At 46.6% G+C, this 52,340-nt stretch overlaps 1 protein-coding gene across 1 annotated transcript; it reads left to right on the top strand.

Annotated features, from left to right (window-relative positions):
* The first annotated feature begins 2,486 nt into the window (after positions 1-2,486).
* LOC149460041 (carbohydrate sulfotransferase 9-like) lies at positions 2,487-51,384 on the top strand. The gene is made up of 3 exons (XM_089680273.1): positions 2,487-2,737; positions 13,298-13,439; positions 49,823-51,384. The coding sequence occupies exons 2-3, from the start codon at positions 13,316-13,318 to the stop codon at positions 50,623-50,625; spliced, it is 927 nt and encodes a 308-aa protein (XP_089536399.1). The 5' UTR covers positions 2,487-2,737; positions 13,298-13,315; the 3' UTR covers positions 50,626-51,384.
* The last annotated feature ends 956 nt before the right edge of the window (positions 51,385-52,340 follow it).

Below are 52,340 nucleotides of genomic sequence, written 5' to 3'. Positions count from 1 at the left end.
CAGAGATCACAATAACACACAATTTTTAGCTATGAATGAAAGCCATTGTGTACAGTTGACATGTGATCACATCACATGAGTAATCCAACAAACAATAAAGTCGATAACTAGGTACAATTGCAGCAATACAAAAACTTCTCTGTATTTCTTCATATGTGGAAAAGTGTTCCAATACAAGACAAATGCTGACATGTTTCAGCCTACAAAGGCCTTAGTCATAGCAAATTTAATCGAACTAACAAGACACATATATAGCCTCCCAACCCCACAGCTGCAGCAAAGAATTCATTATCTTAACTTTATGCCCTGAGGCAGTGATGGAGGAAGGCTAGCTTCAAGAAAACACACAAAACAAACATATATGAAACAATATAAAACATAAATGTTTACATAAATATATACAAAAACTACCCCTCAAAAAAGGGAACAAGTAGCACAGAAGAAATAACATCCACATTCAAAGAAAAAGGGAACAAGCAATCGTATGGGCAGTTGCAGATCCAATTCCCACCTAAGGTTTAACCCCTGGGGTACCCTTGTCTGTAATCTGTGTATCCACCATGCTTTTTTTTTTTTCAATAGTTTGCAGTGTCTGTCCTCTCCTCTTGGAAGCGGAAATACTCTATACCACAGTATATAAAATGAGTGGTGTCAGCCCTATGTCTTTCTCTAAACTGCTGAGTTTGATATCTGTTTAGCTTGGATGTTACCTGAATCACAGAAATGTTCCCCAATACAGGTACAAAGCGGACATATTGTTCATCCAACAACAAAATGTACAGCAATTGAGATACACAACAAAATCCCGCAATAAATGTAATGTTTAATCTTAAAACGTTCATCAGCAACAAGGTATTCAAAGCTTTTAGTGCACAAATTTAACTGACAATATCTACAGAAGTCAGAGCATGTCAGCCAAGTAGAAGACACTTTCCTAGAACAGTACAGACTTGGAAAAAGAAGTGCACCAAGGGAAGAAGTGCACCCGACGACTCAAGAACCTGCATCCCACCCGTAACACAGAATGTAATTCCTTATCAGTGTACACTATTAGAATAGTTCTTTCACTATATCTACTATTCTATTGAGAAGGTTGTAACAAATGTGACTGTTGATGTTCTGACTCTCCAATCTAAGCATTGAAACTGTGATCTCTGTAACTTACAGTTGTGATGAGATAGCGATAACTCCAGTCTTAGTTGAATTCGATCCAGATGACACCTTGTAGATCTTGTGAAGTTTATTCCATAAACTGAGAGAATCTTACAACAATGAACATCGGATAGGTCAAAAGATCATAATTTGATCTACTTCATGACATGAGGCTTGAAGCGGAAATGCATTACTGGGAAAAAGGGTGGGCTATCTTTACAGCATGAACTAAACCAAAGGAAAGGGAGCAGAGACTAAATACAAACAACACTTAAAAGCTTATGACTGTCATGTGAAACATGACAGCTGAATTTCCCAAACCTTTGTCTTTACTATAATATGTATTTTTATTCTTCTTCCTATTACATGCCTTCAACAATTTATCTAGGTTTCTGGTACCCGTCATCCTCCTGCCACGTTCTACACTCCAGATAGGGAATCTCTCCAGGAGCAGCGACTTGATGCCATCACATTCCTTATTAAATATTCCTTCTGTGGAACAATTTGAAACACTTTTCCTACTGGTATAGCTTTGATGGTTTGGTACGGATGACAGCTAGTGGCAAACAGCATAGTATTCCCAGAAAACGGCTTTCGATATGTCTCAGAAACAACAGACCCAGTCGCAGTCCAACCCTGTAGGGCAACATCCCAAAAATCAATGGAAACCCCATGGTTTCATGGGATTTTTTTAGCAAAGACATAGCAAAATACATTTCAGCCTAAATTTATAATGAAATTTTATTTTAAAATTTTTTTCACTGGACATGTTTAATGACAAAAAGTCAAAAATATAGTTTTTTTCAAAATTGTCAGTCTTTTTTTGTTTATAGCGCAGAAAATTAAAAATGTAGAGGTAATCAAATACCACCAAAAGAAAGCTCTATTTGTGGGAAAAAAAGGACATACATTTCATTTATGTACAACGTTGCATGATCGCGCAATTGTCAGTTAAAATAACTCAACGTTGTATCGCAACACATGGCCTGGTCAGGAAGGGGGGTAAATCCTCTGCAGGGCAAGTGGGTAATATAAATAAACTTTGAATATATAACAAAGAATTCCCAGCATCCTATAGTTTAGCTAAAGAGACAGCACAATAGGTCAGCTTTGTTTTTCAGTTTCTTTTATCTAATAGAAACCTTATACTGGACCATCTGATAAGGGATGGGACATTGCTCTGCTGACGTATTACTGTGATTAGTGGACTTCTTTCGGCAAAGTTGAAAAAAGTTTATATTACCCTGACCATGATACAGAGAGAAATAATGTAAGTACAAAGAAACAATACATTTCTTTAAGATGCTTATAGTGTCAGTGGATTATAATGACATGAAAAAGCATTATTTTTATTAGAGCATGCACTAAGAATGAGTATGTTCAAGGTAAATCGGCACGAAAATGACCATTTGTCAGAGATTAATAGTGAGTTAACATGAAGTGGACTTTAGCTTGATGACATAAAGTTCAAATTCACAGCAGACGGCTTTTACTTGTCTAAACACCAATATCAGTTTCTGACATGAGTTCCTGGGAAAAACAAGACAAATGAAGAAGAATATTAACATTCAAGCAAAGGAATTAGGTAAGTTAGTATATATTTAGGTGAAATACTGAAACCTCCAGATATAGGTGAGGATAAATTATTTGTTAAGGTCCAATACACCATAGCTGTTTGTAACGTCACAAATGTATATTTTACTCAACTAATCAATATTTGATTTGAACCTTGCTCTAATTTTGACCTTGTCATAGTTATTCTGGGAATGCATTTTCTTCACACTGTAAATATACTATATATATATATATATATATATATATATAAATAAAGTGTCCAGTCCACCGAGTGCAACCTCCCATAGCTTGAACACATTCTGTGCAGCTGTTACCAGTAGACACATTGGGAGGGTCTGATCAGCTCCCTGGATCACAACATCTCCATATTTACATTTTACAATTACAACTGCATATATCTCTAATTGTAAGAAAATCACCCAGACCTTTTTAATTTCCATTGTTGATTTTGTGGTTATCACGAGGCAAGGCATTCCAGAGCTTAAATTTGAATTGAAGATAAGTATTGTGTATCTCTACCCCAAGAGTAAGGGTTAAATAAGGGGTGTTCAACCTGTGGCCCAGGACACCCAGCCTTTATGGGTGTAAAAGCAAACAATGTAAAAAAAAAAAAAATCCTCATCACCCCCCCAAAAGTAGTACAGTGTTACTATGGTGACACTGGACTGCTAGGGTGACAGTATGTAAAAAAAAAACCATAAATAGTAATATTAAAAAATAAAATAAGAATGTAAAAAAAGTTTTGAAAAATTATAATTTTTGGTTATAAACTAATTTGGGTTATTTTTTTTCTACTAAAAAGATAGCTGAATACATTTTGGCCAAGATTTATGAAGAAAGATTATTTATTTGCAAACTTTTATAAGAAAAACACTTTTTTTCAAAATGTTTGGACTTTTTCGTTTATATAGCAAAAAAATAAAAATCCCAGTGGTGAATAAATACCACCAAAATAAAGTTTTATCTGTCTCAAAAAAATGCTAAACAAATTCATATGGGTACAGTGTTGCATGACTGCGCAATTGTCATTGAAATGTGATAGCACTGAAAGCTGAAAATTGGCCTGGACAAGAAGGGGGTGAAAGTGTCCGGACTTGAAGTGGTTAAGCAATGCACTAAGATAGTACAGGGCTTTTGGTACAAGGTCATTGAATAGACAGATAACATTCCAATCGTGAAAACAAAGTTTAGTGACGCAGTAAAGCAGCAATTAATAAAATAAAACTTGACCTTTTACTACAAGCGCTGTACTGTCTCAGTGCTTTTTGTTTACATATCACTCCTGATGGTTGGTAGAGCAGCTGTCGAACTGGTCTTTGTTTTTATGCTCTAATCTTTATTTATGAAATCAGCGCCCTGAAGTTTGATATATTTTATGAAGCAAGGCAGGTACTTGCAAACAAGGTCATGTTACAGCATGTATTACATCAGCTGCCGAATGGTGGTGTGTGCGATGACGTCACAAAATAAGCTCCAAACTGTTTTTTAATACTTCAGTTAGAGAGAAAAATTCTTTCTCATCTTTTCCAAATCCAGAGGAACTGGCTCTTAGGGACAGCCTTCATTCAAGATGGATGATGGCAGCTCCCAATTGGGATGAAGCCATTTTGATCTTCTTAAGAAGCTGTTCCCAACCCTGAATATGGTCAAATCTAGAAAGTTAATAACATTAGGATCCCATTCATAATTGAAATGAATCCCCCATAATTATTAAGGTTACTCATAAACAGATGCAGAGAATCTTCTGAACCCTTCTACAAACGGAGGTATCATATTCGCAGAACAGTGGCTAAATCATTAGCACTTCTGCCTGGCAGTACTAGGGTGATTGGTTTGAATCCCAGCCACAGCACAACCTGCCTGGAGTTTGCATGTTCTCCCTGTGCCTGCGTGGGTTTCCTCCAGGTGCTCTGGTTTCCTTCCGCATTCCAAAGACATGCTGGTAGGTTACATGGCTCCTGTCTAAATTGTCCGAAGTACAGTATGTGTATGAATGTAAGTTAGGGACCTTACATTGTACACCCCTTGAGGGTTAGTGACTGATGTGAATGTACAATATATATGTAAAGAGCTGCGTATATTGATGGCACTATATAAGTACCTGATATAAATAAATACATAAATGAACCTCCTCCACATCAGCAATTCAGAAGAAGGATCATTATAGATGGCACCCTACTCCCACCGGGCCCTGAACAGATTTACCAGCCTGGGGGCAAACTTGGCGCCCATGGTTATGCAAGTTTTTTGTAAAACAAATTTGCCCCCAAACCATAAATAATTATGTTCCATGGCAAACTCCAACAACTGCAGAATAAACTGTTTCTGTTTAGATGGGATAGAATCCATTTGGGCTAAATAATATTCCACTGCTTGGTAGCCCATATACAGTACATATATAGAAAGACATCACTTCAGCAGTAACCAATAGGCATCCTTCCACACACTTCAATTTTTAAGTTCCCTAATCACTTGAGTAGAATCCTTCAAAAAAGGCAGGGGTCCCAAAAACTAAAGGCAAAGATAATGATCAATGTATTTCCCCACTTTTGAGGTAACAAAGTTAATATCATACACAATTGGACACCCGGGTGGTTGCTCAACAATTTTTTTAAAGTGCTTTTTTGAAAAAATGCAAAAACAATACAAATGAGATTCAAACATAAACCATTTGTTGCTCAACATTTTATTGAACTTTTAGGAGATAGTATACAATTCGTATTCTGGGGGTAACAGGCACAAGGTAACTATTTTTTATTAATAATATGCTTACTGTAACCATCCCTAACCACTCTTTCCAATTTGGTCCTAAAGGAATTTGATAATCAATTCTACATCATTATCCCTCTTTCTCCGATTTTAATATGATCCGTTTCATGACCAAATATCTGAATACTCCCAAATTAGATAGTAAACCTCCAGAGGGGATAAATAAGGAGGCAATAGATAAACAGATTGTTTAACCTGTTCCTTTTTATTCACATCAGATGTTTTAGGGTTATTAAGAAAATGTCTCTTAATACCAAGCTTCCTCAAATTTTCGTAAATCAACAAAGGTTCTAATACAAGGTTCTAAAAAAAACTCCCTTGCAGTTGGCAGGAAAAAAAAATCTGGGAACACTTCTATTATCATTTGGAGGGGATCTGAACAAGAAAGATGTTTTCCTCCCAGGCTCAAGTATTGAAAAACAGTCCTTTGGATAAGGGTTATTCTGCAGAATATCTGCAATGTACTGTTGAGGAGATTTCAAGAGTGGATCGGGAATCTTTGTTAACTCCTAGAGAGAGTGAAACCATCAGGTAGTAATTTTGAGTGGGCTTTTGAATTCTTTTTCTGATTGGTATATGAAAGTTAAATGTTGATTCATTAACACTGGGACATTATAAAAAATGATAAGGTTTGGGGGCCACACATCCCAGATAGGCCTCCAGTTATATTTCGGAAAGGCTATGCATCAAGAGACAAAATGTATCTTAATTTGATCGAAAGCCAGTTCTTTTTGAAAATTTTAAAGGATTGTACCCATGTCAGAGATGTAAGGTGTGTTGGATGGTCTGGTTCAATTGTTTACACAGCTGTTTCTCCTCATGAGTTACCCAGAAGACATATTAGATCAAAACATAATACTTTTATTTTTGTTTACAAACTTTATTGAGAAAATATTCAGTACAGAAAAATCATAGCCTACCAATTAGCCAATCTCAATGAGACAATAACATATGCCAAACATTGAAAAATGTAGCCCAGAACATATATTTGTGAAGTGATACAAAAATCTTTTTCAATGCAAACATATAAAGAAAAAGAACATAAATACAGGCACAAGATCATCTTATATAGCAAAGTATAGATACCAATACCTAAAATGGTAGGGACCGGGATGGGAAAAATTAAACTCAAGTGAAGGGTTTTGCCACCCCCAACTTTACATGTGAACAAGCCCTAAGGGTGCTGCTGCCGAATGCAATTAAGGGCTCATTCACGAGTGCAGCAGGCATTGCTGCTCATCTGAAAAGTGATCTGAGTGTGTTTGACAGGTGGAGAGGAAGGGATATGTTGCCTCCTCACCACCTGATTTAAACCCATGATTGCCATGCAATGCAAGCGATTGCACGGTAGTATGGAAATTAGAGGTTAAAATCAGGTGTGAGGATGACACTGTGTTGGTGATCTTTGACTTCTCCCATGTTGTTCAAGTGGATCTTCACCTCTTTAAGGTTGCCTACCCAGGGCTAATTGGACCAAACTAACCATGTCCGTGAGACTCCAAGTCCACCTTGCTTATGTGAACCAACACCTTTATTACTTGTTCCACTAGTGGAGTTGTTTACCCTCTGGAGTGACCGTGTGGGCTGTGATATGTGGGCAGGACCTTGAGGATACTCCAGGTCAGAATAGGGGAACACCTGGGTAATATTTGGAGGGGCCTGTCTAGGCATTTCCCATTATGCTATGATAAAGATACTTCCAAGGTGAAAGTTGTGGGCATTGACAAACATGTCCCCCACTGGTTATGGGAGTAATGTTATAAGGGTGATTTCCAGACAAGAAACTTGCTGGATATATGAATTGAGATCCTATACTCCACATGGTTTGAATATGGAGTGGGATATCAATTGTTTTATTAATAATAGTTAACATTCCCCTCCGTCATGTGGTTGTAATTTCTCCCCATGTATCTGTTGAATGGAATAGATGTGTTGTACTTAATAGTTTTTATTTTTTGGATTCGTTTTTATTACTGCCTTTTATTGTTTCTATTAGTATTCATGTTTTTAACCGATAAATAGAATTTTTCATTGTTTGTTGACTATATTAAATAATTGTATTGTAAATTATGTTATGTGGTGCTTTGACATGGGCATTTAAGATATTATTTTAGTCTACTAGATGGAACTCTATTAATTTGTATAATATTGATCTTTAAAAAGGTACTTAATATTTTAATGAATTTGTTTAGGCCTGCTTAGGTCTTTAAACTGATTTTATAATTTGTGGGGAGATTGTTTTGTAATAGAAGCTGTACTGTACATATAAAGTGCTTTGTTGCCCATTTCATTGTTGCACCGCTGTAGGTAAATAAATTGTAAGACATTGTGGAATGGATCCTGTTACCTGATGAAGTGAGTTGCCATGAAACGCATAGGACATATCCTATTTTGTGACTTCATCATGCATGTTACTATCCGCAGCTGATTCTGTATCACATGCTCTAACACGACTTTGTGAGTACCTGCATTGTTTAATAAATCTGCTCTATGAAAGATATTGGGCCATGGTAGAGTTTTCATTTTTGAGTGACACCCACTCTCCTCTTGTGGTGAATACACTACAGCTTGGAGGTATTTCGAGGGGCCATCCATTCAAGATGCTGACCACTGTGCTGGGGATTGGTGCATGGTACACCATGCTTTGTTGGCCACTTATCATGTGGAGGTTAACCCTTTGGTAAGCGCTCTGTCTTGGTAATCTTTCACTCAGAGATGCAGTCATTAACAAGATATCACGGCAACAGTCTGGCAGCAGTTGATGGAATATTTTCACATACTGTTTTCAAATATCTATTTATGTTTCTATTTATTAACACTTATGAGGCTTTCTTGCATTTTTTACATATTGCAGCAATTGATGTTTTATCAATTGATATGCATAGGAGCACTAATGAATTGGTACACATATGAATTGATGCACAACAAGCACTTTAGAGTTTTATAAATTTAATATAATAATTTTTTTGTTGGTTTACATGATTTGAGAACTTTTTAAATTTTTTTGGATCATTTAAAGAGAGACAACACAGCATTTTTGTTTTCTGGCCTGGTAAGTAACACCTTCAGTCACACAAACATTACATATCTATATTCAGGAAGGTAGAAAAGGTTTAAAAGACATTATAAACCTGATTGACCAATCTCAATGTTATTTTGAAAATGCACAATATGTTATATGTTTTATCTCTATTTTTGTTTTTAATTATTCTACGAATAACAATTATTAGGCATACTGGGCTCATTGTTTTTGAAACGCCCAGCAATCTAATAATTATTATTATTATTATAATACAGGATTTATCTAGCACCAACAGTTTGCTCACAGCTTTACAAATTAGAGGGAGACAATACAGCAACACTATAGTTCAATACAAGAGGGTTAGGAGGGCCTGATCCTTGGAGCTTACAATCTAAGAGATAGTTAGTAGAATAATTAAAAGTAAAAATACTCGAACAGATGTCGAGTATCCGCAATGACTCCCAACGTAAATTTTTGAAAATATGGGAGCCGTGGTTGCAATATGCCCTTCCCTCACTCTCCCCGGCTAGTCTGGGGCTGTAATGGCGTTCGGTGTTGGCGCTCTTGAATCCCTGCTCTTTGCCCCCCCCCTTTTTTCTTTTTTTTTTTTCTCTGTTTTTGGTGTGACTAGGACAGCTGCATTTAGTTGTTATAATCAGTTACATTAATGTTTTGTAACTTATGTGCCATTGATAGCCCCTGCGTGGGCGTACCTTTTGCCCTGTTGGCATTAGAGCATTGTTTTTCCCCCTTTTTTTTTATTTTGCATTTTGTTTATTTGTGCAATTGATTGCCCCTGCGTGGGCATGTTTTATTGCCTCTGTTTATACTGTTTAAAAAAATGTAATAAAAACCATTGAAATAGAAAAAAAAAAAAGTAAAAATACTGATACAAAAATAAAACGTTAGCCTATAAATGTGTACTTTTTTAATTATTTTTAAAAATAAAATATAATTTAAAAAAAGGTAAAGCCTCCCACCTCCCAGCATGCATGAACAGGCATACACATAACCAAAGATTTTGCAATACACTTCAGGTATTGCCGTGCATACCAGAGAGAAAAGAATAGACCTAGGGTCATCATGTATCGTCGACAATAAATTGATAAGCTGTAAAGCACGACCTCTAAACAATTTTGACCATCATAATCTGTCACTGTTTTGTGATATTACACAGTTTGAGTCTTTCCATATCATATTTATATTGCTAAGATCTCAGAGTAGGAGTGGTTGAGTAGTAGTCGAGAAGTTTAGCAAAAGACACTGCTACAAACATAATATTTGGTACCTCTAGCTATTATTTTTTAAACCCTTTTGCATTCTTTACCTAACATTATTACTATCACAAGATGGCTGACAAGCCATGATAGTAATTTTATGGTGACAGGTTCTCTTTATAGAGGTATTAGGAGCCTCTTCCTGCCTTGAACTCTGCATAAACTGAGTTGGCTTTGGGCTCTTTAATAGAAGTGGTCATGTATAGCCTATGGGAGACAGGGACATTAAAATCCAGATACAGGATACAGAGTAACAGGGAAATGGGAGACTTACATTTCTCGATTCTACCTGTGAGGCACAAACCTTGAATTACTCAGCACTTCTGGTGTGCCCTAAAAAACAGCATATATAGAATAGTTTTCCATCAATCTGTTTAGCCCAAATAGAAAGAACACAAGAGACCCCCAATGTCTATTACTATTACTAAATTACTATAACATAAGAGATAAAGTTATAAAGTAATAAAGTTCAATGAGAAAACAATTAAAAAGTAAATAAAATCTAATAAATAGAAAAAAAACAACATTTAATAAGCATCTCATGCCAGAGTGAGATAAATAGTTCTATAGCCATCAGTCATGGTAAACTGCAATTTAATGATCTGCTTGTGGACAATTTTGCACATTAATTTGTTGCTATTTTGCGGGCACACAGGGCACACACAGTTTTGTATCTTTGCTATATTAATGTGTATCTATTTACTCCACACAATCTCATCTTTTATATTTTACACAGATAGAGATTTTATTGTGCTTGTGTGCTCTAATATTAACAAGTGACTTTATTTATTTTTTTTACTGGAAATAAAACAGGTGTCTGATAAAAACTGCAACTATTATAATTTTACTCTTCGGGTCCTCAGCTTTTAGAAAGAACCTAAAATGTTTTCAGGTTTTACAGGCGTAAAATATATATATATATATATACACACATACATACATACACATATATACACACACACTTGGAATTTTGGAATGTGTACAGTTTACAAAAACAAAGTCCGTGTGAGCAAAAATGTTAACCACTCACTTGACCTCCGGAAGATTTACTCCCCATCACGACAAGGCCATTTTTTGCTTTTAGGCACTGCGTTACTTTAACAATTGTGCGGTCATGCAACACTATATACAAATGTAATTTTTTTTTCACACAAATAGAGCTTTCTTTTGGTGGTATTTGATCACAATTTGTTTTTTTGGGGTTTTTTTGCACTATAAATAAAAAAGGTGGAATTTTTTTGAAAAAGCAATATTTTTTTACTTTCTGCCTTAAGGGCTGATTCACACCAGATGCAGTCCAGTGTGTTTTATTTCTGCATCAAAAATGCTTGCACAGTCTCTTCCATGTATTCCAATGTCCCTAGTTCATACCAGTACAGTCAGTTCCAGTCAGTTTCCAGTGCAGAGAAAAAAGTAGAACAAGCGGCATTTTTTATGCACAGAACTGTACTGGAACACAGCAAAATGTGTCAAAAACGCACTGGAACTGAGTGTAGTGTGAAGTGAAACCAAAAACATTCGGAACGTGGAGTGCGTTTTGTGGTGTGAACTGACCCCAAAACATATCTAATAAAAAGTTTTAAAAAATCAAATTTCTTCATAAATGTAGGCCAATATGTATTCAGCTACATATTTTTGGTAGCAAAAACACCCAATAAGTGTACATTGATTGCTTTGCACAAAAGTTATAGCGTCTACAAACTATGTTACAGTTGTGCTCAAAAGTTTGCATACCCTGGCAGAAATGGTGGAATTTTGGCATCGACAGGGCTTTTTTTAGTGGGAATGTTGGGGAACGCAGTTCCGGAACTTACAGCACTGATATTGAAATAATGACTGATTATTCAAAAAAAACTGTCTTTTTTTTGAAGGATAGTGATCCTATGAAGCCATTTGTTATCACATAGTTGTTTGGCACCTTTTTAAATCATAATGATAACAGAAATCACCCAAATGGCCATGATAGAAAGTTTACATACCGTGGAATGTTTGGCCTTGGTACAGATACAGAAGATAAAACACACAGGTTAAAATGTCAATTAAAGCTTCATTTCCAACGTCTCTGGCTTTTTGAATTGCAATTATTGTCTATGTATAAATAGTCAATGGATTTGTTAGCTCTCACGCGTATGCACTGGGCAGGCTAGATATGAGCCATGGGGTACAGAAAAGAACTGTCAAAAGACCTGTGTAACAAGGTATTCTTACATTTTTGAAAAAGTCAGCTCAATTCTGAATCTAAATCTCAAAGTGACCAGTGCAAAATTCTATCAAATGCCACTAAATCGTGCCGGATGCAAAACTGTAACTTAAGAAATATGTGCAAATCATATAAAAAAATCATATAAATCCCCTTGCTGCCACTATATGATCATCAAAATTGGTAAATATAATTCACAGTAAATTAGTGAAAAAAGTGGCGCATGCACTCCACAGTGCCAAAACTTAATGATAAAAAAAATATATAAAAAATATATATATTGCATATATATATATATATATATATACATATATATTTATATATATATATTCAAAATATCTTCAAGTGAAAATATATAAATATATAAAGCAAATAAATAAATTAATTCACAGTGACCAGAAAAATTAGTAATCAAATAAACCCACTATAGTGAGCAAAACAAACACAGTGATAAAACAAATAAAGTCCAGTGATACAAAAATAAATAAATAAAGTCCAGTGATGAAAATGTCCTGTGATAAGAATCATACAGTGTTGAAAAACATACACAGTGCTCACAGTGCCCCCCCCCCCCCACTCGGGTGTGCACTCACCAAATTTATAATATCTTCTGCCTTTAATATATGGAATACCGGAGAGGGCTTCCGCTGATGAGTACTGGGAGTTCCTCCAGAATTAGCTCATTCAATGAACAAATGCCAGGGTTGTTCAAGTATCCACTCCATTATTACTCCATACTCCACCATATCATGAAAAGAGAAGAACAAGACCCGCTGCAATTGTGTATTACCCAAGATAAATCACTTTATTGCTACAAGTATTGCACTTACAATGTATAAAATCAAAACAAGCCCATATTGCAAGTATTAATGATCAGCAGAGACCGCTTGGTGCTCTCATCACATACCAGAACGCGTTTCGTCATATCCTGACTTACTCATAGGGGTTTATTTATTTATTTACTTTATATATTTATATATTTTCACTGGAAGATATTTTGAGGATATATGCAATATATATATATATATATGTTTACATATTTTTTAAAATATTTTTTTATCATTGAGTTTTTGCACTGTGGAGTGCATGCGCCACCTTTTTTTACTAATTTACTGTGAATTATATTTACCAACTCTGAATCTGCTGATATGAATTAAAACCATTGAAATGTCTTGCTGGCTTATTTTACAAATGATTCTACAAGAGAAAGTATTATCATCAAAATTCAATAATGTTAATATAACTTCCCTTAAAATATTATTATAAAATCTTTAAAGTTTATTTCTTTTTTTTTTCTTTTAGGTCATGTAAGAGCAAAAGATGTTGCGAAGAACATCAAAAACACTTTGCTTTATTGCATTGTTTTCTGTTTTGCTTTTGGGACTATTTATCACCTATTTTAGGAATTTTGCTTCCCTGCTAACTCCTGTTTCAGGACACCAATGTAAGTACTATACAAATAAAGTGCAATATCAGCTCTGCAGAGAATGGGCTGAAGGGCACTATAGGCAGGGCCTGTAAATGCTATCCTGTCACTAACTGTAAGCATAACATTTCTACCGAACGTCTCTGACTTTATGGCTAACTCCTGCCATCTGCCACCTATTCAGTGAAAGTTCATCAGGGATAAAAAGTCTGCTTTCATTAAGCTAGCCATACATGGATTGAACCTTGGCTGGTTCAGCAGGGACCGAATGAATTTTGATCCATGAATGGGCACTGGGGTTGTACAAAAGTTGATCTACCAATAGATCAGACCTGCAGGCTATAGCCTGCAATGCTGATCAGTGTATTCTGGTGGCAGGGAAGTCTCCCTGCTGTCAGAATAAAGTGACACAGTTTGGAGGATTCCCCAACCCAACTTGAATGTGTGGATGGGGGAATCGGGTCAGTTTTTCCATTCAACCCACTGGTTGAATGAAAAAAACCTGATTCATCTGTGCGCTGCCTTAGGAGAAGGAATTGAGCAAGACTAAAGCTGGCCAGCTCAGTTTACACTTTGGCACACTACTTGTCTGCCAGGATGACTGCACTCCTGCACATGTACGAGGGTGTTGTTATGTCATCCCGTGGTGGCCAATCTGAATGGCTGAAAACTGGTACTCACATGAAGCTGAGGAGAGGATATTGGTGAGGGACCTCTAAGAAGTTGGATCATTAAATCTAAGGTACAAATTTATGCCTTTAGTTCTGCTTTAAAGCCCAGCTCCAGGCAATACTTTTTATTTTGTTTGCAATAGATTGTGAAAAGGCTAGAGCCCCTCAAGTTCCTGTTCCTCACCTTATGTCAGGGCAGAAAATGCTGGGAAGTATTTTAAACAAGGACCCAAGCAAAACAAAACACATTTAAAACAGAACGGGAATGGAAATTGTTAAAACTGTTAACAGTGTTTTTATTGCTGTCAGTGCCTTCCTGCCCCAGTGTAAACAGCTCCCTATTTATTGTATTGGTGTCATAGAAAGTACAGGAAAATGTTCCCAATGGGGCTCGCATCTGGAAAAAAATGTACACAAATTTTTTATTATCCCCATCATATTCAAAAAATAAAATGTTAGTAGTTAAGGTTTTAAAGACCTGATTTGTGGAAGTTGTGCTTATAAAAAAATGGCAGGGGAAGGACAAATGACTGGTCACCAATATTGCCTGCGGTCTCTGGAAAGCTATTTTTTCCTCCAGAACTAATTTACCATACCTGTGTCTCTGTCTGGAGGCAGACATCTTGGTAGAGATGGAACTTTGCTTCAGAACTGCCCATATGATGACTTATGGATGAATAATCATGCAGATAGCAAAAATCCACATAATGAAGAAGCAGCAACATCCTTGTACTTCATAAAGTGAATAAAGAGTCCACATATGTGAAGGATATATGAAACAGAATAAGCCCCTTTAAGGAACGTCTACGTTGTCATAAATATAGCAAATCTGGTCAAGAAGAAAAGGGGAATCCACCATCACCAACACCCCAAAAAATTCTGCCTCTTACCAGATAAACTTGACCCCCCGTTAAGGTTTTGACCCAACCTTAATTGGGGGTCAAGTTTATCTGGTAAGAGGCAGAATATTTTGGGTGTTGGTGATGGTGGATTCCCTTTTTCTTCTTGACCAGATTTGAAGTATTTATGACAACGTAGATGTTCCTTAAGGGGCTTATTCTGTTTCATATATCCTTCACATATGTGGACTTCTCATGTGTGGACTCTTTATTCACTTTATTTGGCTATATGTAGCCGCATTTGTATGTTTTATTATTTCTGACAGCTTTGTTTCAGTAATTGGTGCTGTGCACATATTTGGCGACTACATGCAGCTATATGCAGCATTAACCTGTCTTATATATTGAGGCATACATGAGAATTTTTGGTCGGATTGTTTTGTAAATGCATGTATAGCACTTAGCCCTGAAGGAGCCACTTGAGGTGTTTTGTCCCCTGTTTATGTGCCCACGACTCTAAGAATAGCATCTGGTGGGTGAGGAATATTTATTGCAGTTGCATGAATACAGTGAGGAACAAAAGTATTTGAACACCCTGCGATTTTGCAAGTTCTCCCACCTAGAAATAATGGAGGGGTCTGAAATTCACATTGTAGGTGCATTCCCACTCTGAGAGACAGAATTAAAAAACAAATTCAGGAAATCACATTGTATGATTTTTAAAGAATTTATTTGTCTTGCACTGCTGAACATAAGTATTTGAACACCTGAGAAAATCAGTGTTAATATTTGGTACAGAAGCCTTTGTTTGCAATTACAGAGGTCAAACGTTTCCTGTAGTTCTTGACCAGGTTTGCACACACTGCAACAGGGATTTTGGCCCACTCCTCCACACAGATCTCCTCTAGATCTGTCAGGTTTCGGGGCTATCGCTGAGCAACACAGAGTTTCAGCTCCCGCCAAAGATGTTCTATTGGATTTAGGTCTGGAGACTGGCTAGCCCACTCCAGAACCTTGATATGCTTCTTAGGAGCCACTCCTTGGTTATCCTGGCTGTGTGCTTCGGGTCGTTGTCATGTTGGAAGACCCAGCCACGACCCATCATCAATGTTCTGACTGAAGGAAGGAGGTTGTTGCTCAAAATCTCACAATATATGGCCCCATTCATCCTCTCCTTAATACAGTGCAGTCTTCCTGTCGCCTTTGCAGAAAAGCACCCCCAAAGCATGATGTTACCACCCCCATGCTTCACAGTAGGGATGGTGTTCTTGGGATGCAACTCATCCTTCTTTTTCCTCCAAACACGACAAGTGAAGTTTAGACCAAAGAGTTCTACTTTGGTCTCATCTGACCACATGACTTTCTCCCATGCCTCCTCTGGATCATCCAGATGGTCATTGGCAAACTTCAGACGGGCCTGGACATGTGATGACTTGAGCAGGGGAACCTTCCATGCAATGCATGATTTGAAACCATGACGGCGTAGTGTTCTACCGACAGTGACCTTTGATACTGTGGTCCCAGCTCTCTTCATGTCATTGACCAGCTCCTCCCTTGTAGTTCTTGGCTTATTCCTCACCTTTCTTATCATCAGTGATACCCCACAAGGTGAGATCTTGCATGGAACCCCAGTCCGAGGGAGACTGACAGTCGTCTTTAGCCTCTTCCATTTTCTAACAATTGCTCCAACGGTTGATCTATTTTCACCAAGCTGCTTGGCAATTGCCCCGTAGCCTTTTCCAGCCTTGTGGAGGTCCACAATTTTGTCTCTGGTGTCTTTTGACAGCTCTTTGGTCTTGCCCATGGTAGTAGTTGGCGTCTGACTGACTGTGGGGTGGACAGGTGTCTTTAAAGAGCTCAGACAGGTGCTACTAAGTTAGATTAATGAGTGGAGTAGAGGTGGACTTTTTAAAGGCACAGTAACAGGTCTTTGAGAGCCAGAATTCTTGCTGTTTCTTAGGTGTTCAAATACTTATGTTCAGCAGTGTAAGACAAATTCTTTAAAAATCATACAATGTGATTGCCTGAAATTTTTTTTTTAATTCTGTCTCTCAGAGTGGAAATGCACCTGCAATGTGAAATTCAGACCCCTCCATGATTTCTAAGTAGGAGTACTTGCAAAATCGCAGGGTGTTCAAATACTTCTGTTCCTCACTGTATACACCCCAATGGCTTAAGGTGTAGAACATGGTGTGTAAAGAATAGGGAGAAGCTGTGTCTCCCAGCACAGTCTCAAGAGCTTGGAGGAGATTCCAGGAGACAGGCAGTTACTCTAGGAGAGCTGGACATGGCCGTAAAAGGTCCTTAACCCATCAGCAGGACTGGTATCTGCTCCTTTGTGCAAGGAGGAACAGGATATGCACTGCCAGAGCCCTACAAAATGACCTCCAGCAGGCCACTGGTGTGAATGTCTCTGACCAAAAAATCAGAAACAGACTTCATGAGGGTGGCCTAAGGGCCTGACATCCTCTAGTGTTCTCTGTGCTCACTGCCTGGCACTACAGGGCTCGATTTGCATTTGCCAATCAACACCACAATTGGCAGGTCCATCACTGATGCCCTGTGCAGTTCACAGATGAGAGCACATGTGATAGATGTGAAAGGGTCTGGAGAAGCCATCGAGAACATTATGCTGCCTGTAGTATCATTCAGCATGACCGTTTTGGTGGTGGGTCAGTGATGGTCTGGGGAGGTATATCTATAGAGGGACACACAGACCTCTACAGGCTAGACAATGGCATCCTGACTGCCATTAGGTATTGGGATGAAATCTTTGAACCCATTGTCAGACTCTACACTGGTGCAGTGGGTCCCGAGTTCCTCCTGGTACACGACAATGCCCGGCCTCATGTGGTGAGAGTATGCTGGCAGTTCCTGGAGGATGAAGAAATTGATACCATTGAATGGCCCCATGCTCGTCTTGGACCTAAATCCAATAGAACACCTCTGGTATATTATGTTTCAGTCCATCTGACACCGCCAGGTTGCACCTCAGACTGCCCAGGTGCTCAGTGATGCCTTGGTCCAGATCTGGGAGGAAATACCCCAGACACCATCCGTCATCTCATTAGGCGCATGCCCCAACATTGTCAAGAATACATAAAAGCACGGGGGGGCCATACAATCTACTACGAGTACCATTTTGAATTCCTACAATGAAATTTTAGTAAAATGGACTAGCCTTCTGGATAATTTTTTCACTTTGATTTTTGGCGTGTCTTTGAATTCAGTCCTCTACAGGTTGATAATTTTCATTTCCATCAAACGATGGGGCATCCTTACATTCCTAACACATTTCCCAGTCTATATCAGTATAGATATCTAGCATGATATTTTTCCCCATTGAGATCTGATGTGTTTTCAAAGTGTTCCTTTAATTTTTTTGAGCAGTGTATATAGTATATACTGGATAAACCGCAAGCAATAGCTACCACAAAGGTTAGGTAGCTGGTCAAAAACACTGCACTGATTAAACAAGAGCAGGAATGTAATGCAACCACAATGTTGGGTATGAAACACAACCCCCTCTGCACCCTATACTGTATAACCCTACTTAAGGGGAAGATATAGCACACTGTCAGTACAGAAGTCAGTAATAGCCTACACTGTTCCTTCTGCTGACCAGTTTGTTTGGGGCCCACAACTTTACATTGGACTGCTCGGGGTGATGTCCCTTTCAGAGCTGATGCAAGCAATAATTCAGCATTTCTGGCCAACATCTGCATCCCTCTGTTGTAAAGGTGTAGTGCAGGATTGGCCAGTGGCCTCTCACCAGCTCTGTATCAGCAGAAGGTCTCCTTCTCCTTACTAGGGAAAGGGTCCCTTTTTGTCAGTGTCTACAGCATCTGGCTAAACACCAGGCTTCCCAACATCCAGGGCTCACTCCATTGCTGCTGCTCTGTCTTTATTTCTGTCAGGTACCATTGTCCTCACACAGCCTCTGCTCCTCAGCAAGAAGTCGCTGCTCCTCTCTCCCCAGGTGAAGAAGATCTGCCTCAGTCTCACAGCAGAACTGCTCTATTCTCTTCTCTCAGCCTGGGAAAATGTACACAACCCCTCTTTCTTAGTGCCTCTCTAGCTATTGTAGCTATTAAGATTATTATACAGGATTTATATAGCGCCAACAGTTTACGCAGCGCTTTACAACATAAGGGCAGACAGTACTGTTACAAACAAATTAATACAGGAGGGATCAGAGGGCTTACAATCTAAGTTCAGAATGAATCTGTAATACTGGATGAGTCTCATTGTGAACTACATTTCACACAATCCTCTATGATCTGTGAATGAATGGGGGGGGGAGAGAGCATGCAGGAGGGGTAGTTGCCCCGGGACCAATGTTTTCACATATGGGGGGGGGGTGGTATCAGTGCAGCTGGTCACATTCCCATCCTAGTCAGAAAGTCAGAGTTTCAAAGATACTGCCTTCACCTCTCGTAGTAACCACCATGTGCTAGACAATGTCCACTTCATCTTCAGCACCACCCACTCAGCCTCACCTGGCCCTTTCACAAAATGATATATATATGTCAATCATAATATGTTTTCTTTATTAGAGATACAATAAACCCCACACCCCATACCCCAAATTAAAACATTTAAAAATAAAGTCCACATTAGAAAGACAGAAATAGTATGTAAATAAGCCGTATAATCAGCTGCTGACAGAAAATCAAGAGGAGTCCCTAGCTTAGCTGACCTAGGTCAGAATATACAGTCTTCAGCATAAATGAGTACACCCCTTTTTGAAAAGTAAGATTTTAATCAATATCTCAACTGTGGGTATAAGATTATAACTTTTTTTTTTTTTTTAATGGTTGAACTGGATGGACTTTTGTCTTTTTTCAGACTAACTATGTAACTATCTCAATGAACACAAGAACACTTATCAAAATTTTGACAAACCTGAGTCTTATAGAACATTGGCTTAGCTCATTACATGAAAGTAAGGTTAGTAATATAACTTAGATCAGCGTTTTTCAACCACTGTGCCGCGGCACACTAGTGTGCCGTGAGATATTGTCTGGTGTGCCGTGGGAAAAATTGCAATTTCATCCGTAACATAGACCTTTTAATCCGGCCCGCGGAGCGTGATACTGTCAGGATGATCTGTCCCCCTCGACGTATCTGCGCATGTGCCGGAGATCGCCGATCGGCTGCTAATGCCTGAAACTGGCACATGCGCAGATACGTCGAGGGGGACAGATCCTCATAGGAGACAGATTTTCATGCTACACCGGAACGGCGCGGGAAGACGGCGAGAGGAACGCGCGGAGCAAAGGTAAGTGAATTGACACAGGGGGGGCTTGGGGACTTAATATGGGGGATGAATTAATATGGGGGATGAATTACTATGGAGGATGAATTACTATATGGGGGATGAATTACTATGGGGGATGAATTACTATATGGGGGATGAATTACTATGGGGGATGAATTACTATATGGGGTATGAATTACTATGGGGGATGAATTACTATATGGGGGATGAATTACTATGGGGGATTAATTACTATATGGGGGATGAATTACTATGGAGGATGAATTACTATGGGGGATTAATTACTATATGGGGGATGAATTACTATGGGGGATGAATTACTATATGGGGGATGAATTACTATGGGGGATGAATTACTATATGGGGGATTAATTACTATAGGGGGGATGAATTACTATGGGGGATGAATTACTATGGGGGTTGAATTACTATGGGGGATGAATTACTATATGGGGGATGAATTACTATATGGGGGATGAAATACTATGGGGGATGAATTACTATATGGGGGATGAATTACTATGGGGGATGAATTACTATATGGGGGATTAATTACTATAGGGGGATGAATTACTATATGGGGGATGAATTACTATAGGGGGGATGAATTACTATATGGGGGGTGAATTACTATGGTGGATGAATTACTATATGGGGGATGAATTACTATGGGGGATTAATTACTATATGGGGGATGAATTACTATGGGGGATGAATTACTATATGGGGGATGAATTACTATGGGGGATGAATTACTATATGGGGGATTAATTACTATGGGGGATTAATTACTATGGGGGATGAATTACTATATGGGGGATGAATTACTATGGGGGATGAATTACTATGGGGGGATAAATTACTATATGGGGGATTAATTACTATGGGGGATGAATTACAATGGGGGATGAATTACTATATGGGGGATGAATTACTATGGGGGATGAATTACTATATGGGGGATGAATTACTATGGGGGATGAATTACTATATGGGGGATGAATTACTATGGGGGATGAATTACTATATGGGGGATGAATTACTATGGGGGATGAATTACTATATGGGGGATTAATTACTATGCTTACTATGGGGGAATATTACTATACTTACTATGGATGACACATACACGTCATTCATCTACTCTTGGTCCGGCCCCCGGGTCCAATTATAAAATACTTTATTATTTCATAATAAAGTAATTATAAAATAATTTCTTTGTGTTTGATTCCTATTCAAGAGAATTACTTTATATATAGTCAATATAGGCACAGAGGTAAATTTTTTTAACATTTTCTAATGGTGGTGTGCCTCGTGATTTTTTTCATGAAAAAAGTGTGCCTTTGCACAAAAAAGGTTGAAAAACACTGACTTAGATTACAGAATCTTCAGTTTTATTAAAATTTGTTGATGCAAAAATGAATACACCCCACAACAAAAACTACTACATTTAGTATTTTGTACGACCTCCATGATTTGTAAGGACAGCACCAAGTCTTCTAGGCATGGAATGAACTGGTTGGTGACATACTGTATTGCAACATCTTTTTCCATTCTTCAAGAACGACCTCTTTTGTAGCCTGGATGCTGGATGGAGAATGATGCTCAACTTGTCTCCTCAGAATTCCCCATAGGTGTTCGATTGGGTTCAGATCAGGAGAAATACTTGGCCATTGAATCACTTTCTTTTTCAGAAATGCAACAGTGGTCTTAGATGTGTGTTTGGATCATTGTCATGTTGGAAAAGTGCACGGCAACCAAGGGCAAGGAGTGAAGGTAGCATCTTCTCTTTCAATATAGAGCAGTACATCTATGAATTCATGATACCATCAATGAAATGCAGCTCCCCTACACCAGCAGCAGTCATGCAGCCCCACAGAAGGACACTGCCACCACGATGTTTCACTGTAGGCACCATGCATTTTTCTGTGTACTCCTCACCTTTGCAACACCATACAGTTTTGAAGCCTTCAGTTCCAAAAACATTTATCTTGGTCTCATCACTCCAGAGTACAGAGCCCCAGTAGTCTTCTTCTTTTTCAGCATGGGCCCTGGCAAAATCTAGGTAGGTTTTTTAGTGCATGGCCTTTAGCAGGATCTTCCATCGTGGAAGGCACCCATGCATGCCATTACTTTGCAGTGTACACCGTTTTGTTTCCCTTCAACCCTTCTTATCAGAAGACACTCCTGACGAGGTGTTAACTTCCATGGATGGCCTGGATGCCTCTGTGAGATGATTGCAGTTCCATCTTTGTTAAATTTTGGTATCACTTTTTGCTACGGTATTCTGACTGATAAGTAAAGCTTTGCTGATCTTCTTGTAGCATTCACCTTTCCTGTGTAAAGAAATGATTTTCTTTCTCAGGCCTTGTGACATTTCTCTTCCATGTGGTACCATTGCTGACAGCATGATATGGGAAGGGGTTTTCTTTGTTAAGTAACACCCTTTTATAATCAACTGTCTGCTGGACACATGTTTAATGAATAATTAGACTCACCTGTAATTGAATTCTTGTTACTTAGGAATTTGTTGTCTAAAATTTAGCTTTGCTCCTAAGACTTTCATTGGGGTGTATTCATTTTTGCAACATGGTCTTGAATGAATTTGTTAGGAAAAATACTTTTTTTGTGTGCAAATTAACAAATCTTGGTTGCAATCAATGGCCTGCGTTTGTAGGAGTATTTTGTAGTGTAGTGTCTAGAGATGAGCGAAGTATTCAAAAATTCGATTCGACTGATTCGGCGAATTCGTGAAAAAATTTTGATTCGAGTCGAATATATTCGCTGCGAATTTAACTTATAAAAGGGTGTTTCTAGGCTTCACAGAGCATTTATATTAGTGCAGAACACTGTACCTTTAATTTAAATGCCCTTGGAGTCTGCTGGGGAAGAGAAATAATACTGTCAGTCAGTATGACATGCAGATGAGTGCCGTCGATCTTAGAATCACCGCACACTTCACTCATTTGGGCAGTCACGGGGCCAAAACCAGAGTTTGGAGCCACAGTGTGGCGGTGGAGGCAGCAGCAATGGGAGGCCATACAGAACCCTATGACAAAATGGAAACCAGCAGGAGTGTGAGGAGACCTGAAAGTGGCACATGGCAGAGTGTGGCGATGGAGACAGCAGCAATGGGAGGCGGTACAGGGACCCATGACACACTGTGGACCTAGCAGCAGCTTGACGAGGCGGTACGGGGGCCCATGGCAGATTTGGGGCCTGGCAGCACCTATGAGAGGCCTGTAATCTGCCAGCAACCTATGACAAAATGGAAACCAGCAGGAGTGTGAGGAGACCTGAAAGTGGCACATGGCAGAGTGTGGCGATGGAGACAGCAGCAATGGGAGGCCGTACAGGGACCCATGACACACTGTGGACCCAGCAGCAGCGTGACGAGGCGGTACGGGGGCCCATGGCAGATTTGGGGCCTGGCAGCACCTATGGGAGGCCTGTAATCTGCCAGCAACCTATGACAAAATGGAAACCAGCAGGAGTGTGAGGAGACCTGAAAGTGGCACATGGCAGAGTGTGGCGATGGAGACAGCAGCAATGGGAGGCCGTACAGGGACCCATGACACACTGTGGACCCAGCAGCAGCGTGACGAGGCGGTACAGGGGCCCATGGCAGATTTGGGGCCTGGCAGCACCTATGGGAGGCCTGTAATCTGCCAGCAACCTATGACAAAATGGAAACCAACAGGAGTGTGAGGAGACCTGAAAGTGGCACATGGCAGAGTGTGGCGATGGAGACAGCAGCAATGGGAGGCCGTACAGGGACCCATGACACACTGTGGACCCAGCAGCAGCGTGACGAGGCAGTACGGGGGCCCATGGCAGATTTGGGGCCTGGCAGAACCTATGGGAGGCCTGTAATCTGCCAGCAACCTATGACAAAATGGAAACCAGCAGGAGTGTGAGGAGACCTGAAAGTGGCACATAGCAGAGTGTGGCGATGGAGACAGCAGCAATGGGAGGCCGTACAGGGACCCATGACACACTGTGGACCCAGCAGCAGCGTGACGAGGCGGTACGGGGGCCCATGGCAGATTTGGGGCCTGGCAGCACCTATGGGAGGCCTGTAATCTGCCAGCAACCTATGACAAAATGGAAACCAGCAGGAGTGTGAGGAGACCTGAAAGTGGCACATGGCAGAGTGTGGCGATGGAGACAGCAGCAATGGGAGGCCGTACAGGGACCCATGACACACTGTGGACCCAGCAGCAGCGTGACGAGGCGGTACGGGGGCCCATGGCAGATTTGGGGCCTGGCAGCACCTATGGGAGGCCTGTAATCTGCCAGCAACCTATGACAAAATGGAAACCAGCAGGATAGTGAGGAGACCTGAAAGTGGCACATGGCAGAGTGTGGCGATGGTGACAGCAGCAATGGGAGGCCGTACAGGGACCCATGACACACTGTGGACCCAGCAGCAGCGTGACGAGGCGGTACGGGGGCCCATGGCAGATTTGGGGCCTGGCAGCACCTATGGGAGGCCTGTAATCTGCCAGCAACCTATGACAAAATGGAAACCAGCAGGAGTGTGAGGAGACCTGAAAGTGGTACATGGCAGAGTGTGGCGATGGAGACAGCAGCAATGGGAGGCGGTACAGGGACCCATGACACACTGTGGACCCAGCAGCAGCGTGACGAGGCGGTACGGGGGCCCATGGCAGATTTGGGGCCTGGCAGCACCTATGGGAGGCCTGTAATCTGCCAGCAACCTATGACAAAATGGAAACCAACAGGAGTGTGAGGAGACCTGAAAGTGGCACATGGCAGAGTGTGGCGATGGAGACAGCAGCAATGGGAGGCGGTACAGGGACCCATGACACACTGTGGACCCAGCAGCAGCGTGACGAGGCGGTACGGGTGCCCATGGCAGATTTGGGGCCTGGCAGCACCTATGGGAGGCCTGTAATCTGCCAGCAACCTATGACAAAATGGAAACCAGCAGGAGTGTGAGGAGACCTGAAAGTGGCACATGGCAGAGTGTGGCGATGGAGACAGCAGCAATGGGAGGCCGTACAGGGACCCATGACACACTGTGGACCCAGCAGCAGCGTGACGAGGCGGTACGGGGGCCCATGGCAGATTTGGGGCCTGGCAGCACCTATGGGAGGCCTGTAATCTGCCAGCAACCTATGACAAAATGGAAACCAGCAGGAGTGTGAGGAGACCTGAAAGTGGCACATGGCAGAGTGTGGCGATGGAGACAGCAGCAATGGGAGGCGGTACAGGGACCCATGACACACTGTGGACCCAGCAGCAGCGTGACGAGGCGGTACGGGGGCCCATGGCAGATTTGGGGCCTGGCAGCACCTATGGGAGGCCTGTAATCTGCTAGCAACTTATGACAAAATGGAAACCAGCAGGAGTGTGAGGAGACCTGAAAGTGGCACATGGCAGAGTGTGGCGATGGAGACAGCAGCAATGGGAGGCCGTACAGGGACCCATGACACACTGGGGACCCAGCAGCAGCGTGACGAGGCAGTACGGGGGCCCATGGCAGATTTGGGGCCTGGCAGCACCTATGGGAGGCCTGTAATCTGCCAGCAACCTATGACAAAATGGAAACCAGCAGGAGTGTGAGGAGACCTGAAAGTGGCACATGGCAGAGTGTGGCGATGGAGACAGCAGCAATTGGAGGCCGTACAGGGACCCATGACACACTGTGGACCCAGCAGCAGCGTGACGAGGCGGTACGGGGGCCCATGGCAGATTTGGGGCCTGGCAGCACCTATGGGAGGCCTGTAATCTGCCAGCAACCTATGACAAAATGGAAACCAGCAGGAGTGTGAGGAGACCTGAAAGTGGCACATGGCAGAGTGTGGCGATGGAGACAGCAGCAATGGGAGGCCGTACAGGGACCCATGACACACTGTGGACCCAGCAGCAGCGTGACGAGGCGGTACGGGGGCCCATGGCAGATTTGGGGCCTGGCAGCACCTATGGGAGGCCTGTAATCTGCCAGCAACCTATGACAAAATGGAAACCAACAGGAGTGTGAGGAGACCTGAAAGTGGCACATGGCAGAGTATGGCGATGGAGACAGCAGCAATGGGAGGCGGTACAGGGACCCATGACACACTGTGGACCCAGCAGCAGCGTGACGAGGCGGTACGGGGGCCCATGGCAGATTTGGGGCCTGGCAGCACCTATGGGAGGCCTGTAATCTGCCAGCAACCTATGACAAAATGGAAACCAGCAGGAGTGTGAGGAGACCTGAAAGTGGCACATGGCAGAGTGTGGCGATGGAGACAGCAGCAATGGGAGGCCGTACAGGGACCCATGACACACTGTGGACCCAGCAGCAGCGTGACGAGGCGGTACGGGGGCCCATGGCAGATTTGGGGCCTGGCAGCACCTATGGGAGGCCTGTAATCTGCCAGCAACCTATGACAAAATGGAAACCAACAGGAGTGTGAGGAGACCTGAAAGTGGCACATGGCAGAGTATGGCGATGGAGACAGCAGCAATGGGAGGCGGTACAGGCACCCATGACACACTGTGGACCCAGCAGCAGCGTGACGAGGCGGTACGGGGGCCCATGGCAGATTTGGGGCCTGGCAGCACCTATGGGAGGCCTGTAATCTGCCAGCAACCTATGACAAAATGGAAACCAGCAGGAGTGTGAGGAGACCTGAAAGTGGCACATGGCAGAGTGTGGCGATGGAGACAGCAGCAATGGGAGGCCGTACAGGGACCCATGACACACTGTGGACCCAGCAGCAGCGTGACGAGGCGGTACGGGGGCCCATGGCAGATTTGGGGCCTGGCAGCACCTATGGGAGGCCTGTAATCTGCTAGCAACCTATGACAAAATGGAAACCAGCAGGAGTGTGAGGAGACCTGAAAGTGGCACATGGCAGAGTGTGGCGATGGAGACAGCAGCAATGGGAGGCCGTACAGGGACCCATGACACACTGTGGACCCAGCAGCAGCGTGACGAGGCGGTACGGGGGCCCATGGCAGATTTGGGGCCTGGCAGCACCTATGGGAGGCCTGTAATCTGCCAGCAACCTATGACAAAATGGAAACCAGCAGGAGTGTGAGGAGACCTGAAAGTGGCACATGGCAGAGTGTGGCGATGGAGACAGCAGCAATGGGAGGCCGTACAGGGACCCATGACACACTGTGGACCCAGCAGCAGCGTGACGAGGCGGTACGGGGGCCCATGGCAGATTTGGGGCCTGGCAGCACCTATGGGAGGCCTGTAATCTGCCAGCAACCTATGACAAAATGGAAACCAACAGGAGTGTGAGGAGACCTGAAAGTGGCACATGGCAGAGTGTGGCGATGGAGACAGCAGCAATGGGAGGCGGTACAGGGACCCATGACACACTGTGGACCCAGCAGCAGCGTGACGAGGCGGTACGGGGGCCCATGGCAGATTTGGGGCCTGGCAGCACCTATGGGAGGCCTGTAATCTGCCAGCAACCTATGACAAAATGGAAACCAGCAGGAGTGTGAGGAGACCTGAAAGTGGCACATGGCAGAGTGTGGCGATGGAGACAGCAGCAATGGGAGGCCGTACAGGGACCCATGACACACTGTGGACCCAGCAGCAGCGTGACGAGGCGGTACGGGGGCCCATGGCAGATTTGGGGCCTGGCAGCACCTATGGGAGGCCTGTAATCTGCTAGCAACCTATGACAAAATGGAAACCAGCAGGAGTGTGAGGAGACCTGAAAGTGGCACATGGCAGAGTGTGGCGATGGAGACAGCAGCAATGGGAGGCCGTACAGGGACCCATGACACACTGTGGACCCAGCAGCAGCGTGACGAGGCGGTACGGGGGCCCATGGCAGATTTGGGGCCTGGCAGCACCTATGGGAGGCCTGTAATCTGCCAGCAACCTATGACAAAATGGAAACCAGCAGGAGTGTGAGGAGACCTGAAAGTGGCACATGGCAGAGTGTGGCGATGGAGACAGCAGCAATGGGAGGCCGTACAGGGACCCATGACACACTGTGGACCCAGCAGCAGCGTGACGAGGCGGTACGGGGGCCCATGGCAGATTTGGGGCCTGGCAGCACCTATGGGAGGCCTGTAATCTGCCAGCAACCTATGACAAAATGGAAACCAGCAGGAGTGTGAGGAGACCTGAAAGTGGCACATGGCAGAGTGTGGCGATGGAGACAGCAGCAATGGGAGGCCGTACAGGGACCCATGACACACTGTGGACCCAGCAGCAGCATGACGAGGCGGTACGGGGGCCCATGGCAGATTTGGGGCCTGGCAGCACCTATGGGAGGCCTGTAATCTGCCAGCAACCTATGACAAAATGGAAACCAGCAGGAGTGTGAGGAGACCTGAAAGTGGCACATGGCAGAGTGTGGCGATGGAGACAGCAGCAATGGGAGGCCGTACAGGGACCCATGACACACTGTGGACCCAGCAGCAGCGTGACGAGGCGGTACGGGGGCCCATGGCAGATTTGGGGCCTGGCAGCACCTATGGGAGGCCTGTAATCTGCCAGCAACCTATGACAAAATGGAAACCAGCAGGAGTGTGAGGAGACCTGAAAGTGGCACATGGCAGAGTGTGGCGATGGAGACAGCAGCAATGGGAGGCGGTACAGGGACCCATGACACACTGTGGACCCAGCAGCAGCGTGACGAGGCGGTACGGGGGCCCATGGCAGATTTGGGGCATGGCAGAACCTATGGGAGGCCTGTAATCTGCCAGCAACCTATGACAAAATGGAAACCAGCAGGAGTGTGAGGAGACCTGAAAGTGGCACATGGCAGAGTGTGGCGATGGAGACAGCAGCAATGGGAGGCGGTACAGGGACCCATGACACACTGTGGACCCAGCAGCAGCGTGACGAGGCGGTACGGGGGCCCATGGCAGATTTGGGGTCTGGCAGCACCTATGGGAGGCCTGTAATCTGCTAGCAACCTATGACAAAATGGAAACCAGCAGGAGTGTGAGGAGACCTGAAAGTGGCACATGGCAGAGTGTGGCGATGGAGACAGCAGCAATGGGAGGCCGTACAGGGACCCATGACACACTGTGGACCCAGCAGCAGCATGACGAGGCGGTACGGGGGCCCATGGCAGATTTGGGGCCTGGCAGCACCTATGGGAGGCCTGTAATCTGCCAGCAACCTATGACAAAATGGAAACCAGCAGGAGTGTGAGGAGACCTGAAAGTGGCACATGGCAGAGTGTGGCGATGGAGACAGCAGCAATGGGAGGCCGTACAGGGACCCATGACACACTGTGGACCCAGCAGCAGCGTGACGAGGCGGTACGGGGGCCCATGGCAGATTTGGGGCCTGGCAGCACCTATGGGAGGCCTGTAATCTGCCAGCAACCTATGACAAAATGGAAACCAGCAGGAGTGTGAGGAGACCTGAAAGTGGCACATGGCAGAGTGTGGCGATGGAGACAGCAGCAATGGGAGGCCGTACAGGGACCCATGACACACTGTGGACCCAGCAGCAGCGTGACGAGGCGGTACGGGGGCCCATGGCAGATTTGGGGCCTGGCAGCACCTATGGGAGGCCTGTAATCTGCCAGCAACCTATGACAAAATGGAAACCAGCAGGAGTGTGAGGAGACCTGAAAGTGGCACATGGCAGAGTGTGGCGATGGAGACAGCAGCAATGGGAGGCCGTACAGGGACCCATGACACACTGTGGACCCAGCAGCAGCGTGACGAGGCGGTACAGGGGCCCATGGCAGATTTGGGGCCTGGCAGCACCTATGGGAGGCCTGTAATCTGCCAGCAACCTATGACAAAATGGAAACCAACAGGAGTGTGAGGAGACCTGAAAGTGGCACATGGCAGAGTGTGGCGATGGAGACAGCAGCAATGGGAGGCCGTACAGGGACCCATGACACACTGTGGACCCAGCAGCAGCGTGACGAGGCAGTACGGGGGCCCATGGCAGATTTGGGGCCTGGCAGAACCTATGGGAGGCCTGTAATCTGCCAGCAACCTATGACAAAATGGAAACCAGCAGGAGTGTGAGGAGACCTGAAAGTGGCACATAGCAGAGTGTGGCGATGGAGACAGCAGCAATGGGAGGCCGTACAGGGACCCATGACACACTGTGGACCCAGCAGCAGCGTGACGAGGCGGTACGGGGGCCCATGGCAGATTTGGGGCCTGGCAGCACCTATGGGAGGCCTGTAATCTGCCAGCAACCTATGACAAAATGGAAACCAGCAGGAGTGTGAGGAGACCTGAAAGTGGCACATGGCAGAGTGTGGCGATGGAGACAGCAGCAATGGGAGGCCGTACAGGGACCCATGACACACTGTGGACCCAGCAGCAGCGTGACGAGGCGGTACGGGGGCCCATGGCAGATTTGGGGCCTGGCAGCACCTATGGGAGGCCTGTAATCTGCCAGCAACCTATGACAAAATGGAAACCAGCAGGATAGTGAGGAGACCTGAAAGTGGCACATGGCAGAGTGTGGCGATGGTGACAGCAGCAATGGGAGGCCGTACAGGGACCCATGACACACTGTGGACCCAGCAGCAGCGTGACGAGGCGGTACGGGGGCCCATGGCAGATTTGGGGCCTGGCAGCACCTATGGGAGGCCTGTAATCTGCCAGCAACCTATGACAAAATGGAAACCAGCAGGAGTGTGAGGAGACCTGAAAGTGGTACATGGCAGAGTGTGGCGATGGAGACAGCAGCAATGGGAGGCGGTACAGGGACCCATGACACACTGTGGACCCAGCAGCAGCGTGACGAGGCGGTACGGGGGCCCATGGCAGATTTGGGGCCTGGCAGCACCTATGGGAGGCCTGTAATCTGCCAGCAACCTATGACAAAATGGAAACCAACAGGAGTGTGAGGAGACCTGAAAGTGGCACATGGCAGAGTGTGGCGATGGAGACAGCAGCAATGGGAGGCGGTACAGGGACCCATGACACACTGTGGACCCAGCAGCAGCGTGACGAGGCGGTACGGGTGCCCATGGCAGATTTGGGGCCTGGCAGCACCTATGGGAGGCCTGTAATCTGCCAGCAACCTATGACAAAATGGAAACCAGCAGGAGTGTGAGGAGACCTGAAAGTGGCACATGGCAGAGTGTGGCGATGGAGACAGCAGCAATGGGAGGCCGTACAGGGACCCATGACACACTGTGGACCCAGCAGCAGCGTGACGAGGCGGTACGGGGGCCCATGGCAGATTTGGGGCCTGGCAGCACCTATGGGAGGCCTGTAATCTGCCAGCAACCTATGACAAAATGGAAACCAGCAGGAGTGTGAGGAGACCTGAAAGTGGCACATGGCAGAGTGTGGCGATGGAGACAGCAGCAATGGGAGGCGGTACAGGGACCCATGACACACTGTGGACCCAGCAGCAGCGTGACGAGGCGGTACGGGGGCCCATGGCAGATTTGGGGCCTGGCAGCACCTATGGGAGGCCTGTAATCTGCTAGCAACTTATGACAAAATGGAAACCAGCAGGAGTGTGAGGAGACCTGAAAGTGGCACATGGCAGAGTGTGGCGATGGAGACAGCAGCAATGGGAGGCCGTACAGGGACCCATGACACACTGGGGACCCAGCAGCAGCGTGACGAGGCAGTACGGGGGCCCATGGCAGATTTGGGGCCTGGCAGCACCTATGGGAGGCCTGTAATCTGCCAGCAACCTATGACAAAATGGAAACCAGCAGGAGTGTGAGGAGACCTGAAAGTGGCACATGGCAGAGTGTGGCGATGGAGACAGCAGCAATTGGAGGCCGTACAGGGACCCATGACACACTGTGGACCCAGCAGCAGCGTGACGAGGCGGTACGGGGGCCCATGGCAGATTTGGGGCCTGGCAGCACCTATGGGAGGCCTGTAATCTGCCAGCAACCTATGACAAAATGGAAACCAGCAGGAGTGTGAGGAGACCTGAAAGTGGCACATGGCAGAGTGTGGCGATGGAGACAGCAGCAATGGGAGGCCGTACAGGGACCCATGACACACTGTGGACCCAGCAGCAGCGTGACGAGGCGGTACGGGGGCCCATGGCAGATTTGGGGCCTGGCAGCACCTATGGGAGGCCTGTAATCTGCCAGCAACCTATGACAAAATGGAAACCAACAGGAGTGTGAGGAGACCTGAAAGTGGCACATGGCAGAGTATGGCGATGGAGACAGCAGCAATGGGAGGCGGTACAGGGACCCATGACACACTGTGGACCCAGCAGCAGCGTGACGAGGCGGTACGGGGGCCCATGGCAGATTTGGGGCCTGGCAGCACCTATGGGAGGCCTGTAATCTGCCAGCAACCTATGACAAAATGGAAACCAGCAGGAGTGTGAGGAGACCTGAAAGTGGCACATGGCAGAGTGTGGCGATGGAGACAGCAGCAATGGGAGGCCGTACAGGGACCCATGACACACTGTGGACCCAGCAGCAGCGTGACGAGGCGGTACGGGGGCCCATGGCAGATTTGGGGCCTGGCAGCACCTATGGGAGGCCTGTAATCTGCCAGCAACCTATGACAAAATGGAAACCAACAGGAGTGTGAGGAGACCTGAAAGTGGCACATGGCAGAGTATGGCGATGGAGACAGCAGCAATGGGAGGCGGTACAGGCACCCATGACACACTGTGGACCCAGCAGCAGCGTGACGAGGCGGTACGGGGGCCCATGGCAGATTTGGGGCCTGGCAGCACCTATGGGAGGCCTGTAATCTGCCAGCAACCTATGACAAAATGGAAACCAGCAGGAGTGTGAGGAGACCTGAAAGTGGCACATGGCAGAGTGTGGCGATGGAGACAGCAGCAATGGGAGGCCGTACAGGGACCCATGACACACTGTGGACCCAGCAGCAGCGTGACGAGGCGGTACGGGGGCCCATGGCAGATTTGGGGCCTGGCAGCACCTATGGGAGGCCTGTAATCTGCTAGCAACCTATGACAAAATGGAAACCAGCAGGAGTGTGAGGAGACCTGAAAGTGGCACATGGCAGAGTGTGGCGATGGAGACAGCAGCAATGGGAGGCCGTACAGGGACCCATGACACACTGTGGACCCAGCAGCAGCGTGACGAGGCGGTACGGGGGCCCATGGCAGATTTGGGGCCTGGCAGCACCTATGGGAGGCCTGTAATCTGCCAGCAACCTATGACAAAATGGAAACCAGCAGGAGTGTGAGGAGACCTGAAAGTGGCACATGGCAGAGTGTGGCGATGGAGACAGCAGCAATGGGAGGCCGTACAGGGACCCATGACACACTGTGGACCCAGCAGCAGCGTGACGAGGCGGTACGGGGGCCCATGGCAGATTTGGGGCCTGGCAGCACCTATGGGAGGCCTGTAATCTGCCAGCAACCTATGACAAAATGGAAACCAACAGGAGTGTGAGGAGACCTGAAAGTGGCACATGGCAGAGTGTGGCGATGGAGACAGCAGCAATGGGAGGCGGTACAGGGACCCATGACACACTGTGGACCCAGCAGCAGCGTGACGAGGCGGTACGGGGGCCCATGGCAGATTTGGGGCCTGGCAGCACCTATGGGAGGCCTGTAATCTGCCAGCAACCTATGACAAAATGGAAACCAGCAGGAGTGTGAGGAGACCTGAAAGTGGCACATGGCAGAGTGTGGCGATGGAGACAGCAGCAATGGGAGGCCGTACAGGGACCCATGACACACTGTGGACCCAGCAGCAGCGTGACGAGGCGGTACGGGGGCCCATGGCAGATTTGGGGCCTGGCAGCACCTATGGGAGGCCTGTAATCTGCTAGCAACCTATGACAAAATGGAAACCAGCAGGAGTGTGAGGAGACCTGAAAGTGGCACATGGCAGAGTGTGGCGATGGAGACAGCAGCAATGGGAGGCCGTACAGGGACCCATGACACACTGTGGACCCAGCAGCAGCGTGACGAGGCGGTACGGGGGCCCATGGCAGATTTGGGGCCTGGCAGCACCTATGGGAGGCCTGTAATCTGCCAGCAACCTATGACAAAATGGAAACCAGCAGGAGTGTGAGGAGACCTGAAAGTGGCACATGGCAGAGTGTGGCGATGGAGACAGCAGCAATGGGAGGCCGTACAGGGACCCATGACACACTGTGGACCCAGCAGCAGCGTGACGAGGCGGTACGGGGGCCCATGGCAGATTTGGGGCCTGGCAGCACCTATGGGAGGCCTGTAATCTGCCAGCAACCTATGACAAAATGGAAACCAGCAGGAGTGTGAGGAGACCTGAAAGTGGCACATGGCAGAGTGTGGCGATGGAGACAGCAGCAATGGGAGGCCGTACAGGGACCCATGACACACTGTGGACCCAGCAGCAGCATGACGAGGCGGTACGGGGGCCCATGGCAGATTTGGGGCCTGGCAGCACCTATGGGAGGCCTGTAATCTGCCAGCAACCTATGACAAAATGGAAACCAGCAGGAGTGTGAGGAGACCTGAAAGTGGCACATGGCAGAGTGTGGCGATGGAGACAGCAGCAATGGGAGGCCGTACAGGGACCCATGACACACTGTGGACCCAGCAGCAGCGTGACGAGGCGGTACGGGGGCCCATGGCAGATTTGGGGCCTGGCAGCACCTATGGGAGGCCTGTAATCTGCCAGCAACCTATGACAAAATGGAAACCAGCAGGAGTGTGAGGAGACCTGAAAGTGGCACATGGCAGAGTGTGGCGATGGAGACAGCAGCAATGGGAGGCGGTACAGGGACCCATGACACACTGTGGACCCAGCAGCAGCGTGACGAGGCGGTACGGGGGCCCATGGCAGATTTGGGGCATGGCAGAACCTATGGGAGGCCTGTAATCTGCCAGCAACCTATGACAAAATGGAAACCAGCAGGAGTGTGAGGAGACCTGAAAGTGGCACATGGCAGAGTGTGGCGATGGAGACAGCAGCAATGGGAGGCGGTACAGGGACCCATGACACACTGTGGACCCAGCAGCAGCGTGACGAGGCGGTACGGGGGCCCATGGCAGATTTGGGGTCTGGCAGCACCTATGGGAGGCCTGTAATCTGCTAGCAACCTATGACAAAATGGAAACCAGCAGGAGTGTGAGGAGACCTGAAAGTGGCACATGGCAGAGTGTGGCGATGGAGACAGCAGCAATGGGAGGCCGTACAGGGACCCATGACACACTGTGGACCCAGCAGCAGCATGACGAGGCGGTACGGGGGCCCATGGCAGATTTGGGGCCTGGCAGCACCTATGGGAGGCCTGTAATCTGCCAGCAACCTATGACAAAATGGAAACCAGCAGGAGTGTGAGGAGACCTGAAAGTGGCACATGGCAGAGTGTGGCGATGGAGACAGCAGCAATGGGAGGCCGTACAGGGACCCATGACACACTGTGGACCCAGCAGCAGCGTGACGAGGCGGTACGGGGGCCCATGGCAGATTTGGGGCCTGGCAGCACCTATGGGAGGCCTGTAATCTGCCAGCAACCTATGACAAAATGGAAACCAGCAGGAGTGTGAGGAGACCTGAAAGTGGCACATGGCAGAGTGTGGCGATGGAGACAGCAGCAATGGGAGGCCGTACAGGGACCCATGACACACTGTGGACCCAGCAGCAGCGTGACGAGGCGGTACGGGGGCCCATGGCAGATTTGGGGCCTGGCAGCACCTATGGGAGGCCTGTAATCTGCCAGCAACCTATGACAAAATGGAAACCAGCAGGAGTGTGAGGAGACCTGAAAGTGGCACATGGCAGAGTGTGGCGATGGAGACAGCAGCAATGGGAGGCCGTACAGGAACCCATAACACACTGTGGACCCAGCAGCAGTGTGACGAGGCGGTACGGGTGCCCATGGCAGATTTGGGGCCTGGCAGCACCTATGGGAGGCCTGTGATCTGCCAGCAACCTATGACAAAATGGAAACCAGCAGGAGTGTGAGGAGACCTTAAAGTGGCACATGGCAGAGTGTGGCGATGGAGACAGCAGCAATGGGAGGCCGTACAGGGACCCATGACACACTGTGGACCCAGCAGCAGCGTGACGAGGCGGTACGGGGGCCCATGGCAGATTTGGGGCCTGGCAGCACCTATGGGAGGCCTGTAATCTGCCAGCAACCTATGACAAAATGGAAACCAGCAGGAGTGTGAGGAGACCTGAAAGTGGCACATGGCAGAGTGTGGCGATGGAGACAGCAGCAATGGGAGGCCGTACAGGGACCCATGACACACTGTGGACCCAGCAGCAGCGTGACGAGGCGGTACGGGGGCCCATGGCAGATTTGGGGCCTGGCAGCACCTATGGGAGGCCTGTAATCTGCCAGCAACCTATGACAAAATGGAAACCAGCAGGAGTGTGAGGAGACCTGAAAGTGGCACATGGCAGAGTGTGGCGATGGAGACAGCAGCAATGGGAGGCCGTACAGGGACCCATGACACACTGTGGACCCAGCAGCAGCGTGACGAGGCGGTACGGGGGCCCATGGCAGATTTGGGGCCTGGCAGCACCTATGGGAGGCCTGTAATCTGCCAGCAACCTATGACAAAATGGAAACCAGCAGGAGTGTGAGGAGACCTGAAAGTGGCACATGGCAGAGTGTGGCGATGGAGACAGCAGCAATGGGAGGCCGTACAGGGACCCATGACACACTGTGGACCCAGCAGCAGCGTGACGAGGCGGTACGGGGGCCCATGGCAGATTTGGGGCCTGGCAGCACCTATGGGAGGCCTGTAATCTGCCAGCAACCTATGACAAAATGGAAACCAGCAGGAGTGTGAGGAGACCTGAAAGTGGCACATGGCAGAGTGTGGCGATGGAGACAGCAGCAATGGGAGGCCGTACAGGGACCCATAACACACTGTGGACCCTGCAGCAGTGTGACGAGGCGGTACGGGTGCCCATGGCAGATTTGGGGCCTGGCAGCACCTATGGGAGGCCTGTGATCTGCCAGCAACCTATGACAAAATGGAAACCAGCAGGAGTGTGAGGAGACCTGAAAGTGGCACATGGCAGAGTGTGGCGATGGAGACAGCAGCAATGGGAGGCCGTACAGGGACCCATGACACACTGTGGACCCAGCAGCAGCGTGACGAGGCGGTACGGGGGCCCATGGCAGATTTGGGGCCTGGCAGCACCTATGGGAGGCCTGTAATCTGCCAGCAACCTATGACAAAATGGAAACCAGCAGGAGTGTGAGGAGACCTGAAAGTGGCACATGGCAGAGTGTGGCGATGGAGACAGCAGCAATGGGAGGCCGTACAGGGACCCATGACACACTGTGGACCCAGCAGCAGCGTGACGAGGCGGTACGGGGGCCCATGGCAGATTTGGGGCCTGGCAGCACCTATGGGAGGCCTGTAATCTGCCAGCAACCTATGACAAAATGGAAACCAGCAGGAGTGTGAGGAGACCTGAAAGTGGCACATGGCAGAGTGTGGCGATGGAGACAGCAGCAATGGGAGGCCGTACAGGGACCCATAACACACTGTGGACCCTGCAGCAGTGTGACGAGGCGGTACGGGTGCCCATGGCAGATTTGGGGCCTGGCAGCACCTATGGGAGGCCTGTGATCTGCCAGCAACCTATGACAAAATGGAAACCAGCAGGAGTGTGAGGAGACCTGAAAGTGGCACATGGCAGAGTGTGGCGATGGAGACAGCAGCAATGGGAGGCCGTACAGGGACCCATGACACACTGTGGACCCAGCAGCAGCGTGACGAGGCGGTACGGGGGCCCATGGCAGATTTGGGGCCTGGCAGCACCTATGGGAGGCCTGTAATCTGCCAGCAACCTATGACAAAATGGAAACCAGCAGGAGTGTGAGGAGACCTGAAAGTGGCACATGGCAGAGTGTGGCGATGGAGACAGCAGCAATGGGAGGCCGTACAGGGACCCATGACACACTGAAGACCCAGCAGCAGCGTGACGAGGCGGTACGGGTGCCCATGGCAGATTTGGGGCCTGGCAGCACCTATGGGAGGCCTGTGATCTGCCAGCAACCTATGACAAAATGGAAACCAGCAGGAGTGTGAGGAGACCTGAAAGTGGCACATGGCAGAGTGTGGCGATGGAGACAGCAGCAATGGGAGGCCGTACAGGGACCCATGACACACTGTGGACCCAGCAGCAGCGTGACGAGGCGGTACGGGGGCCCATGGCAGATTTGGGGCCTGGCAGCACCTATGGGAGGCCTGTAATCTGCCAGCAACCTATGACAAAATGGAAACCAGCAGGAGTGTGAGGAGACCTGAAAGTGGCACATGGCAGAGTGTGGCGATGGAGACAGCAGCAATGGGAGGCGGTACAGGGACCCATGACACACTGTGGACCTAGCAGCAGCGTGACGAGGCGGTACGGGGGCCCATGGCAGATTTGGGGCCTGGCAGCAGCTATGGGAGGCCTGTAATCTGCCAGCATCCTATGACAAAAATGGAAACCACCAGCAGTGTGAGGAGACCTTAAAGTGGCACATTGCAGAGTGTGGCGATGGAGACAGCAGCAATGGTAGGCCGTAAAGGGACCCATGACACACTCTGGACCTGGCAGCAGCATGAGGAGGCGGTACGGGGGCCCATGACAGATTACGGGCCTGGCAGCAGCATGAGGAGTCGGTACGGGGGCCCATGACACACTCTGGACCTGGCAGCAGCATGAGGAGTCGGTACGGGGGCCCATGGCAGATTACGGGCCTGGCAGCACCTATGGGAGGCCCGTTATCTGCCAGCACCCTATGTCAAAAAATTGAACACACCAGCAGTGTGAGGAGACCTGAAAGTGGCACATGGCAGAGTGTGGCGATGGAGACAGCAGCAATGGGAGGCCGTACAGGGACCCATGACACACTTTGGACTTGGCAGCAGCATGAGGAGGCGGTATAGGGGCCCATGGCAGATTAGGGGCCTGGCAGCAGCTATGGGAGGCCCGTAATCTGCCAGCACCCTATGTCAAAAAATTTAACACACCAGCAGTGTGTGAGGAGACCTGAAAGTGGCACATGGCATGAGAGACTCTGGACCTGGCAGCAGCATGAGGAGGCGGTACAGGGGCCCATGGCAGATTAGGGGCCTGGCAGCAGCTATGGGAGGCCCGTAATCTGCCAGCACCCTATGTCAAAAAATTGAACACACCAGCAGTGTGTGAGGAGACCTGAAAGTGGCACATGGCATGAGAGACTCTGGACCTGGCAGCAGCATGAGGAGGCGGTACAGGGGCCCATGGCAGATTAGGGGCCTGGCAGCAGCTATGGGAGGCCCGTAATCTGCCAGCACCCTATGTCAAAAAATTGAACACACCAGCAGTGTGTGAGGAGACCTGAAAGTGGCACATGGCATGAGAGACTCTGGACCTGGCAGCAGCATGAGGAGGCGGTACAGGGGCCCATGGCAGATTAGGGGCCTGGCAGCAGCTATGGGAGGCCCGTAATCTTCCAGCACCCTATGTCAAAAAATTGAACACACCAGCAGTGTGTGAGGAGACCTGAAAGTGGCACATGGCATGAGAGACTCTGGACCTGGCAGCAGCATGAGGAGGCGGTACAGGGGCCCATGGCAGATTAGGGGCCTGGCAGCAGCTATGGGAGGCCCGTAATCTGCCAGCACCCTATGTCAAACAATTGAACACACCAGCAGTGTGTGAGGAGACCTGAAAGTGGCACATGGCATGAGAGACTCTGGACCTGGCAGCAGCATGAGGAGGCGGTACAGGGGCCCATGGCAGATTAGGGGCCTGGCAGCAGCTATGGGAGGCCCGTAATCTGCCAGCACCCTATGTCAAAAAATTGAACACACCAGCAGTGTGTGAGGAGACCTGAAAGTGGCACATGGCATGAGAGACTCTGGACCTGGCAGCAGCATGAGGAGGCGGTATAGGGGCCCATGGCAGATTAGGGGCCTGGCAGCAGCTATGGGAGGCCCGTAATCTGCCAACACCCTATGTCAAAAAATTGAACACACCAGCAGTGTGAGGAGACCTGAAAGTGGCACATGGCAGGGGCATGATTCCTGGCGGATTTAGTCAGTTGTGTCAGGAACTGGTGGTTTGAAATCCAGACTAATCCACGCCTGATTCATTTTCACAAACGTGAGTCTCTCCACACTTTGGGTGGACAGTCGTGTCCTCCGCGGAGTTACAATACCTCCTGCCGCACTAAACACGCGCTCCGATGCCACGCTACTGGCCGGGCATGACAGCCTTTCAAGGGCAAATTCAGCTAGTTGGGGCCAAAGGTCAAGTTTCGTTGCCCAGTAGTCAAGGGGATTGTCTACCTCGGTTGGCAGGGTGCTGTCCAAGTAGGCCCAAGCCTGTTGTTTGAGCTCCTGCTCCAGGTCCACCTGATGCTGCTGCTGCTGCGGCTGGTTAGTAGTTTCCTCACTGCGCTGGTGAAGAAAGCTAATCATCATCGACTGCAGACTGAGGCAGCCGCTGCTGGTGGAGCTGCCACTGCTCCTACCACCCCACCCCTCCCCTGCTGCCATGGCAGCGGAACGCGAGCGCACAGGGCCCACAGTGTCTGAGGATGAACGTTGGCGCAGAAAGGCAGAGACCAACTGACTACATAGGTGGTTTTTATAGTACGTTATTTTGGCCTCCCTCTCAGCAGGTGTGAAAAAGGCCACCATTTTGGAATGGTAGCGAGGGTCCAACAAGGTGGACAGCCAAAAGTCATCTCTCTGTCTGATGGTTATTATTCGGCTGTCGCTACGCAAGCAAGCGAGCATGCTATGGGCCATTTGTGCCAAGGAATGCGAGGGACTCCCTGCCTCCATCTCCACAGCATACTGCCACGGTACGTCTGGGTCCTCTGTCTCCTCCTCCTCCTCCTCTACCAGATGCTCCTGCTCCTCCACTCCTGTCCGCTGAGTGGAAAAACCACCCATTTCACTCAATAATTCCTGAGCACCAATGTCCTCCTCTACCTCCTCCTCTTCTTCCTGTCCTGCCCCCACAGGGGTCATGTGGCGTTGAGATCTGTGCGCCACGTCTACCGCACCCTGACAAGCCATTGTTAACAGCATTTGTTCCAGGACGTGCAACAGAGGAATGACGTCGTTCATCCCATAGTCCTGCCGACTCACGAATAGCGTGGCCTCCTCAAAGGGCCTGAGCAAGCGGCAGGTGTCACACATGAGCTGCCATCGAAGTTACACAGGGGAGTAACTTTATCCGTTTGTAACATCAGGAAATCGGTGATGGCCTTTCGCTGTTCGTAAAGGCGGTCTAACATGTGTAGGGTTGAATTCCACCTTGTTGCAACGTCGCAGATCAGGCGATGCTGTGCAATTCCGTTCTGCCGCTGCAGCTCAAGGAGGGTGTGCTTTGCGGTGTAGGAATGGCTGAAATGCATGCAAAGTTTACGTGACATTTTAAGGATGTCTTGCAGTGGGATGGGGGATTTTAGGAACCGCTTGACAACCAGATTGAACACGTGAGCCATGCATGGCGCATGGCACAACCTTCCTTGACGCAGAGTAGACACCATGTTCTTTCCGTTGTCGGTCAACATGGTTCCGATTTTCAGTTTGCGTGGAGACAGCCATCTGTCGATTTCTCTGTTCATTACACTCAGAAGTTCCTCCCCTGTGTGACTACGTTCGCCAAGGCATACCAGGTGCAGCACAGCGTGACACCATTGCGCCCTGCACATGTGATATGCCGGTCGGGTAATGGGACTTGGCACGGGGGTGGGGGCTGAGGACACGAAGGAAGAAGAGGTGGTAGAGGCGGACATCTTTTGTGGACCAAGGACGTGCAAACGTGGAGGCAAAAGCGGCGTGACCTGTCCAAGTTGCTGGTGCGGCTGTGCCGGCACCACGTTCACCCAGTGGGCCGTAAATGACATGTACTGTCCCTGACCGTAGTTACAGCTCCACACGTCGGCGCTGCCGTGCACTTTGGCAGAGACCGACATGCTCAAAGACTGGCCCACCATCTCTTCTACATGTGAATGCAGGGCTGGCACTGCCTTTTTGGCGAAGAAATGCCGGCTTGGCACTCTCCACCGTGGCGCGGCACAAGCCATCATTTCTCGGAAAGGTGCTGAGTCCACCACTTGGAAAGGGAGGGACTGCAGCACCAGCAACTTGGACAGGAGGACGTTCAGCTTTTGCACCGTCGGGTGCGTGCTTGCAAACTGTTGTCTCTTGGAAACGGATTCCAAAAAAGACTGCTGACGGAATCCGTGAAGAGGAGTAGCAGGAGAAGGAGCATGTGAACAAGCGGAACAACTCCCCTCAGCAGAGGTGTTGGAGCGTTGACTGGCTGATAGAGGGCGATTGACGTCGGGTGACGGAGCAAGTAACGGAGCGGGTGATGGAGCGGGGGCTGGGGCAGGCAGAACCGCCGTATCTTTATCACGGTTTTCCCAGGCCACCAAATGGCGACGCTGCATATGCTGACGCAACGCTGTAGTCCCAACATGGGCCCCCTGGTCACGCTTGACTTTCTGGCCACATAGTCGACATACGGCTACGTTTACTTCCTCGGGCGGCTTGACGAAAAATTGCCACACCGCCGAGTAGGAAACTTTGCCCCCGCTACTCCTCACTGGCTGACTGCTACTTCCTCCGTGCACACCGGCACCACTACTGGCCGTGGTGGTAGGCTGCAGTGGAGCTGGTGCTCTACTCCGTGGCCGTTTGCCTCCACTGACACTGCTGCGACCCTGCTGCCTCCTGGGCAACCCACCGACTGTTTTGCTCGCTGCCAAGCTGGCACCCTCTTCTCCTGATGATGCGGAAGAAATTGCCTGATGACGACGAGGCTGCCAAGTGCGATCAACCTCCTCATCATCAATTAGGGTCTCCGCCTCACTACTAGCCCCCTCGGCTGCGTCTGGGTCAGGAGACAGACCTGTCTCTAGACCGGCTACCGAGCCACTCTCCTCGCCAGTACTTCTTCGCCTGGCTGCTGAAGAGGCGGATGTCTCCCCCCGTTCCTGACCGCCCTCTGTTAGCTCTTCCTCACTGTACAGTGGGGCTGAGCCCACAGCATGCGATACTTCGCTTGGTGAGGGAACACCAAAGGACAGGGGCAGGTAGAGGACACGTGATTTCAGTGGGCTTGCTCCCGGGCCATGCCAACTACTGCTCGCTCCTAAAACATTGCCTCCTCTGCCACTCCTCTGCATGTTGTCTGACATACTCTTTAATTAAACGATTCTGTGTCCCTGAGTAACAATTCTGTGTCTGTCCCTGAGTAACAATTCTGTGTCCCTGAGTAACGTTTCTGTGGCCCTAAGTAACAGTTCTGTGGCCCTCAGTAACAATTCTGTGGCCCTCAGTAACAATTCTGTGTTCCTCAGTAACAATTCTGTGGCCCTCAGTAACAATTCTGTGTCCCTCAGTAACAATTCTGTGTCCCTCAGTAACAATTCTGTGTCCCTCAGTAACAATTCTGTGTCCCTCAGTAACAATTCTGTGGCCCTCAGTAACAATTCTGTGTCCCTCAGTAACAATTCTGTGTCCCTCAGTAACAATTCTATGTCCCTGAGTAACAATTCTGTGTCTGTCCCTGAGTAACAATTCTGTGTCTGTCCCTGAGTAACAATTCTGTGTCCCTAAGTAACGTTTCTGTGGCCCTAAGTAACATTTCTGTGGCCCTCAGTAACAAATCTGTGTCCCTCAGTAACAATTCTGTGTCTATCCCTGAGTAACAATTCTGTGTCCCTAAGTAACGTTTCTGTGGCCCTAAGTAACGATTCTGTGGCCCTAAGTAACGTTTCTGTAGCCCTAAGTAACGTTTTTGTGGCCCTAAGTAACGATTCTGTGGCCCTAAGTAACGTTTCTGTAGCCCTAAGTAACGTTTCTGTGGCCCTAAGTAACGTTTCTGTGGCCCTAAGTAACGTTTCTGTGGCCCTAAGTAACGGTTCTGTGTCCCTCAGTAACAATTCTGTATCCCTCAGTAACAATTCTGTGTCTGTCCCTGAGTAACAATTCTGTGTCCCTAAGTAACGTTTCTGTGGCCCTAAGTAACGGTTCTGTGGCCCTCAGTAACAATTCTGTGTCCCTCAGTAACAATTCTGTGGCCCTAAGTAACGTTTCTGTGGCCCTAAGTAACGTTTCTGTGGCCCTAAGTAACGGTTCTGTGGCCCTCAGTAACAATTTTGTGTCCCTCAATAACAATTCTGTGTCTGTCCCTAAGTAACAATTCTGTGGCCCTAAGTAACGTTTCTGTGGCCCTAAGTAACGTTTCTGTGGCCCTAAGTAACGATTCTGTGGCCCTCAGTAACAATTCTGTGTCTGTCCCTAAGTAACAATTCTGTGGCCCTAAGTAACGATTCTGTGGCCCTCAGTAACAAATCTGTGTCCCTCAGTAACAATTCTGTGTCTGTCCCTAAGTAACAATTCTGTGGCCCTAAGTAACGTTTCTGTGGCCCTAAGTAACGGTTCTGTGGCCCTCAGTAACAATTCTGTGTCCCTCAATAACAATTCTGTGTCTGTCCCTAAGTAACAATTCTGTGGCCCTAAGTAACGTTTCTGTGGCCCTAAGTAAAGGTTCTGTGGCCCTCAGTAACAATTCTGTGTCCCTCAATAACAATTCTGTGTCTGTCCCTAAGAAACAATTCTGTGGCCCTAAGTAACGATTCTGTGGCCCTAAGTAACGTTTCTGTGGCCCTAAGTAACAATTCTGTGTCCCTCAATAACAATTCTGTGTCTGTCCCTAAGTAACAATTCTGTGGCCCTAAGTAACGTTTCTGTGGCCCTAAGTAACGGTTCTGTGGCCCTCAGTAACAATTCTGTGTCCCTCAATAACAATTCTGTGTCTGTCCCTAAGTAACAATTCTGTGGCCCTAAGTAACGTTTCTGTGGCCCTAAGTAACGTTTCTGTGGCCCTAAGTAACGGTTCTGTGGCCCTCAGTAACAATTCTGTGTCTGTCTCTAAGTAACAATTCTGTGGCCCTAAGTAACGATTCTGTGGCCCTCAGTAACAAATCTGTGTCCCTCAGTAACAATTCTGTGTCTGTCCCTAAGTAACAATTCTGTGGCCCTAAGTAACGTTTCTGTGGCCCTAAGTAACGGTTCTGTGGCCCTCAGTAACAATTCTGTGTCCCTCAATAACAATTCTGTCTGTCCCTAAGTAACAATTCTGTGGCCCTAAGTAACGTTTCTGTGGCCCTAAGTAACGATTCTGTGGCCCTCAGTAACAATTCTGTGTCTGTCCCTAAGTTCTATGGCCCTAAGTAACGTTTCTGTGGCCCTAAGTAACGTTTCTGTGGCCCTAAGTAACGATTCTGTGGCCCTAACTAACGTTTCTCTGTCCCTAACTCTCTCCCTGAATACAGCCAGGTCTGCCTCTGTTGAATGACTGGAGGCAAATGGAGAATTCTAAAATGGCCGCCATTTATAGCTCGACCATTACACTATGCTGGCTGGCTGGCTGCTGATTGGCTAATGCGATCACATGTCATGAATGAATGCATTATGGGTCAGCGCGCCTTGTCTGCGCGCCTTCCCAGACATCCCCGCTCCGTCGCCGCACATGTCGCCGCCATTTTAGGAAAAATTTTGATTCGCGCATCCGAAGTCTGCTTATTTTCGGATTCGACGCGAATCGAAATTTTCCTAATATTCGAAACGAATTCCACTTCGCCTACTTCGATTCGCTCATCTCTAGTAGTGTCCCATAGAAAATGTTGATTCTGACAGGAAAGTAAAGGTTTTCTGACAAATCTGTTGGGGTGTACTCATTTGTGCTGAGCATTGTATAAGGGTAAGTGTTGATATCAGTTACATATATCAGTGTTTTTCAACCTTTTTTGTGCAAAGGCACACTTTTTTCATGAAAAAAATCACGAGGCACACCACCATTAGAAAATGTTAAAAAAATTTACCTCTGTGCCTATATTGACTATATATAAAGTAATTCTCTTGAATAGGAATCAAACACAAAGAAATTATTTTATAATTACTTTATTATGAAATAATAAAGTATTTTATAATTGGACCCGGGGGCCGGACCAAGAGTAGATGAATGATGTGTATGTGTCATCCATAGTAAGTATAGTAATATTCCCCCATAGTAAGCATAGTAATTAATCCCCCATATAGTAATTCATCCCCCATAGTAATTCATCCCCCATATAGTAATTCATCCCCCATAGTAATTCATCCCCCATAGTAATTCACCCCCCATATAGTAATTCATCCCCCATAGTAATTCATCCCCCATATAGTAATTCATCCCCCATAGTAATTCATCCCCCATATAGTAATTCATCCCCCATAGTAATTGATCCCCCATAGTAATTAATCCCCCATATAGTAATTCATCCCCCCATAGTAATTCATCCCCCATAGTAATTCATCCCCCATATAGTAATTCATCCCCCATAGTAATTAATCCCCCATAGTAATTAATCCCCCATATAGTAATTCATCCTGCATAGTAATTCATCCCCCATATAGTAATTCATCCCCCATAGTAATTCATCCCCCATATAGTAATTAATCCCCCATAGTAATTCATCCCCCATATAGTAATTCATCCCCCATAGTAATTCACCCCCCATATAGTAATTCATCCCCCCTATAGTAATTCATCCCCCATATAGTAATTCATCCCCCCTATAGTAATTAATCCCCCATATAGTAATTCATCCCCCATAGTAATTCATCCCCCATATAGTAATTCATCCCCCATAGTAATTCATCCCCAATAGTAATTCATCCCCCATATAGTAATTCATCCCTCATATAGTAATTCATCCCCCATAGTAATTCATCCCCCCTATAGTAATTAATTCCCCATATAGTAATTCATCCCCCATAGTAATTCATCCCCCATATAGTAATTCATCCCCCATAGTAATTCATCCCCCATATAGTAATTAATCCCCCATTGTAATTCATCCCCCATAGTAATTCATCCCCCATATAGTAATTAATCCCCCATAGTAATTCATCCCCCATACAGTAATTCATCCCCCATAGTAATTCATCCCCCATATAGTAATTCATCCCCCATAGTAATTCATCCCCCATATAGTAATTCATCCCCCATAGTAATTCATCCCCCATATAGTAATTCATCCTCCATAGTAATTCATCCCCCATATTAATTCATCCCCCATATTAAGTCCCCAAGCCCCCCCTGTGTCAATTCACTTACCTTTGCTCCGCGCGTTCCTCTCGCCGTCTTCCCGCGCCGTTCCGGTGTAGCATGAAAATCTGTCTCCTATGAGGATCTGTCCCCCTCGACGTATCTGCGCATGTGCCAGTTTCAGGCATTAGCAGCCGATCGGCGATCTCCGGCACATGCGCAGATACGTCGAGGGGGACAGATCATCCTGACAGTATCACGCTCCGCGGGCCGGATTAAAAGGTCTATGTTACGGATGAAATTGCAACTTTTCCCACGGCACACCAGACAATATCTCACGGCACACTAGTGTGCCGCGGCACAGTGGTTGAAAAACGCTGACTTATATTATAATATAAATGATGACAGAGCAAGTGTGGTAATCAATAATGAGTAATGTCTATGCTATTCAAAGTTACCCCTAAAATGCCTTAAGTGATAACCCATATAGACGGTGAACTGGTGTCACATTAAGTAAGCAAATATAAAGCCTTGGACAAAGTCATGTCTCGAAACGCGTTAGGGTGTGATCTAGCAGTGACGTCATCATGTACGCCGCCATCACGTGTCCAGACCACATGACCACAACCGCATCATCTATTGCAGGCTGGTGAGATGCCACTGTGTGTGTTGGAAGCAGTGTACTAAGCAATGCAGGCTGGAAAGGATATTTAATCATAAAAGGCTTTATATTTGCTTACTTAATGTGAGTGTGGTTTTAAGGGGGAATTTGTTGGAATAAAATTTGTTATTATTCTATGGAGAGTGTTTTCTATCTATTCACATGTGGCTCATGCTTACTATGATGGAGATTATTGAGATCATCTGATGAATGGGTATTAACGATATGCTGCTGATTTACCTCACATCCATTGCTATACAAAGATATGCTGGTGTTACACCAGTATCTGGTGAGTTTGCACTTTGATTGGGTGTTGAGCACTGGATCACTCACGTTGGTGGAGGATTGATAATTTTGTGAAAGAAAGATTCCATATCTTCATTGAAGGAAGATCATATAATATATATATGGACTTTATTTGATGGACTTTATGTAGGATCAGCCATTTGATATTCACTATATAATTTATTTATTTATATTCTCTGTGGCACACAATTTCAATTTATTTGGTGGTTGTTGTTCTTTTTAGAAATGTATTATTTTTTATTTATTTATTTATTTTAGTTGTAATTTGAGAGCACTATTATTGTGGTTTTTTCACACACACACACATATATATATATATTTTTTTTATTTTACTATTTCTATTGCTGTATAATAGCAGCTCCAATTGAATCAACTATTCTGATTACTATATTCATGATGCGCGATGATATGCTTTATACACTAATAACATTTAGTGGATATCAGCACTAATTTTATTATATATTTTATGTTATTTTTGTATAATAAAGCAAGTTGTTTTTATGCATTCAATGTGAAACCGTCTTTTTGGCACCTGAAAAGTCCCATAGTTCCATGTTTTCTGTTTTGCACATGGGAGTTGGCCGGTTGCGATCTACCCATCTAACGTGAACAGGTGATGGGCATATCACGACCACAATCCTGCTTTGCTGACCTGCACTAGGTGCTGCTCCTTCCCCCAGCCTCCTCTGAAGCGTTCATCTTTATGTCAGAGAGAGGGAGCCGGCACAGTTCAGGACAGAGAGTAGGAGCTGCCCAAGTTAACCGGTAGGTGATTGGTTCCTAGGATACAGGGTAGTCCTATCAACCAATCTCCAGCCTGTATTATGAAATGTTAACTCCGGCAGCTTCTTCCCTTCATCCAGAACTATGCTGCCTCCTCCTCTCTGCTGTGCTGCACACCTGTAGGTAGGAGCAGTGAAGGAGATTTCCCTTTGTGTGTGTGTAAGGGGGGGGATGTGATGTGAAGAAGGCAGAGGACACTACTATGGAGGGGGCACAGGACACTACTGTGGGGGAGAGGCAGAGCATACTACTGTGGGGGGGGGGGGGCACACTACTGTGATGAGAAGAGAAGCAGAGGACACTGCTATGGGGGAATCGGTCATTACTGTGTAGAAGGCACAGAACACCACTGTGGGGGGTACAGGATACTGGTTTGGGGGCTTACAACACTACTGTGGGGGACAGAGGACACTGCTTTGGGGGGAATAGGACACTACACTCGGGCACTCGGGGGGCACAGTGCACAGCTTTGGGGAGAAGAGAACACTACTGTTGGGGGCACAGGACACAGCTTTGGGGGGCACAGGACACTACTGTGGGGGGCACAGGACACTACTGTCAGAGGGGGGCAGAGAACACTAGTGTGTGGGGGGTATGATGAGAAAGGGGGCAGAGTACATCTCAGCTTCTCAAAGGTTTCCTACCGTTGCTTTACAGGATGTGGTGCCCTTTTTTGCCTACCCCCACCACCACCAGCATCTTTCTTTACTTTGCAAGAGAGGTTGTACATTGCAAGGAAATTTTCTCTAGAGCTTAATGAATGTGGTAAAAGTTCACTTTACAAAGAATATCTAATCACCTCCAAGGAAGGGATGATTGGATAATGGAAGTCAGCAGAGCTTCGCCTCACTCATTAAGCTTTGGGGAAAATTCCCTTTCAAAGTGAACAATCTGCCTTTAATAAATTATTATTTTTCTTTACTTTTTCTTCTTCAGATAACAGTGAAATGTGGATCACTCAAAGGAACAGAAAAATCACTTTAAAATCTGTATGTCTTCGAAGTAATCTGTCCCATCCATCCACCACAGTAGATCCATCTGTTGCTAAACAGCTCTTCATTGAAGAAAATCATAGGTTAATTTATTGTGAGGTGCCTAAAGTGGGCTGTTCCAACTGGAAGAGGATACTGTTCCTGCTAAAACTGAATCTGAGCATCAATGCAGAATACATTGAACATGAGGCTGTTCATGAAGACACATTTTTCAAGAAGCTTTCAGACTATTCTCCTGACCAGCAAAGAACAATCCTCGATACATACACCAAAGTGATGTTTACACGAGATCCATTGCAAAGAATTGTCTCAGCTTACAGAGACAAATTCCTTCATTATACTGGTTTTTATTATGGAACCAAAATTGCAAATATAATCAAGTCAAAGTTCAGAGGTCACATCAATTCAACGGAATCTGTATTCTTTCAGGAGTTTGTTAATTTCATTGTTGAACAGAAGCCTGAAACCCTTGATAAACATTGGAGACCTATGCACTATTTGTGTGATCCATGTAATATAGACTACAATGTACTGGGCAAATATGAAACATTCAAACAGGACTCAGACTATGTTCTGCAAGTTGTTGGTGCCCCATCCAATCTCAGGTACCCTGAAATTAAGAAGTACAACGAATCAAGGACAGACCCTAAAATAAGCGCTGGGTATTTTTCACAGCTACCTCTAAACTTATTACAACAAGTCTTGGAACTGTATAAACTTGATTTTATTCTGTTTGGATATACATAAATAGCTGCAAGAAAAATGCTTTTGTTAAAGAGAAGCTGTCATGTTGACTATTTAGGGTACATTGTAAAGGGTATTCTGGAATCCCCAATCAGCGCACCTTGCCAGCTTGCCATGGAGATTCTGCCTCTGTTGCAGCTGGCACTAAGTTACCAAGTGTTGGCTTGTGCTTGATGCTAAAGGGAGAAGTGACATCTCTCGCTTGGCCTTAGTGCTTCGAACTAGTGGTTGGCTGCTACCCTGAGCAATGTCACTGGGTATTGTCTGCTATCATGGAGGCAGGAGCTGCAAGGGAGTGCTAGCGAGATGAGTATGAGGGGTTCCGGGGACCCTTTACAAAGATGCTGTTACTTTACCCTTAATGGCCTTAATGCAACCACATCTAACGATTAGTAAGCTGCAATATATTACTTTCTTGGTTTTGAGTTTAATACTGCTTTAATTTTTTAAAAAATGACTGGAGTTCCTTTGTAATGGTCTATCATTTCAGTCACCCACACAGCAGTAAACAACATAGTGAAAAAGGAACTTATGACATTTCCAGGTATGTGAAAGGATGCAAGAATGTCTCCACTTTTATTTCTTTTGACCTTAAGGTAAATTATGTGTTTGTGATAGTATTTAAATTACTGTTATCTTAAGCTGATATGCAGGTTGACAGGTTTATTAAAGCCTATAAAATGACTCTGAACTCCAGTTCATCTATTCATGTATTTATTCTTAACTCAGAAAAATACCATAAAGTACCTTTTATTGCTCTTAGCCTCCTCCAAACCCCCTTTTTTTTTTCTTCAGGGATCCAACTTCCTTGTGGAAGGTGTATATGTTCGTTTACCATAGTTTCACTGTATGTAGTATTGTAGTCACCCTCTCTTGCTCACCCTTGAGATGAACTATGGACTATAGAATTTGTAGTGTGCAAAGAATAATGCACATGATCATAACTAATGTGCACTGCTCCTTCCAAATAACAGAATGGACAGGGAAAAGGAGAGGTTCAGGAACTCACAGTGGATGTTACAAGAAGGGAGAAAAATACATCAAGAAACAATTTATGAAAAATAGATAACAAAGCCATTAATGTATGTGCATCCCATAGGTTAGTTAGATATAATATAACCAGGGGCGGACTGACAACTCATGGGGCCCCCGGGCAATAGGGGATCATGGGGTCCCTGTGTCCTTGCCCAAACTCAAAAAAGCCTATGAAAAAGGTACCAGGGGCATCTCATGGGGCCCCCTACTGATCCTGGGCCCTCGGGCAGTGCCCGAGTTTCCAAATGGTCAGTCTGCCCCTGAGTATAGCCTCAGGTATTTCAGGCCACTGGAATGGAAATGTCTTTAACAAGGCAATACTGCTGGTTTAGAATCAGGGATATTGAAATCATCTCAGATGTGTTCACCTGTGGTAACAACCGTCAATGGTGGGATTGCTATCCGAGTGAAAACTGCGTTTGGAATAGGAACTGAGATGTATTTTCCTTAGAGAGACACATGTGGCAATAAAAATCTGGCAAAGATTTGAACTATTTTGTAACTTTATTAAAGTGGTTGTAAAAGCTCAAGGTTTTTTTACCTTCATGCATTCTATGCACGTAGGTAAAAAACCTTCTGTGTGCAGCAGCCCCCCCCCCCCCTAAAACTTACCTGAGCCCCATCGCGATCCAGCGATGTGCATGAGAGCCTCGGCTCTCTGGGGACTCTCCCTCCTCATTGGC

The sequence above is a fragment of the Staurois parvus genome, unplaced genomic scaffold (genome assembly GCF_062004578.1).
Source record: "Staurois parvus isolate SC_StPar_1 unplaced genomic scaffold, SC_StPar_1.0 ptg000237l, whole genome shotgun sequence".
NCBI lineage: Eukaryota > Metazoa > Chordata > Amphibia > Anura > Ranidae > Staurois > Staurois parvus.
This window is presented reverse-complemented; position numbering and strand designations above follow the sequence as displayed.

Excerpts from the sequence above, each read along its gene's own strand:
- LOC149460041 (XM_089680273.1), top strand. The coding sequence starts at position 13,316 with ATGTTGCGAAGAACATCAAAAACACTTTGCTTTATTGCATTGTTTTCT. Across the intron at positions 13,440-49,822 it reads TCCTGTTTCAGGACACCAAT|ATAACAGTGAAATGTGGATC; the intron begins GTAAGTACTATA and ends TTTCTTCTTCAG.